General features: G+C 55.9%; 1 long non-coding RNA gene and 1 pseudogene across 1 annotated transcript; both read right to left on the minus strand.

Moving 5' to 3' along the window:
- Nucleotides 1–25077: 25077 nt before the first annotated feature.
- LOC135365286 (histo-blood group ABO system transferase 2-like) lies at nt 25078–54980 on the minus strand (annotated as a pseudogene).
- A 914-nt stretch (nt 54981–55894) lies between these two features.
- LOC135365319 (uncharacterized) lies at nt 55895–60604 on the minus strand. The gene is made up of 2 exons (XR_010412924.1): nt 59167–60604; nt 55895–58723 (listed from the first exon to the last, which is right to left on the minus strand). It is a non-coding gene; the product is annotated as an uncharacterized LOC135365319 (long non-coding RNA).
- Nucleotides 60605–60948: the final 344 nt, after the last annotated feature.

A 60948-nucleotide genomic window follows, 5' to 3' on the forward strand; every position in this document is an offset into this window, starting at 1 on the left:
GTCTTCCCTATAACTAGATATGGAGACACCGAGATGGAAAGGTTTGACAATGACTCCCAAATTTTACCCTGGGTAAAAGAGATTAGTGACAGCTCTGAGTTAAGCCAGAAGTGGCTGGGGAGGGCTAGCTAGTTTAGAGGAGGAAGAGAGCAATGGGAGCGGCTTGAGAGACATGATACTCAGTGGCAGGTGCAGGCACTCAATGGAGCAGGGCCGAGCTGGGCACGCGTCTCCATGGGATAGCTTCTCAGCCCCGTTTTACAAATGAGAGGACAAGGTTCAGCTGCGAGACTCTAAACCAAAGTCCACGATCTTTCTATTATACGTTGTAGATGGAGAAAGTCCAAGGATACTGCAAGGGGCATCTCCAGAAAACAGCAGACTGCAGACTACAGCTCAGGAGTGTGCAGGACCCCGAATCAAAGGAGAGTATTATAGGACATGGGCTGACACGTGCACACACATGCACACTGGCAAACACACAGGATTGGAGGTGGAGAAGCAGAACGGAGTCATAGAACCTTCAGAGATGGTGGGGGTCACAGAAATCCAGGGAGGAAAACCTTTCAAGAAGCACTCACTGGTGCAAAATGCTCCAGGTCAAAGCCTGTGAAAGGCCTCCCTTGGGCAGAAGGACAGTGGCTGCCTTCTAGAGCTGCCCTGTCCCCAGCACTGTCCCGGCCACTCTGAGCAGACCGCTCCACTCCGTTCAGTGCTGTGCCTCGGGGCCTAGAGAGCAAAGCGCAGGCCGCCATAAGTGCTGAACAGGCCTGTGCCGAAACACGGCCTCTGCAGGCCCCATGTCCCCAGCTACAAAACAGGAAACTGAACCAACTAACTTCTCGGCTCCCATTCAGCTCTCGGGCACTGCCAAGCAAAGGTCACATCGTCGGTGACCTCCAAAAGATGAGTTTCCCCAGCAAAGTGGGCCGGAAAATCTAGATTTCAGGAAAAGGGCACTTACGGAACACTTCTCTATCTCAAACCATCCCTGGAGGCAGCTGCAAGTGACACCCCAAAACCCCCAAATGAGGTGTGCCATACTGATGCTCTTGCCAGCCAGAGGGAAAGTCCCAGTAGAGGTCAAAGCCGGCCACACGGTGCAGTCACCAGGCTGGGGCATGAAGACCATGGATGTTCACAACACCTCGTGCCCACCTGTCCACGGTGAGGGGATCGGCACGCTTCTGGCAGGTGTCTCAGCCGCCGTCGGCAAGCAGAACTTCTACCTCACCCTGGGTTCACCCCGTCCGGTGGGCTCGGGGTGCTCGGTCAGAACTCCACAGACCGGGGGGCTTATACACAACAGTGGTTTATAAACCATGACCATGCATCTCCCACAGTGCTGGAGGCTGGAAGTCCAGTATCAGGAGGCTCTTCCTGGTTCACAGACGGCGCCTTCTTTCCATGCCCTCACATGGCAGATGGGCCAAGGGAGCTCTCTGGGGCCTTTTTCATTAGAGCACTGATCCCATTCATGTGGGCTCCATCCTCATGACCTAATCACCTCTCAGCAGCCTCACCTTCTAACACCATCACCCTGGGAATTAAGTTTCAACATAAGAATTGGGGGGGCACAACACTCAGCCTACAGCACACCTTTATCATCCCTGTGCCCCATAAGCAAGCTGGAAGGTGACCAGGGGCAGGAGGCCACAGGTGGAGCGTAAAAGACCAAGAGAAAGGAAGGCCAGGATGAAGGTAGAAGGGGACAAGGTCCGGAAGCATGAAAGGATGCTCACCAAGGGGCAAGGCCTCCTCTGAAGCTTCCAGCTTTCCTCAAGACATTTGCCTGCTAAGCTCTTGGTCTTAAAGGGCCTTCAAGGTGCTGCCCACAGCAAGACAGGTTCCCCATAGGAGCGGCCCAGGGGCTCCGGGGCCCAGGCAAACAGACAGTCTTCAAGGCCAGCAGGAGCTGGGGGCCTCCTGGGCCCAGAAGCAGGCTCGTCAGTTGGGGACATTCCTGACAGCTCACTACCAATGCATCGCATGCCAGGTGGCCTTCTGAGGCTGACCCCTTGCACTGAACAGTGTTTTCGAGGTTGGTCGGGGTCCTAGCACGTGTCACCACTTCACCCCTTTCTGTGGCTGAGTAACGCTCCACCCTTACTCAGAGGAGAGGCCACATGGCGGCTCTAAGTTCAAGAGCTTGAGGAGCCGTCAGACCGTGTTCCACAGGGGCTGCGCCATCTCCCGGTCCCATCAGCAGCGTGGGGAGGCTCCGACTTCTCCACATCCTTGCCAACCTTCGTTAGTGTCTTTTTCTATTACAGCCAGCCTAGTGGGTGTGACCCATATATTGTTTGAATGGGACAGTATTTCCCTAAATCTGGGGTCCAGCTCCATCCCTCCCCGAAAGGGTTCTGTACACCCTATTTCCACTATGAATTTCCCATGCACGCACACACTCGTGCACACAAACACACACTCACCAGGCCCACACCAGCCCTGACACACCAAGCCCACGGCACAACCGGCAGACAAGACACTTAACAGTGTCCCCCGAACACCACCACGGTGGTGGCCCCTGGTTGGCCCTCCCTCCAAGACGGTGAGAGGGGCCCTCCCCTGCTTTCCTCACATCACCCCATGCACACATGTGCGCACCCACCCACCACCGTCGCTGCTTCTACTTTATCCCCCCAGATGTCAGGGGCTCTACCTGCCCTACCAATCACCATGCCTGCCACGCAGCAGGCATGTGGAGGAGGCGCCTGGTGAACGAATGCAGAGGGAAGAAGCTCTATGACCCCACCGATGCAGCAGGTTCCAGGGTTGGCCAACGTGCTCCCGATGTCTCCCAGAGAACAACCACAACCAAGCTAAAGAATCACCATCACTGTCACTTACCCGAGTTCATCCAAACTCACACGGCTGGACGTGTGATTAACAAGAATAACTTTGGGGCACCTGGGTGGCTCAGTTGGTTAAGCGACTGCCTTCGGCTTAGGTCGTGATCCTGGAGTCCCGGGATCGAGTCCCGCATCGGGCTCCCTGCTCGGCGGGCAGTCTACTTCTCCCTCTGACCCTCCCCTGTCTCATGCTCTCTCTAGCTCATTCTCTCTCTCAAATAAATAAATAAAATCTTTAAAAAAAAAAAAGAAGAACTTTAATGAAGACGAAGAGAGCATGTTCTGCAATCCATCTGGCCACCCAGCACAGAGCGAGCACTAACCACCCAGTGAGCCAAGCCACGGTTCCAAGTGGTAGTTACAGAGCGTGGCAGAGTCCGCATCTGTATCCAGCACCCTGTTTTGTCTTTGCAAGTCTTTCACGAGGAAGCTGAAGCCCAGAAGAAGTCACGGGACCAGTCAGAGACGCCTCCGTGGGAAAGAGGCAGAGACAACAAATGGCCCCCAGGTCTGGGTGTCACTGCTGCCCGCTGCCTAAAAGTCCTTCCGGGCTGGGAAGCAGGAAGCAGGCAGGTGAATCTGGATCAGCCTCCCACCAGCACAGGGACCCGACAGAGCTGCCCTCCAACAAAGACGAAAGAGGGCCAACAGCACGTGGCAGCCGTCCCAAGAGGCAAGGGGCTCTAAGGCCACAAGATCAGGGAGGAGATGGGCCCACTCACCCCAACAGGTCAGTTCAGAACTCTAGAGAAACAGAGACTCACAGAACCGGGTCTGGGGGAGGAAGCCAGGGGAGCAGGGGGCCTTGATGTCACAGCCTGCAGGGTGCGTGAGGAGGGGGCAGCAGAGCAATGGCAGGGCCATCCGCGATCCAGAAGCACCTGCCAATGGACAAAGGCCTCTGCTCGGGCAGCCAGAGCCAGACCCCTGGGGAGAACCTGCAGACAGAGCCTGCCTCCCGGAAGAAAGAAACGTTCCACTGTTGGAGTAAGGGTCACACCAATGCCCCCATCTAGAACAACACAAGAACTCTCATGTCGGTCCCCATGACCAGCATATGAGAGAGGCCACCCCTTACCTGGCAGATGAGGTTAAATAACCTGCCCAGCTGGGGCAGCCGAGTGGGCACACTGGGAAGGGTGCCCACAAGATCCTGAACAACAACAAAACGCTGTCGGGGTTCAGGAACCGCGTCAGACAGGAGTGAGGAGGCCCCGGTAAAGGGAGCAAAACACAAACCGCTCACCGCCCCCCCCCCACCGCCCTGCAACCCAAGTGTGTGTGAGACTACTTAGGGAAACACGTCCTGATGCAGTCAAAACTGTAACAATATTTACGGCTATCTGCAACAGGAATAGCATGCAATAAAAAAGCATGAAGACCATGACACATCCGGAAGCCCTTGCTATTGAGGAAGGGGCAGAAAACGCTGGTGCTGGGGAGTGTGGCTGGGGCTGAGGGGCCGACACAGAGGCTGCAAACTGCTGGTCCTCCCCCTGCTGGCCCCGGGCACCCACAGCCCACCGCGCAAGCAGGACAGGGCCTCTGCTGCTCGGGGGTAGCACTTCCGGCACACACCCACCCTGCCTGGCCCTCGCCGACACGGGCCCAGAGTCAACGCAGCCGGCTCTCCACTGCCCGCCGCCTTCCCTGTTCTCCCGGCCTCCGGAAGGCTGCTACCCTGGGGTTTGCACTCAAGGGTTGGGGAGGAGGCGCGCCCTAAGTTCCCCTGGAATACTCTTCTGAGCCCCTTCCCCACACCAGGTTCCTGGGGGGCAGCCGTGAAAGAGCCACAGAGCTGAAGGACAATGAAACGCTTCAAAGCCACTCTTAATCAGCAAAGCCCCTTTCCCAAGAAACTAGATGAAAATCATGCTCCCAGCCAGTCTCCCGTCACATTCATTCTAAGATGGAACCGAGAGACCCAGAAAGAACTCGCACTGTGGGGGGCATGTTCGAGGCCCGCCAGGGGGTTCCCTGGAGAGGCCCCTCAATGCCCCACTGGTTTCTGACTACTTACCTAGGTGCCATCAGACCAGCCTTTTACATATTTTTTAATGTTTTATATATAAATGTCCATTTGGAACTAAAACTTTTTGTTTCAAACCCCATCTCCCCTCCTTGAAATGAGTGGGGCTCCTCTCTGCAAACACAGGGAGCCCCCAAGCCTGGTCACCTCTAGCACAGGATCATCCTATACATCTTACAGTAAAGGACTCAAAAGTCCTACTCAGGCAAGACAAACCTCGGACGCTATCGGCAGACCTGGCAGGCCTGAAGTAAGAGCAACAGAAGAAATCTAGCACACCACATCTCCCCACAGTCACTTCAGCACGGGGGAGGGAGGGGAGATCACGAGGAGAAAAGGCTTATCACGAAAAGACAAAGCAGCAGAATGCCACCACTCGTGAATCCCAGTGTGGGAAAGATACCTAAAACAACAGAACTGGGGAACATGACAAACACTATAAACCAAGCCAATCCTGGTACGTGGGAACCTGTCAGGTGTGACGAATGCAGACAGGCACCCACCGGGGCGCCCCCTACAAGAAGCACTCCTTCAGACCTGCCCAGCACAGCGCACGTCCAGTGACCACCCGCCAGCCCCCAGAGGGAATGTCTTCTACCACGTGCCTCCAATATGGAAATACAAACATCAAAACTAGAGCCATGAAACATCATAAGTGCCTCCAGGTCAGGCCCACCCAAGCCAGGGTCTCCAAAAATAAGGGAGGGATCACTACAGAACTGGTTTTCCAAACTGTGAAGCCTTCCCCCAACCCCAATTAGCGCAAGATCACGTGACTCCTGGCTTCCCAAGGCCGGCTGGCACCCCCACCAACCAGCCTGGGACCTTGGAACCCACATGGGACTCGAGGAGGCCGCACCTGCCCACAAGGCCTCCCCAACACACTATCGTCTTAAAAGAGATTTTTTTTTTTTTTTTTTTGGACCACATACTGAAACGCAGAGAGGTGAAATGCCATGATGTCTGGAACCTGCTTTGAAATACTACAGCAAAGGAAGAGGGGGGAATAAAGGAGCCAGATGAGGCCAGCATGGCAGCGTCTTGGTAACACGGAACGTGGCAGCTGTGTGTCCTGGCTTTGCTGTGCTGTTGTCCCGACCTCCGCGCAGGTTTGAACTTTCTCATAACACGATTGTTTTAAAGCATGAGAGTAGGTAAAGGTGGCGTGCACCTTCTGACAATGACTGATCACACTCGCACTTCGGAGAGCTGCGCCTGTTTCCCGAGGAGCAGAGCCCCCCCCTTCACACACAGGCCCCCACCACAGCCCCACGGGCCGCCCCCTGTGACCCCCACCCCCCATGTCTCGCAGTGCACCCACTCCGAGGTCTGCGGTGCAGATGAGGAGGCCATGTCACCACGCCCGGTGGGGAACACACGTGCGAGGGGGGATGCTCCCCACGACAGCCCTCACTCACTCGTCCTTCCAGCTGGAAGAGCACAGCACCTAGTGCTCACCAGCCTCCTCACTGAAAAACAACCACAAATAGCACATGACGGTACACGTGAGCCACGGAGACAGACGAAGGACAAGCAGCAGGAGTAGCACTGGGCCCCCTGGGCCGTCCAGATGGGTGCGGGTGGAGTCCATGGCCCGTGAGCACCTTGTGAGATACCCACTTCCTGTCCCGGGCAGAAGGAGGGGTAAGAAGCATCTTCTCTCTTAAACACAGCCGTGTTTCTCTAAACTGGCACCCCAACACCCTGGTGCCCTGGCTCCCATGTTGCCCGCTCTCTGGTGGGCCCCTGCCTGCAGGGAAACTGCAGCAAGGTGCATGGTCCTCCCGGAGACGCCTCATTGCCAAGTGGAGACGCCACTTCCCGAGAGCTGGAGACCACCACACACAAGAACAACAGACTCGGAAGTCCCCAGCCGGCAACCGATCCGTGATCATCATTCTATCACTTTCAAATAAAAGAGCCGAATATTTTGAGCATAATGATTTTAAGGAGCTCAACAATCTCTTTGCATGCATTATTCATTTTGTGACACAAAACTGTTATTTCACTGAGATTATTGTAAATCGCTACATGAAGAACTGGCTTGCATGAACAATTAAATGATAGATATGATAAACTAGATTTATAAGCTTTATGTTCCTATAACATAAATTCCTTGAATGATTTAACTCAACAGAGCTAGAAAATTCTTTCCAGATGCCAGGTTCATGGATCTGTAGCTCCCCCATCAGCACTGAACAAAAACTGACTACAGACTGAAAAGAAAAATATTTAATAAAAGGTTTAATGTTACTATGGTAACCACAGCAACTTGTTTCAAAAATGAATAATAGCTCTGTTAGGTGCTTCCTTAAAATTTTTTCAACCAAATACTGCCCTTAATCTTCTCAATGGAACAAAAGGCTTACTCAGAACACATGCAGAACACCGAGAGTGACGTCAGACACGGCCGTGTGCCTAAGCACACACGTCCTTAAGTCTGAAGCAAGGAGGAAGATGGAACCTGATCAGCTACGGCTAGAAAGTTGGGTAGTTCTCCTAAACTAATTCATTAAAACTCTGCATGCCCCACTGCTTTGCTCTTTCCTGCCCTCTCCACAAACTAAAGACCAACATGGCTATCTCCTGACACCAGGACGCTGTCTGAAGGTGATGCAGGAAGCCCAGGCCAGGAACGCAGGGTGCCGGGGCTCCAGAGGGTTCCGGAGCAGCGTGCTCGGGAATCAGGGCGTGACTGTGGGAAGTAACCTTCAAAGCCACCTCTGCAACTCCCACTGTGCCACGTGAGGACACTGCGCCTCCAGGACGGCCCAGGACCTGCTGCCCCCAAGCGGGACTCTTCTCCAGCGCCCCGGGCTGGAGCCATGCTAGGGCCACAAGCCTGTGACATGGCTCAGCCATCAGCTGCTCCCGCGCCGGCCAAGTGGGTGCAGAGGCTTCTTCGTGCCTGTGACCAGGTAAGGTCTCAGCAACAGGGCCCTCAGGGGCCATGCGGAACCATCCAGCCCACCCAACCGTGTCCAGGACCTCTGGGGCCCCGCCTCTGCCCAGCCCATTCCGGCTGTGCTGGACTGGTGTACTGTCCCCCCCACCCAAGCTCCACCAGTTCCCCCGCCCGCCCTGTCCCCATCCAGGCTGCCTGCCTGATGACCCACCGCAGCCTGGGTCCCAAGGCTCCTGCACTAGGCCCGGGACTGGCTACACTGCCTGGCACCACGAGACACTGAATGAATGCCTGGAGGAGGTGTAAACAGAGGGATGCCCAAGGGCCTTACAAGGATGCATTCTGTTGTCACACTGAGTTTATAAGCTCCTGAGAAGAGGGGAGAAAAGAGAAGGAAAGCTCCCACCCCCAGCAACAGCGAACAGAGGACCCACTGGCCACGGCAGGCGTGGAACGGCGGGGCGGGGGAGGCACTCCGCAGCAGCCCTCCCGGTGAGCACGTCGAGAAAAGCACCGAACCCGGCCGGTCCCCAGTGTGTCCCCGCACGCACTCACACGCGCACACCACAGTGAGGCTGGCCAGCCCCACCCGTGCCTGCACTCTCACAAACGACAGCCAGAGACCGTACAACCTGATCAGGACTGGACGGCCCACCACCCCCACCCCCGAACGCTTGCTGGGCCAACACGGCCTGCACACGCCCCTGTGTGCATGAGGGATGGGAAGCCGCCATCCTCGGTGATGCGGGAGCTGCCGTCCTGAGAACCCGGTGTGGCATCAGGTGCTGCTCGCCGCAGCACGTCTGTTCTCACGAGTGAGTCCTCTTGGAACGAGATGCACTTCACCTCCATGAACACAAAGGAGCTTGACCCTCTTCATCCCACAGAACTAGGTTGCCATACATCCCAGTTTGCCCAGTTCACTCCCCATTTGTCCTTCGTTAGCTGTTAATAGTAACCCCTTTACCCTCAAACCAGATATACAGATGATAAATGATACAGTCCCGCTACAGACAACTTTCCAGAAGTCTCTAGAAGTCAACCATGTAATAAATGACCCTCTCCAACTCCGAATCACTTCTGACCGGGTGCAAAGGCTTCACCCAAAACGTGCTACGGCCCCCCTGTGTGTTCTTTTGTGTGCAGATAACAAGGTGTGCCTTTCTGTAGCTCACTAACAGGGCATGGTTAGCAGGCAAGACAGCTTTACGCCAGAGCCGGGAGCCTCTCAATCACATGGCACCCCGGGATGAAGAGCCAACAGCGCCATCTGTGCCGGTCACTTCATACCCATTGTCGCCCCTGCCTCTGCAGGGCGGCAAGCACTATTATTATAAACACGCGTGTAATGATCACAAGAATAACAGCAGCTAACACTTAGGAGCACCGCTCTAAGAGCTTGCATATGCATTGGGTGCACAGGATGCTCAGAACGAGCCTAGGCAGCAGGGATCATCATGACTCCCACTTGACAGATGAGGACACTGAGGCAGGCACACAGAAGTGAAGGATCTTACTCCCCTCACCCTGCGAGAAAGCAGGACTGGCCCAGCCTGAGCCGAGTCCCCACACCCCACGGGCCATCTCACAAGGAAGGACATGAACATTTGAAGATGTCAAGAACTTGCTCAAAGTTGCAGAACAAGGATGGCGGGGGGGGGGGGGGCGTCTCGAAATCCAGGCACCCCACTGGATAGGTGGGACTGAATGCGTTTCCCACTAAGCCACAGGGACACTCAAGGAGGATCAGACCCAGTTCCGCAGCGGTGCCAGCCCTGCTCCCCACTCTGCCCTCCCTCCTGACTTCTCACCAGCATGTGCTGCCCACCTCACTCAGTCCCCTTCTCACCCATGCGACCCAGTCTCTGCTCAGCTCACCTGCAACCTTGTCCAGGCCATCATCCCTGCGGCCCTTCAGCTCCAGATAGCATCCCTGCACACAAACCTTTCAAGGCGCCATGGCCTTCCTTCCCAACTCACCCAAGGGCGCCCGCTGCATACAGCTGTACGGTCAGTGTACTACAAAAGGGCACCCGGAGAACTTTCTGAGGTGAGGATGAAATTCTACAGTCTGATTGCATTGACTTTTGTGCTGAGATTCATGCATTTCACAAGGTAAATTTTACCTCCAAAAATAAACCAATCAGTCTAGCTGGTGGCACACATGCTTAACTGTTTAGGAGCGAACTGGTATCTGCATCTTACTCTGAAGTTCGTTTGTTTAAAAGATGGATTAATGGATGGACAGACGGGAGAGAGAGAGAACATGCTCCAGATGGTGGCTTACATGGTGATCAGTGACAAGTCTTCCAGCCTCTCCCTGCATTTGAATGTTTCACAATGAAGTGTTAAAAATAAATTACTCGTCCTGGATCCCACAGAGGCCCAAACCCAATGACTGGTCAGCCCATTTACATTTTGCCCAAATAATATTCCACAGGTAAGTGGTCCTCTCTCTCACGTGACCCAAAAGAAAGGAGCTTGGGTTGGATTTCAGCTCTGGGTTGCTCACAACTTTGCCAGAGGATGCAAAATTGGTGGCATGTGCTTTGAATCAAGGAAAAGTCTGAAAAGTTGCAGTGAAAATATCTATACCTATAGCTGAGCAAATCTGTCCACGCTTGTGTTGTGTTGCTAGGCCAGCATCACCTAATGGGAGCTGTCAGTAGGGGCCCCAGGAATACCTAAAGCAATTCAGATAACAAACTGCGGAAACGACGATGACGGCGCCTGGCAGAGGCACTGAGTGGGGACCGCACCCCAACTCCCCTGTGCCACGTCTGCCTGGAGGGCGGAGGCCTGTGTCTAGTGAGCACACCGCTGCTGTGTCCCCCAAACCAGACTCCAGAGACACCAGGCCACTCACTGCTCCAGAGCCAAGGTCAGCCCACTGCCTCTTTGGAAGAGCGCTCACTGTCTCCACCTACAGGAGCCCAAACCCCTCTGCTCACTTGTCACCTTCGCCAAGCGGTCCCCTGACCACTGCGGCCACATGGCTCCTCCCTTCTCTGAAAGGCGGAGGCCTTTCCCAGTGGTTCCTGAGTCTTACCACCCCCGGAGCCCTGCAGTCCCCAGGGACAGGGACAGGGAGCTCTCGGGCCGGGCAGCACTGGCCCAGCATAAGCAGCTCCGTGGGACTCGGTGGAGCTGGTGACACCCCCGATTGCTGGCTGCCATCTTGAAAGGCCCTCGGAGCACTCAGGTGGCCTGGCAGTTGCCGTGACTGCTTCCAGGATCCCCCAAGCTGGTCCGACTGTGAGTTCTCCACCAGCAACTCAAGGACACTTGCAATGGGGCCTGATACAAACTTCCAGGAGTAAAATACATCAGTCACAGGGATACAAAATCCAGCACAGGGAACGTAGTCAGTAATGCGATAATAACTTTGTGTGGTGGCAGACGGCAACCAGACTTCCTGGGATCATTCCATAAAGCGCCAAAGCGTCGAACCCGCGTCATCCACCTGAAACGCACACCATACTGTGTGTCGGCTGCGCCTCACCAAACGGACTAACTTCATTCTGTGGGGCCTGAGCTGGGACCTTCACGTCCAAACATCTCAGCCCCCTCACGAGCACAGGCAGCTGAGGGACGAGTCACAGCAGACAGGGACGCTAAACGCCGCTGAGCCAGCGCGGGCACGGACGGAGACGCGCGTGAGACTAACACACGTGTCTCCACACGAACCTGCCAGCTTCACGTCTCAGCCTCGACGGGTATCTCACGCTTCATCTTCAAGTCTGGCCAAGCCCTGGGGACCCCTTCTCACTCAGGCAGGGTCTCACGCTGCCGCTATGCTCCGTTCTCTTCGCACTTCTTTTCACACTCCCACTCGTCCGAAAGGAGAGACCCCCGCCGCCACGCAGCTCGGTGGGGGCAGGTGCCGCGGGCTCTGCTGTCACGCTCTCCCCTTCTCCCTCGCTCCCCGCAGAGTCCAGCAGAAACCAAAAGGGAAGGCGCGGCCTTGGAATGCCCACCTGGGAACGTCTGTCCAGTGAGAAAGGCGCTTTCCCTCCCCTGCTGACGTGCTGGGTCACTTGTCAGCACCGGATATGTAGAAACTCGCCATAAAGTTATAATTCACTTATGTAATTATTTACATAACTATTTCTGTAACAATGCAGAATAAGCATAAAGACAACTTTTTAAAGGAAATATTTTGTTAAAATATTAAAACATCTCATTAAAACAAACTATTTTTAAGGAGAACTTACCCTTTCTCATAGATTTATACCATTCTGATTCTCCATTAAATGGAGCACAGCAAGATTTCCAGAGACAAAGTGACTTCTCCTGGCCCAGAGCCCCAGCTCCTCCTCCATACCTGCTCCCAAGCCCGGGCCACCCAGCCCGCAGCGCGACCTTCCCCGCCACGCTCACCAGCTCAGCCTCTCTCTGGGCCCCCACTGTCCTCGAGGGCACAAGTCTGAGGTTGACTTGAAAAAGAAAAGGCATGGCGGAAATACTGACCTGCCTCTCGAAATCCTGCACCTTCAACTGATGAGCCAGGACTTTCCAACAGTTACCACCAAACAGCAAGTTTCAGTGGTCAGCTAATTTTCGTATTTAAAATATTCTGACGCCATAGCCTGTCCTTCACTTTACTGACTCTGCCACAATGATCTGCTGCCCCTTCTATTCCAAATGGATTGCCAAACAGCGTTTTATTGGGGATTTCCTCTAAAAGGCAATTGGAAGTTCCTGTAACACAATTTATAGGTGCATTGTTTCCATTTATTTTAATTTTATTTATAGCCTTCTGCCCAGAGCCTGTTGGGCCCAGGCAGCTATAAATCAAAGATCACAGCCCAGCGCCGCTCTGTTCCTCTGCTGATGCTCAAATAGCAGGGAATTGTTTGGTAAGCTCTAATATGAATACTAATTACTTTTCCAATCAGACCATGGGTGTGAACTCACTTAAAAAACTGAACAAAACAAAATTTCATTATATACTAGATCTGATCTTGAACCACAGGACACTAGGAATGTCCGACGTGAAAAGGAGCGTGGCCTGCTGCAGGGGATGTGTGCTCTGTACCCCAAGCGTGACCTTGGGGCAAGTTCCTTGACCTCCGTGAGACTCCATTCCCTCAACCATGAAACAAAACGAAGGCCAAGAGAATCTACCCTGCAGAGTTTGCTGGAAACCAAGTGAGAGCCCCTGTGGGACTCCCAAAACAACGTCCCCCACACAGCAAGCCCTCAACGTCGGGGTCTGTCCCCCATCGACACGCAGGCAGCTGTCAGCCCTCTCTGCCTCACCCCCGCCTGTGCCGCTGGGTCACCTCATCCACCACCACCTCGATCCTCACACGGTGACCAGCTACCCGGTGCCGCTCCCCTACGGCCCCTCACCCCATCGGTCCCCACATCCTGATGACACCACCTCCCTCTGAGCCACCTCTCAAGTCTTTCTTCCCCACCCCCACGAGGACAGTGTGACCCTCACCACTCCCCGCCTAGACTCACCCTGAATCTAGCCTCACCCCTGCATACTACCTTCCCCACTGCTTCCTAAAATTTACAAACAGGCTGGCTGGCAGACTGTATTGGAGTTCCCGAGGACTCACTTCCCTAGGAAGGATTATCTATTCCTGGGTGAAGGATATATATTCAAGGGTGAGGCTAGCCTTGGCCACATGCCACCCTCTGGCCCACGGAACGTGAGTGGATAGGACACACTGTATCCTGCCAAAAGCTTTAGGAGGCGCTGGGAGCTTCTGCCAGCCCCTCGCTTCTGCCTTCTGTCGTGACAGCCCAGACAGAGACCGCACTTCCAAACTAGGGCCTGGGCTGAGGACACACAGAGCGGCCGGGAGCACAGCCGCCCTGCAGCCGCACGGAGCATGCAGCCGTGGGACTTCCCAGCCCCGCTCCGGAGGCTCACGGGGCAGGCGGAGGTGGGTGTGGGTGGTGATAGGAGGTCACACCAACCAGTTCCTGGCTCGGTGCACCTGCGCCGTCCCCAGCCACGCCCCTGCCCTGCACCGTCTCCCCGCCAGACCCTTTCCTCTACGGGTGCTGAGGCCCGCCCCCCAGCAACTGCTCAGATGGCAGGTGTCACAGAAGCTCTACCCAGGCCCCAGAGGCGTGGGGCACAGCAGAGGGCAGAGGAATCCGGGGCACCTGCCAACTTGAACAGGCACCCAGGCTGAGGGCACTGCCCGGCCGGGGCGCGCAGGCGGTAATCGGCATAGGATGCGTCAGTCTCGGGGAACCCCGACCCACTCGCAGAAGCCCTAACCAGATTTTCATTTTTAAACTCAAATACTTTGAAGTTCAGCCTATTTTGGAGAAAAATAGTTCAGATTCCAATATGAAAACTGGTCAAAGGAACTAATTCACAGCGTTCTCACCTACGAAGACGTGTGACGTTCCAAACATTAGTCAGCTCCCGGGAAGGGTTTCTGAAAACCAGACAGGGGGATGAACGCCAGCTCCGTGGTCCCAGCAGGGCAAGCTGAGGCTGCCCGATGCCCTCTTCTCTCCTCTGTAAACAAGGGGCAGTCCCCCTGACCCCCAGAGACCCTGGGAGAGGGAGGCCGTGAGTCCGCCGCGGTGCAGGCCGGCCCCTCTGCCACCAGCTCCCCACGCCTCACTGCCTCACCTCACTGATGCTCACGTGTCACCTTCTCAGTAGGGCATCTAGACGCTCTGACTGAAGATTACGCCCCAGGTCCAGGCTGCTGTCGCCACCTCCCACCTCTGTCTCGACCCAGGGCGCTTGTCTCCTCCCCGCACGCTCCAGGCCTCCTTACTGACCCAACGTGTAGGTCAGTGCTTGTCCCCCTCACCAGAACACACACTCCAGGCCAGGGACTTCCTGGGGGCACCCCAAGCCCTAAGAGTCTGACCCATCACAGAGGCTCATCAAACACTGTGTTGTTTTACATCATAGACACCCCCAAAAACAAAAAGCAAAGCTACTGAGAGCCGTCTCCAGAAAGGCTACTGAGCACCAGGCACGGGGTACAAGACATGCGCTGATCGCATCCTTGAGTGTATGACCTGGAGGCAGTCATTCCACACCCCAGACTCTGCCCCCTACAGACTCTGAGCCACGTGCAGGTGTCCCGGCGGGGGAGGGGGTGTCATTGGAAGCTGCCGGAGGAGGTGCAGCCTCTGAATGTGCAGTTGGCCTGGCCCCTGAGCTGGAAATGTCCCCCTGGGACAACTGGGGCACACTTAGAAGGGAGACACAGTCCCCTGGGGCCTGGTGCTCACTGTGGGCCTCTCACAGCCAGGCCACGAAAGCCACACACCACACCCTCCACCCGGAGGAGAGAAGCACTCAGCTGGGGACACAAAGAAAAGTCTAAGGCTTCTCCTGCCTGGGAAGGCCTGTGGGCACGTGGATCACAACCTCAAGGTCTTCCAAGGGCACGAGCTCCTGTGGCAAAGAGGACGGAACGCCCGCTAACCTCCCGCCCCGAGAGGCCTCCAGGCCCTCTCCCTCGCAGCACCGCAGGTCATCTCCTCGCGCCCCCGCCCACCTGCAGGACAGGATGTGTGGCTCTCGCTGACGGACTTCACCAGCCGAGGTCACCGCTCGGGACCCGAAGGAGGCTCTGCCGAAGGCTGTGGCTCCTGCTCGGGGCCCGGCGCCTCCTGCGGCTTGCGGCGCTCCTGCCGCTGGCTGTGGTTGCGCAGGACGCGGTGGGCCGTCTCCATGACCACGTCGGTGTTCAGGCTCTCGGCTGCCACGGCCAGGAGCCCGTCATCATCCTCGCCGGCATCCCAGGCGTCGCTGGTGTTGCTCTCAAACTCCGGGAAGGTGCTGATGCTCTTGGCCTTCACGGGTGTGGCGGGCGCCTTGGGCGCGCCCTTGAGCAAGCTGCAAAGCAAAGGCAGACTTCAGCTGTCCCCTCGGAGGCTGGAGCGGACTCACCCCACGACCGGTCAGAAAGGAGCCCATGGATGAAAGGTGCACATTCAAGCTTCCAGTGTCAACTGAGCTGAGGGTGAAGAGCAAGCACAACCCAAAGAGGCATCCGAGAGAGGACTCCTGGGGCACCCAGGGGGCTCAGTCGGTTAAATGGCTGCCTTCGGCTCAGGCTGTGATCCCGGGGTCCTGGGATCGAGCCCCACATCGGACTCCCTGCTCGGTGGGGAGTCTGCTTCTCCCTCGCCCCCTTCCCTACCCCCCCACTCTTGTGCCCTCGCTCTCTTTCTCAAATAAATAATCCTAAAAAAAAAACAGAAGAGGACTCCTAGGATTCGGGGGCAGGAAGGAGAGGCTCTCGAGGGGCAGTACCGCTGAGCAGTCTCTGTTCAGTGACAGAAGCCACTCAGGAGGAACCCCAGCACCGCAGTCACGGCATTCACAGGGAGTCCCCAAACCTCACACGGGCCAGTGCCCGCAAACCCCCTAAGGCAGCAGTGGGGGCGGCGGGGGCAGGAGCGGCTGTCCTTCGGCGTGCAGACGCGACACAGCACCACTAGAGCAAGAGCCCCCGCGGGGGGCCCAGGGACACCTGCCAGCACGGGCGGGGGGTCACACCAGCCCCCTGCGTGGCTCTGGTGGAGGAGCCAGACACAGGGGCAGAGCATGCAGTGGAGGGCAAGGGAAGTGAGCTGACCACCGAGAACAGGCCCGGGGCCAGGCCCTCCCCGTCAGCTAAGGGGGTGCCAGCTTCGTGCTCTCCTCCACTTTGGGCTGGGCGAACATGCCCTCCTCTCTGACAGAGGGGTTGACCCCACAGGCATCCCCAAAAACAACTGCTGGGGATTGCCGGGCAAGACCTCCAACACCCCCCAGACCACTGTCCCAGGTGGTTGGTCACCGGACAGTGGTCCAGGAGCCGGAGCCCACGGAGACCGAGCCCGAGGGTGAGAAGGCTGGGGCTGGGTGTTTGTGGTGTGTGGGGATGGGTCGGTGCTGGCCCCACAGGGACGAGCCCCCAGAGGCTGGTGTGGGGCCTGGAGCAACGACTGGGCTCAGAGCGCCCAGCGGGTGGACTGCGGTCGGGGAGACGCCCCGGGGAGGGCTCCTTCCTGGCTGCGGCTTCTCTGGGAGGCCCTGGGCTGGGTTCTGTCTCCGCAAAGGCCCACGGAGAGCGGGCTCGGGGTGAGCTTTTCTCTTCTCACAGCTGCCCCACCACCTGAGGAGCTAGAGCCGGTTCCAACTCCATCGGCAGCTCTGGACGGAGGGGTGGTGCCTGCAGCGACTGCAGGAGGAGACCAGGAGCCGGCAGGTGACCCGGCACCCACCCACGGACAGCCTGACGCGGACCAGGAAGAACTGGCACCTGCCCCTGACCCAGCTCCTGCCCTGGATCCTGCACCTGCCACTGCTCCAACCCAGCTCCTGATCCTCCTCCTACCCCTTCCCCTGCCCCTGCCAGAGCCACTGCCCCTTCCCCTGCCTGAGCTCCGGTTCCTGCTCCTTCTCCTGCTCCTCTCCCTGCCCCTGCCAGACTCCGCTGCCCCTTCCCCTGAACCTTCCTGGGCTCCTGTTCTTGTCCCTGACCCTGCTCCTGCTCATAACCCTACCCCTGCCAGACCTGCTGCCCCTTCCCCTTTCCCTGCCTGAGCTCCTATTCCTGCTCCTTTTTCTGCTCCTGCTTTTGCCCCTTTCCCTGCCAGACCCGCTGCGCCTTCCCCTGCCCCTTCCTGGGCTCCTGTTCTTGTCCCTGCCCCTACTCCTGCCCCTTCCCCTGCCAGACCTCCTGCCCCTTCCCCTGCCCCTGCCTGAGCTCCAGTTCCTGCTCCTTCTTCTGCCGCTGCCCCTGCCCCTGCGCCTGCCGGAGCTCCTGTTCCTGCTCCTTACCCAGGTCCTGCCCTGGATCCTGCACCTGCCATGACTGCTGATCCTGTCCCTCCCCTTGCCCCTGCCCCTAGCCCTGCTCTTACAACTGGCCCTAACCCTGGCCCTGCTCTTAAACTTGGCCCTGCCCCAGGCCCTGCCCCTATCCCAACCCCTGCCCCTACTCTTGCTCCCGCAGGGCTCCCAGAGCCACATCCAGAGCTCACAGCCCTGCGGGGAGAGCTCCTTGTACAATTGCCCTTAGTTCCATCATCGGACCCCGATGCCCCACCAGATTGTTTCATCCACTCCCCCTATATTCTTTCTCTCTGGCTCATATTGTTCTGGTTCATATTGTTCATTTTCATGTTCTGTATACTGTTTATTATTTGTTTTAAATAAAATTACTTGTTTTCAACTGAACATGTGATGAGCATAAGTACCTTCCCTACGCTGTGCCACCACACCCCAGAACATTGCTGCGGAATATCTCGTGTCCCAAAGGAGTCCCTGAACCAGAAGCCCCCCTGCCCATTTCGCCCCCAGCCCAGACCCTGGAAACCCCTAAGCTGCTTTCTCTCCCTGTTCCTTTCCCTGTTCTGGATGTTTCTGTATGTGGAATCACGCAATAGGTGCCTTTGTGTCTGCCAACCTATTTTCAAAGGGGACTTGTTTTCGTCTGTGTTTATCTGTCATAAAATTTCCCTTATTCGATATTAAAATGCCTGATGGATTACAGATCAGATGTAATCAGAGAGGCCGCTTTAGGAATTATGGGCACAATCTCGGGGCCGAGACCCCTGTTCCTGCTGGGACACCACAGCCTGACCCCAGACAGGACAGGGCTGCTCCTCCTGTGGCCCACACAGAAACCAGGGAAATGCAGAAGCTGGAAGACACACCACAAAGGGCAAAAGCATTGCTCACAACCCAAGGCCAGAGAAAGGTTTCCGATGCCTCTTGTCCAAACAACACACCAAGTCACTGGGTTCCACAAGGACAGACACCAAACGCACGCAAGTCCAAGGGGGGAGGACAGGCACGTGCAGAGTCAGAGATGAGGGAGCTCCCGGGGAAGGACTCTGGCAAAGGAAACCCTATGGAGGCAGCACTGGTCACCCTCAGACTGGCAGGTGTCTGGTCTGGGGAGAATGTGAGGAAGCGGGGATCCCCTGCAGGTACCCTGGAGAGAAGGGTGAGAGGCACCCCTGTCTGGGAGAACAGTGAGCAGCACCCATCCCAGGCCACAGGAGCACCTGGCATGCTTGGCCTCTGACCAACCCCTGGAAACTCTGGCTCGGTTTTTCACAGATGTGTTTTCAGGAGTGTTTATCACAGCAGTGGTGGAAAGAGCAGGGAATGGAACAACGCTAATGCCCAATGAGATGGATGGGATCCACAGTCCCAGTCCTCATAATAGAATGTCCTGTAGCCACTGTCACATTGTCATTCGGGGCACAGGATCCGGGAAGCCCCTCCTGAGACCCCTCCTGCCACCCTGTTCCTGGGAACATTCAGAATTGGAGGAGGAGGAGGTGGAGAGGATCCAGGATGACAGAGGGCCAAGGAGAAGGAAGGTCAGCACTGGGAGGACCTGAGCCACCATCCAGGGCCCGGGCTGTGGTGCCCTCGGACCTCACCCCAAATAAGGGCTCCTGATGGATGGACCCAACTTCTGTGGTTTCCCTCCCTCCCTCCCTCTCTCTCCCTCCCTTTCTCCCATCCTCCCTCCCTCTCACTCCCTCCCTCCTTCCCCCCTTCCTCCCTCATTCAGCAGAGGACCGGGGGTCCCTGCTGTATACTGAGCACTGGGGCTTCATCAGTGAGCACCCCCCAACCCACATGGTCACGTCCACTGTGGGAGGTGACAGGGGTCAGTCCTCACGGCTAGGAGTGGTGATGAGCACCAAGAATCTGCTCCTGAAAACAGAGGCCAATGCTTAGCACTTCCTCTAGAAAAATCGAGTCCTGAAAAGTGATGAAGAGTGAGTATATCCTAGACTTCCTGCAGTGTGAGTTCTAATGGCAGGTACGCACTGATTCTTAGAACAAACTAAGTAAATTACCCAGTGTCGACTGAGGGGTTGTGACTAACTTTTCTGACCCAATGACAGCATTTCAGCTAACATCTCCAGGGCTTCCAAGTTGTCCCAAGGGTCTCTGCGATCCTCTGATCCTTCCATTGACCTCCTTGGGAAGCTCTGTCTTGTCGTCTTCCTTGTCTCCTGCCCCTTCTGGGACCCTTCTCTGGCCTCCCCGCCAGGGCCACCCCCACCAGGACTTCCTGTGCCCCGTGGCCTGGCGCCCGCATCCCATGGGGGTCCTGTGAGCCCGGTGCATTGTGCAAAGCCTGTGCGCTCCCTCTGGGGTCACTTGGCATCTCCCCTGCAGCTGCCTGCATCTTCCTGCACTGGGTATCCTCCAAGCATTCTGTGAGGCCAACCTGTGTCCGTGTCACGGGCACGGAAGCGAGAGTCCAGAAGGTCCAGATGACGTGCTCCCAGTCCCAACGTGTGGAGCCTGGGCCAAGGATGGTCAGCGAGCAGAGGAGGACTTGAGCCTAGGAAGCCTGAGGGAGGACATGGCACAGTGAGCCTGCAGGAGGAGAGTGAACACCGTGGGGACCTGGCGCTCAGGCCTACTGGGAGACCACATCCCACCCTCACTGGCTCTGTCCCCAGGGCTGGAGGTCGTCCAGGTATCCACCCTCCCAGCCTGTAGGCTGCCAGTGGCTGCCAGGAGAGGAGGCACCTGGTTCAGGAGAGAGCCCTCAGGCAGAGAGGAGGGGACAGGTGCTCCCCCAGCAGCTGGAGGAACTCGGGGTATCCACCCTCCCAAGCTGCAGGCTGGCAGTGGCTGGCAGGAGAGGAGGCACCTGGTGCAGGAGAGAGCCCTCAGGCAGAGAGGAGGGGGCAAGCGCTCCCCCAGCAGCTGGAGGAACTCGGGGTAGCCACCCTCCCAGGCTGCAGGCTGGCAGTGGCTGGCAGGAGAGGAGGCAGCTGGTGCAGGAGAGAGCCCTCAGGCAGAGAGGAGGGGGCAGGTGCTCCCCCAGCAGCAGGTGCACTGGGTCGGGCTGAGGGGGCATCATTGGACAGCAGTGCCTGCAGCTGGGGTCTCCACACAGACCCTCTCCTTAGGCTCAGCACAAGCTTGTCTGGATGGCCTTTGTCCCCCAAATACAAAGTCTGGTCCAGGGCCCCCCCACCAAGTCCTGACTCCCAATCCTTTGTACTCAGCTCAAGTGACAAGAAATGGCCAATAGTTCAGGTGGTGTTGGGTGCACAGGGAAATTTGCTTTTCTGGCCCATGCTGTAACGTTGCTGGCATATTAAAGATCTCAGGGCTCTAAATCAAAAACAGTAGGATGCCGGGGACCCCAGCTGGCTTTCTGGAAACCTACCTCTGTGCCTTGCAGCCTTCCCATCCCACCAGCTCTGCTCAGAATCCCTCCAGGCCACAGACCCACAGTCTTGGGTCCCAGACAATGTGCCTTCAGAAAGTGATCCCAGTTGGGCAGTAGGACACACTGCAGATTCCAGCAAATCCCCCTCCCAGAAACTGAGGGTACCGCTGGATGAGCTAGCTGTCTGAAAACAGCCAGGTCAGGGTTCCAGGAAGACACCAGAGGCACAGGAGTCACTGAGGGCCATCTGAAGGTCAGGTACGGGCAGTCAGAGCTTCCAGGCCCTTCTTCCCTAAAGCTCCTCATTCCTCAGCCTTTCTTCCAGTGATTCTGTTGGGTTTCTATCTGCCCCAACTGTTATCCATTGCCTAGGCAGCAGAGACTCACATATGCCTTTAATGTTTTGGACAATGAATGTCCACTTCAGTACATAGCCACTTCACTACTGGGAGAGTTGGTAGAAAGCAAAAAGTCACAGAGGACTCCAAGGGTCTGGACTTGGTGTTTCCCTCTCCTGAGATGGGGACACCTGTGGGATGAGCAGGTGGCCAGCTGGTGGGGGGTGGGCAGGGACCTGACGTGGACAGATGGGGTAGGTGAGACCCGAGGTCCCCGGGGTATGTGCCTGGCATCTGGACTGAATAGGTCTTCAAAGCTGCAGATTGGCTGGGATCATCTTCAGGCGGAGGAGGAAGGTGAGGGGAGCAGAAGGGACTGAGGAGGCTTGGCTTAGACAGGAGAGGGCTGAGACACTCCTTTGGGGGGAAAGTGGGTCAGGTCCAGGCTCACAGGGACAGACCTTGAGGCCATTGGGCTATGTGAAATAAGCCAGTCCCTAAAGGACCAATACGGGAGGACCCCACTTGTGAGGGACAGAGAGCACTCCGATTCATAGAGGTGGAAGGAGCTGCTGGGTTCCGGGGCTGGGGAGGGGGAATGGGGGGTTAGTGTCTCCTGGGTAGAAGTTCAGTTTGGGAGGATGACAAAGTTGTGGCAGTGGATGGAGGTGGCAGGTGCAAAAGAGTGAATATACTTATTGCCACATGAATTGTACCCTGAAACGTGCTTAATGGTATCAGTTGTATGTCTATTACACAATAGGAGAGTAGTGAGTCAGGAGGACGGGTCCATCGAAAGTCCCAGGAAGGCCCAAGAGCAGGGATCCTGTATCTTAGTTCTCGCTTTCATGCTCTGCGCCTTGTTGGGTGTCTCAGCTCACAGTGGCATCACTAAATGCTTGCTAAGACACAGTGCAGGCAGATGGTCCAGAGAGAGTGCACAAACCATCTGTGGGCACTGAGGAATCCCAGCGGCACATGCATCCAGACTGAGTGAGTGCCCACATTTCACAAACACCAGCATAAATAGCCATTTAAAACGAAGGCAGATGCCACTCTGGAAAACACTAGGGAGGTTCCTCAAAAAGTTGAAAATAGAGCTACTATATGATCCAGCAATTGCACCACTGGGTATTTACCCCAAAGATACAAATGTAGTGATCCGAAGGAGCACGTGCACCCCAATGTTTATAGCAGCAATGTCCACAATAGCCAAACTATGAAAAGAGTCTAAATGTCCATCAACAGATGAATGGATAAAGAAGATGTGGTGTGTGTATATATATATATACAGAGAATATTATGCACCTATCAAAAAAATGAAATCTTGCCATTTGCAACGATGTGGATGGAACTACAGTGTATTATGTTAAACAAAATAAGTCACTCAGAGAAAGACAATTATCTTATGATCTCAGTGATATGAGGAATTTGAGGAACAAGACAGAGGATCATAGGCGAAGGGAGGCAAAAATGAAACAAGACAAAACCAGAGAGAGAGACAAACCATAAGAGACTCTTAATCTCAGGAAACAAACTGAGGGTTGCTGGAGTAGAGGGGGTTGGGAGGCGTGGGGTGACTGGGTGATGGACACTGGGGAGGGTATGTGCTATGGTGAGCACTGTGAATTGTATAAGACCGATGAATCAAAGACCTGTACCCCTGAAACAAATAATACATTATACGTTAACTTAAAATTCACTAAAATAATAAAAATAAAACAAAAGCAGGTGACCTCAAGCTGTATTACAAAGCTGTCATCATCAAGACAGTATGGTACTGGCACAAAACAGACACAGATCAATGGAACAGAATAGAGACCCCAGAAATGGACCCTCAACTCTATGGTCAACTAATCTTCCACAAAGCAGGAAAGAATACCCAATGGAAAAACGACAGTCTCTTCAATAATTGGTGCTGGGAAAATTAGACAGCCACATGCAGAAGAATGAAACTGGACCATTCTCTGACACCATCTACAAAGGTAAACTCAAATTGGATGAAAGACCTCAATGTGACACAGGAATCCATCAAAATCCTAGAAGAGAACACGGGCAGTAACCTCTTCGACCTTAGCCACAGCAACTTCTTGCTAGACACGTCTCCAAAGGCTAGGGTAACAAAAGCAAAAATGAACCTTTGGGACTTCATCAAGATAAAAATCTTCTGCACAGCAAAGGAAACAGTCAACAAAACTAAAAGTCAAGCCATGGAATGGGAGAAGATATTTGCAAATGACATTACAGATAAAGGGCTGGCATCCAAGATCTATAAAGAACTTCTCAAACTCAACACCCAAAAAACAAATAATCCAATCAAGAAATGGGCAGAACACATGAACAGACACTTCTCCAAAGACATACAAATGGCTAACAGACACATGAAAAAATGCTCCACATCACTAGCCATCAGGGAAAAAGAAAATAAAACCACATTGAGATACCACCTTACACCACTCAGAATGGCAAAAATCAACAAGGCAGGAAACAACAAATGCTGGTGAGGATGTGGAGAAAGGGGAACCCTCTTACCCTGTTGGTGGGAATGCAAGCTGGTACAGCCACTCTGAAAAACAGTATGGAGTTTCTTCAAGACGTTACAAATAGAACTACCCTACCACCAGCAATTGCACTACTGGGTATTTACCCCAAAGATACAGATGTAGTGAAAAGAAGGGGCACCTGCCCCTCAATGTTCATAGCAGCAATGTCCACAATAGCCAATCTGTGGAAGGAGCCGAGATGCCCTTCAACAGACGAATGGATAAAGAAGATGTGGTATATATGTACAATGGAATATTCCTCAGCTGTCAGAAAGGATGAATACCTACCATTTACATTGACATAGATGGAACGGGAGGGGATTATGCTAAGTGAAATAAATAAATCAGAGAAAGACAATTATCATATAGTTTCACTCCTATGTGGAATGTCAGGAATAGCACAGAGGACTACAGGGGAAGGGAGGGAAAACTGAACAGGAAGAAATCAGAGAGGGAGACAAACCATGAGAGACTCTGGACTCCGGTAAACAAACTGAGGGTTACAGAAGGGAGGAGGGTGGGGGGATGGGGTAACTGGGTGACGGGTATTAAGGAGGGCACATGTTGTGATGAGAACTGGGTGTTATAGGCAACTAATGAATAACTGAACACTACATCAAAATCTACTGATGTACTATATGTTGGCTAATGAATTTAAATTTAAAAAATTAAATAAAATTAATAAATAAAAAATAAATCCACGGCAGGAAATGGAAATAACCCAGAGGGCGCCATGCTCCTGGAGGCTGAGCTAACGGTCACAGCCAAGGCCTCTGGCGGTGAGGGCACCGGGGTTCTGAGAGGTGGCTCAGTGCACCCCTGACCCTGAAGCCCCATGGCCATGGCAAGGTGCAAGGACTGGGAGGGAAGACCCAGCCAGGACCCGTTCTGGCTCCACGGCTGCTACAGGGCTGCTCCCAGCCCCACCAGGCGGTGTCTGTTTAGAACCAGGGAGAAAACCTTTTCCCTCAATTGTTCTTTTTAAAAATGGTTGCTCAGCATTGACACAGAAAAACATCTGACATAAAACTGGAGCCGTTCACAGCTGCAAATGACCCAGAAGTGAAGAAAATGTAGTGAACGCAAAGAGAGGACGCTGTATTCCCAGGCAGGCCTCCTGTGAGCAGGTGCGGCTGGGGCACTGGACGTGCCCGTGCAGACAGTACTGGACTCCACAGTGTCCCTCGAGGGGACAGAAGTAGGAACCTGCTCTGATGGCTCCGCTGAAGTCAGCACCCTCTGCTGGAGACGGGGACAGCCCCTCATGAGTTCCAGGTGTCCTGGTGATTCTTGGGCACGGCCCAAATCTCAGCTTCTTCATGACCCGGGGCCAGCCCAGCAGCTGCACCCAGGTCCTCCAGGGCCAGCCCAATAGCTGTGGGTCCCGCAGGTCCTCCAGGGACAGCACCTTGGTGGGCTTGTGGTCCAGCAGGTACCTGTTCAGGTGGCTCTTATCGTACTACATGGCCTCGGTCCCATTGGCCCAGTTGACCACCATCACCTGGTGACAGGCTGAGGTCAGTCGGTGAACCTCCGCCACAACCCCCCAAAAAAGGCCCCCATGTAGTAGAAGTCACCCTGGTCCTTGGGGATGTGGGCCTGGGACTGGGACCAGCGCTCATAGCTTAAGTCCTCACGGGCCACCCAGTAGAAACCGGGGTGCAGGGTGCCAAAGAGGGGGGACAGGATCTCCATGCCCACGTGGTCACAGAACTTCATGTCCACATCCCCGCACACCATGTCATCCACCTCATAGAGGAAGTGCTCCTCATAGAAGCGGCTCATGATCACCGCGTGCTGCATGGACACATCCTGCCAGTGTGGGGCACCGCGGACCTCAAGAACCACCACCCTTCAGTGCTCCTGGAGGGGCACACGGGACACAGCAACCAGCTGGTCGGTGAAGACATAGTAGATGACCCTGTGTCCACCATGAAGTGATTCTGCAGGAACAGCTCCAGGAAGACCCCGTATCCACAGGGGCAGGGGACAGGGCAGGAAGAGGGTCACTGCCAGAGGCTGGCAGCAGGACCCCAGAGCTGGGGGTCATGGACGTGTGCACCTTCTTCATGGGGACAGGCCCTGGGCTGCTTTAAGGAACAGCCACCTCCTGACCTGTCCTGAGTGAATCTGCCGGCAGGGCCTCCCTACCTTCTGCTCCCAGAGATGGGGGCCATCAGCGCCCCATCTTACAAAGGGGAGCCTGAGGCTTGGGAGGCTGGAAACCCATGAAGCCGCACAATCAGCATGCTGGAGCCAGGAACACTCCCCCTGGGCTGAGCTCCTGGGCAAACCCTGCAGGTGCCCTCCCCTAGCTGCCCCGCTGCAGGTTCTGTCCTCACCTGCCATGAGTTGAGCACCTTTGGGCACAGCCTGTGTTTCTATGTCCTACAGACTGGGTAGAATCAGCATGGCCGGCCAGCTGCCCCACTTTACTTTGAGTGGGCTGTCGCTGGTCCCCAACAGAGCTGTCTCCACCCCCTATAGGGTCCTCCCTTGAAGGCTACTGGGCCTCTGGCTGACAAGGTCCATCAGTAAACCACTGGTATTCTTAGGAGGGGTCACCCTCGAACTCCCCAGATCAGGAATCAGGTTCAGCCCATGGGCAGGGAAGGGGAAAGATGACCCCTGGAAAAAGGGGGCTTGCTTAGGCCCCAGCCTTGAATCCAAGGGTGTGAGCTTCTGGGTCCAGGTCTACATCTCCCTGGCCCCAAAACATTGGAAGTCTTGTCCAACTGCCTCACAAGGCTGGTCCCCCTTTGAGGGGACTACCTGCCCCTCACTGTGGGGACAGCAGCTCCCCCATTATCAGCAAGTGTGGTGAGCCCCTCTGAGACTGATTTTTTTTAAGATTTTATTTATTTGACAGAGAAAGAGACAGCTAGAGACGGAACACAAGGAGGGGGAGTGGGAGAGGGAGAAGCAGGCTCCCCGCAGAGCAGGGAGCCTGACATGGGACTTAATCCCAGGCCCCTGGGATCACGACCTGAGCCAAAGGCAGACGCTTAAGGACTGAGCCACCCAGGCGCCCTGAGACTGGCTTTTTTACACAGGCACTAAGACTACTTCCCTGTGCCTACCCCATACCTTGCAGGTTAGTAAATCGCTCACACAGGGAAGGTGGATAATACATTTAAATATGGGGCGAGCATATACACCCAGCAGACATGAGTCAGGTCACCAGGGGGCAAGTAGAGGCCCAGCCAATGGGGGAACAAGCCAGACATGATGCAAGGGGAGAGAAGAGTGCTCCTGGCAGAGGGCACAGAGAATGTAAAGGATTGGAGTCAGGCCCAAGGAACATGTGGGACAACCACACAGCTTGGTGGCCCACAGAGGGGGGATGCAGTAGGAGAGGTGAGGCTGGAGAGGACAGACAGGTGGGGAGCGGATCGCAGAGAGGCTCAAAGGTTATGTTCTGAAATGATCAATCTGGTTACCGGAGGACAACGGTCTCTATACAGCAGAGGACAGGGAGACCCTAACCCTAACCCTAACCCTAACACTAACCCTAAACCTAACCCTAACCCCTAACCCCTAACCCCTAACCCTAACCCGTACACTAACCCGTACCCTAACCCTAACCCTAACCCTACCCTAAACCGTACCCTAACCTGTACCCTAACCCTAACCCTAACCCTAACCACTAACCCCTAACCCCTAACCCTAACCCTAACCCTAACCCTAACCCGTACCCTAACCCTAACCCTCGCCCTACCCTAACCCGTACCCTAACCCGTACCCTAAAACGTACCCTAACGCTAACCCTAACCCGTACCCTAACCCGTACCCGTACCCTAACCCTAACCCGTACCCTAACCCGTACCCTAACCTGTACCCTAACCCGTACCCGTACCCTAACCCTATCCCTAACCCATACCCTAACCCGTACCCTTACCCTAACCCTAACCCGTACCCTAATCCTAACACGTACCCTAACCAAGCCGTACCCTAACCCGTATCCTAACCCGTACCCATACCCGTACCCTAACCCTAACCTGTACCCTAATCCTGACCCTAACCCGTACCCTAACCCGTACCCGTACCCTAACCCTAACCCGTACCCTAACCCTAACCCGTTCCCTGACCCGTACCCTAACCCATACCCATACCCGTACCCTAAACCTAACCCGTTCCCTAACCCGTACCCTAACCCTAACCCTAACCCGTACCCTAATCCTAACCCGTACCCTAACCAAGCCGTACCCTAACCCGTACCCTAACCTGTACCCATACCCTAACCCTAACCTGTACCCTAACCCTGACCCTAACCAGTACCCTAACCCTAACCCATACCCTAACCCGTACCCTAACCCTAACCCGTACCCTAACCCTAACCCGTTCCCTGACCCATACCCTAACCCATACCCGTACCCGTACCCTAACCCTAACCCATTCCCTAACCCATACCCTAACCCGTACCCTAACCTGTACCCGTACACTAACCCATACCCTAACCCTGCATGTCCTCCCCAGGGACAGCGAACAAAGTCAACACATATCTGCACACTTTGAAATGTGAACAGAAACCTGCAAACTCAGGTTCTCACAGGAGCTAAATGTTAATGACCAGGTGACAAAAAGGTGACGCAGATAGCAAGTAACCAAAAGAAGATGTCATGTGTCTGTGAGCTGGCCACCTTCTCTACCTGTCGGAAGGAAGCCATGCCTGACAGGAGGGAGCCACACCTGGACCTGGTCTCTCTGGGCTGCCCTTGAGCAGAGCAGAGGATGTGCTGAGCTGGGTGTGGGTGCAGCAGGGGGAGATGGGCAGCTGGCCACCGATGTTACCTGCCAAGTACCTGTAGGACCAGCTCCCGGTCCTCAGCTAAGGTTAAGCAATAATTATGTTTAGTTACATATTTACTGTGACAGGAAATGTGCTCAGTGCTTTGAGTGACTATACTCTCTCCCGTTTTATTTTTTAAAAACAGTTTATGGACGTATGACTGACCTACAAAAAGCTGTACATAATTACTGTATTCAACTTGACCCTGAACCTAACCCTAATATCAAGTTAACATATACTCTGATTTAGAATATAGCTCATAAATTATTTCATGATTATTAGGAGCTAGGGGATCCAAGGACCAACCTTCTTCTATCTTATTCTCCCTTGAATTTGACAGGTTGGAACACATTCGGCCACATGCTATCTGGAGAGTGGCCACACGGGGGCAACAAGGAGTAAACATTAGGGCAAACCTGGCCACAAAGCCAATTCTTCCCTCATCCTGTAAAACCTTGCTCATTCAATGTTTACAGATCATTCTATAGAGTATTAAAAGTGTGACTTTCTGGAATTTTTTAAAAACCAAACTAATTCTTTGAAACTGTTAAAAATATAATGTTTTTAAAAATCTCAGCGTTGGTGAGCAGATGAAGACCCAGGGGCCTGGGGAAAAGCTGTTACTATTGAAAATGTTCAGATCTAATTAGGAAACAAGTAGGATTTATACTCCACTTATTTTCACAAAGAATTTGTGTCAACTAACAGTACTGAACCCACACAAAATAGTGCACTTCAGAGGAAAATGAGATTCAACAGCCTCAAGAGGCAGAGAAAGAGCCACACCCGGGAGCAAAGAAGACATACCACAGATGCTAGGCTCAGGCTGATTTGCAGCCTGTAGGTCCTCTGGAGCTAGAATGCCCCCAGTGACCCTGGGGGTCGTGGGTCAAGCAGAGCTCAAACCCTGCTGCTGCACTGTTGTAACTGGTGACGGGTCTCCTTGGTCACTTCCTCCATGAGACACCCCCCACACCCTGACTACTCCAGCCCGCTTCTGGGAACTCCCATTCCTCTTTCTAACCCCGTTGTTTACTTTTCCCTTCACTTACGTAGTATATAGTATGTTTACCTACATCCTATTCTGTCATTTAAATGTTTTTGTCATGTTCTCACTGCACTGTACTTTGCATCATCCACCCTGATGTAAAATCACTTGTTCCATTGCATGACTTAACTGGGGACTGGGAACACCCTCACAGTGTCATGGGGCTAGTGTCCTGGGCAAGGTCCTCACTAAGCCGGCTCATCCTGCAGCTGTTGCACTGAAGGCCTGATCCAGGCACTGGAGCCCAGTCTGAAGCCAGCTCTGTGTCCTCACAGCGGGGACACCGGCTGCACCCAGGCCTTGGGAAGGCTGTGGGTGGGCTGTGAGGGAGTCACTGTATGGATGGGGCATGGGGGGAGGGGGAGCATTGAGCAGCCGGGGGAGGGGGCCCTCGGGGGTGGGGGTCTTGTGTGAGGAGGAAGTTGGGTAAGGGGACCCCAGGCAGTGGTGACCTCACTTCCCTGACAACAGAGTCCAACAGAATTTGGAAACCAGGTAACAAGGCACCCACATTCCAGAGACAGCCCCCTGCCCAGCTCATTTCCTTGGAGATCATCCAACCATGAACATGTGGGCTTGTTGCCTCCCTAAGTCTGGATGCTGCAGGCTGAAGAAAGCCCGCCCTGCAAACGCTGGCCCCCGCTGGGGATGTCCGGTCAGGGCTCCCCACCGCCTCTGGCCGTTTGGCCGGAAGGCCCGAAAGGTGACACCAGGAGGCCCAGAGCCGGCCACCCACCCCCACAGGGTCTAATCCACCTGTGCAGGCCCAGGTCCCCTCCCCTCCGTGTGTGTGTGTGTGTGTGTGTGTGTGTGTGTGTGTGTGTGTGTGAAGAGGGGTCATGTGGGGTGGGCCAACGCCATTCAAGAGCAGGCTGATGAGGGGTCAGATAACCCGTGGGCAGGTCATGTTCAAGGTCCAGGCTGGCTGGGTGGGACGGGGTGTGGGGGGCTGTGAGCTTCTGCCCAGGGTTTCTCTCGATCGTGCTGCAGGGATGGGTCATTGTCCCGCGTGCAGGCCTGAGCACCCACAGGTGTGTCGGATCTGGGAGCAGCAGGGCGACTGCGCAGGGGACAGGGAGGTTGGCCGGGCAGGACTGGGATGCCTCCGGGCCGGCTACCCGTCCCTGTCTTTGCAGACCTCCGAGGAGATCGGCACGAGGCTGGCAGACACCCACTCCATGTCCGGGATCCGGAGCGTGACCCCACAGGACTCCCCTGGAGCAGGTGCTGGGGATGGCGGGGAGAGGCCTCTCACACCACCCAGACCACTGTCCCTGGTGGTCATTGACTGCATTGTGCTCCCCGAGCCGGAGCCCACGGAGGCCGAGCCTGAGGCTGAGAAGCCCGGGGCTGGGTGCCCGTGGGTGTGTGCGGAAGGGTGGGGGCTGGCCCCACAGGGAGGAGCCCCCAGAGCCTGGTGTGGGACCTGGAGCAACGACTGGGCTCAGAGCGCCCAGCGGGGGGACTGCGGTCGGGGAGACGCCCCGGGGAGGGCTCCTTCCTGGCTGCGGCTTCTCTGGGAGGCCCTGGGCTGGGTTCTATCTCCACGGAGAGCAGGCTCGGGCTGAGCTTTTCTCCTCTCACAGCTGCTCCACCACCTGAGGAGCTAGAGCCGGTTCCAACTCCATCGGCAGCTCTGGACGGAGGGGTGGTGGCTGCGACTTCAGCAGCAGACCAGGAGCCGGCAGGTGACCCAGCACCCGCCCACGGAGAGCCTGACGGGGGCCAGGAAGTGCCTGCTGGACAACCTGCCTCCGGAGAGCCTGCCTCTGTGCCTGCCCCTGTGTCTGCCAGAGCCACCGCCCCTGCGCCTGCCCCGAACTGTGGCCCTGCTCCTGCCCCCGACCCAGCTCCTGCCTTGGATCCTGACCCATCCCTACCTCTGCCAGTGCCCCGGTTCATGCCCCTGAGCCAGATACTGCCCGGGTCCTGTACGTGCCAAGGCGGCAGACCCTGTCCCTCCCCTTGCACCTGCCCCCTCCCCTCCCCCGGGTTGTGCTCCTGTTCCGGCCCCTGCCCCAACTCCTGCCCCTTCCCCTGCCCCTGCCCCTGCTAGAGCCAATGTCCCTTCTCCTGACCCACCTCCTGCCCCTGCACCTGCCCCTTCCCCAACACCTGCCTGTGCACCTGCTCTTGCCCCTGACCCAGCTCCTGACCCTGCACCAGCCCCTTCCCTTACCTGTGCACCTCTTCTTGCCCCTGATCCGGATCCTGACCCTGACCCAGCTCCTGCCCTGGATCCTGCCCCTTCCCTTGCCCCTGCCTGTGCTCCTATTCTTGCCCCTGACCCGGGTTCTGCCCCTGCCCCTGCCTGTGGTCCTGTTCCTGTCCCTGACCCACCTCCTGCCCCTGCACCTGCCCCTTCCCCTACCTGTGTTCCTGTTCTTGCCCCGGACCCAGCTCCTGCCCTGGATCCTGCCCCTTCTCCTGCCCCTGCCTGGATTCCTGTTCTTGCCCTTGACTCGGCTTCTGCCCCTGCAACTGTCCCTTCCTCAGCCTCTCCCTGTGCTCCTATCCTTGCCTCTGACCCAGCTCCTTCCCCTTTCCCTACCCGTTTCCCTGCCCCTGCGTGTGCGCCCATTCCTGCCCCTGACCCAACCCCTGCCCCTGCACCTGTCCCTTCCTCTGCCTGTGTCCCTGTCCCGGACCCTGCCAGAGCCGATGCCCCTTCCCCTGCCTGCGTCCCTGTTCCTGCCCCTGGCCCTGCCAGAGCTGATGCCCATTCCCCTGCCTGCGTCCCTGTTCCGGCCCCTGCCCCTGCCAGAGCCGATGCCCCTTCCCCTGCCAGTGTCCCTGTTCCTGCCCCTGCAAGATCCGATGCCCCATCCCCTGCCTGCGTCTCTGTTCCTGCCCCTGCCAGAGCCGATGCCCCTTCCCCTGCCAGTGTCCCTGTTCCGGCCCCTGCCCCTGCCAGAGCCGATGCACCTTCCCCTGCCTGCGTCCCTGTTCCTGCCCCTGCCCCAGCCAGAGCTGATGCCCCTTCCCCTACCTGTGTTCCTGTTCTTGTCCCTGAGCCAGCTCCTGCCCAGGATCCTGTACCTTCCCTTGACCCTGGCTGTGCTCCTATTCTTGCCCCTGACCCGGGTTCTGCCCCTGCACCTGCCTGTGGTCCTGTTCCTGTCCCTGACCCACCTCCTGCCCCTGCACCTGCCCCTTCCCCTACCTGTGTTCCTGTTCTTTCCCCGGACCCAGCTCCTGCCCTGGATCCTGCCCCTTCTCCTGCCCCTGCCTGCATTCCTGTTCTTGCCCTTGACTCGGCTTCTGCCCCTGCAACTGTCCCTTCCCCAGCCCCTCCCTGTGCTCCTATCCTTCCCTCTGACCCAGCTACTTCCCCTTTCCCTACCTGTTTCCCTGCCGCTGCGTGTGCTCCCATTCCTGCCCCTGACCCACCCCCTGCCCCTGCACCTGTCCCTTCTTCTGCCTGTGTCCCTGTTCCTGCCCCTGCCCCTGCCAGAGCCGATGCCCCTTCCCCTGCCAGGGTCCCTGTTCCTGCCCCTGCCAGAGCCGATGCCCCTTCCCCTGCCTGCGTCCCAGGTCCTGCCCCTGCCCCTGCCAGAGCCGATGCCCCTTCCCCTGCCTGTGTCCCTGTTCTTGCCCCTGCCAGAGCCAATGCCCCTTCCCCTGCCGGTGTCCCTGTTCCTGCCCTTGCCCCTACCAGAGCCGATGGCCCTTCCCCTGCTTTCCAGGGCCGCTGCCACTTCCCGTGGCCCTGCCTGTGCTCCTGTACTTGCCCCTGACCCAGCTCTTACCGTGGATCCTGCCCCTGGCCCTGCTCTTGCGTCTGGCCCTGCTCTTGCATCTGGCCCTGCCCCTCCTCCTGCTCCTGCAGGGCTCCCAGAACCACATCCAGAGCCCACATCCTCACGGGGAGAGCTCTTTGTACCATTCCCATTAGCTCCATCAACCGACCCCGATGCCCCGCCAGATTGTTTCATCCCCTCCCCCTATGTTCTTTCTCTCTGGTTCGTATTAACTGTTCTATTCTCTTTCCATGTCCTATATGCTGTTTATTATTTATTTTAAATAAAATTCATTGTTTTCAGTTGAACAAGTCCTGAGCATCAAGTACATTCCCAACGCTGGGCCACCACACCACACAACATGGCTGTGGAATATCTGCTTTCCCAAAGGAGTCCCCGAACCAGAAGGCCTCCCTGGAAACCCCTAAGCTGCTTCCTCTCTCTGTTCCTTTACCTGTTCTGGAGGTTTCCTGTACGTGGAATCACACAGGATGGGCCTTTGTGTCTGCCCCCCTATTTTCAAAGGTGACTCCTTCTTTTCTGTGTTGACTTGACATAGAATTTCCCTTATTGGGTGTTGAAATCCCCAATGGATTACAGATGAGATGTAACCATAGAGCCCCCTTTGGTAAATATGGACACAATCTCGGGGCGGAGACCCCTGTTCCTGCTGGGACACCTCAGCCTGACCCCAGACAGGAAAGGGCTGGTTCCTCCTGTGACCCACAGAGAAACCAGGGAAATGCAGAAAGCTGGAAGACACACCCCAAAGGGCCAAAGCATTGCTCACAACCCAAGGCCACAGAAAGGTTTCCCATGCCCCTGGTCCAAACCATGCTCCAAGTCACTGGGTTCCACAGGGACAGAGACGAAATGCATGCAAGTCCAAGTGGAGGGGGACAGGCATGGGGGGAGTCAGAGATGCAGGAGCTCCCGGGGAAGGACTCTGGCAAAGGAAACCCTATGGAGGCAGCACTGGTCACCCTCAGACTGGCAGGTGTCTGGTCTGGGGACCAGCAGCCCTGGCGAGAACATGAGGAAATGGAGGTCCCCGGGAGAGAAGGATGACGGGCACCCCTGTCTGGGAGAACAGTGAGCAGCACCCATCCCAGGCCACAGGTGCACCCATCACCTAGCGTGTGCAGCTCACTCCCACCTTGTTGAAGGGAACACCGTGTCCATCAAACTCTCTTTGCAACAGAATCCATAAAGTGGAGTTTCTGGGTCAACACGTATACAGTGTTGAAGGTACAAGCCTCAACTTCCAACATCCCAGGTCTGCTTGTCCACCTTGAGCCTTGTTTGGGAAGCAGGGGTGGGGATCCGTGGGGCTGTGACCTGTGGGAGGGGTGGGGAGGGGGAGCTCTGAGTGGAGTGACCAAGGTACCCGGGGTGACCTGCCCAGCAGGGACCCTCCCGCCCCCAGCCCCTCTCCTGACCTCGTGCACGATGGCGAGGGTGTGACGGTGAAGGTGCTGGCCCTTGGCTGGTGAGTTCCCTAGCTGGTGCTGGAGCTGCTCAAGCTCCAAACCGGGCTCTGATCCCAGAGCTGGCGCGAGAGCCCAAGCTGCAGCTGCCCCAGTCTCGGGAGCTGCGGCACGCATCAGTGGAGGACCTGGCTCGAGCTCTGGGGCAGGTGCTGGAGCTGAATCCCCCTCCAGAGATGACCTAGACCCGGTTCCGCACTTGGATATGGCTCTCGAACCCACGAACGGCTTTCCTCCCCTGCCCACTTCATGGATGACAAAACTCGGGACGGTGACGGGACCAGCTACATGGGGGTAATGGATGCGGGGGGATTCAGACCAAGGATCTTGCATCCCCTTCACCACGCGCCCCACGCGGGTCGGTCCAGAGCTGCCAGATGGGGACAAGGGCCTGACCCGCTGCTCCCGGCAGCTGCCCCCAGCTGAGCAGAGACACTTGCCGGGGACCTGAAGTCCTCGTTTGACCTCTGCTCCGGCCAGCCCCACGCGAGCAGAGACCGTGCTTCCTCACCACTGGGTCCCCAACCCCCAGAACAGTGCCTGGGAGGTGGTAGCACTTCAAAGTTTAGTGAGTCGGTGGGATTCCCCCAGCAGCACCGTGATGCGGCGGATGTTGTTACAGATGAGAGGTCTGGGCCACAGACTCTTGTGTTCACGCTTTCTTCCACGCGGGCATCACCCACACCTGTGTCTGTTCACTGGAATGCAGAGGGGACGCCCAGACATCCTCCCTGCCCTCGGAGCTCCCAGCCTAACCGGTGGGTCAGCATCTCACCCATGGTCAGCAAGTGGGCGATACAGAGCTAGAGCACCTCGAGCACGAGACCTTGCACGAGCGTGGGGCAGCTAAGATCTCGAACCATCTGACGCACCAGAACGTGCCCCGGCGCTGACTCGAGCCAGCCGTGGAAGCAGCTCGAGAGCCTGGGCCAGGGGCTCGCACACTAGAGCCCCTCCAGCTCCGACCCGCGGTCCCCCTCCGGAGACAAAAGCGGCTCCGGGGTGAATTCCAGAGTAGAGCCACCTCCACACCAGTTCTCCCACCCGATCCGGCAGCACTGGGAGAGTGCGAGGCAGCCCGAGAACGAGAGCCAGGTCTCGAGGCAGCTCAGCGCTGCTGGGGGAGGCCGGATTCCTCTGACAAGGCACAGGGACGGGCTGTGGGGATCAGCACAGGGTGATCCCCCTGGCAGGGTGGTGATCTTCTCTCGTCCTGCTGCTTTGGCACCATCTCGAGACGGAGAACTGGCCGCTGCCCCGGGGCCGGTCCCCGCTGCAGAGTCGACGCGGCTGCCGAAGCAGCTACAGACCCAAAGCCCGCTGCAGAGCTCGAGGCATTTCCATGTCCTGCTGCGGGGCCTTCGCCAGGAGCTCGGGAGCTGGAGCCACGTGCGCCCCAGTGGGAGGAAGCCCCTGGACCTACGGCTCCATCGCCGACTGCAGAGCTAGAGCCAAGGCAAGACTCCGAGCTGGACCGGCTGCACAGTCAGCTCCGGAGGCACCTCCGACCTGGAGCCAGCGCTGGCTCCCCCTGCAGAGTTAGGGCCAGTGGGAGCAAGACCCAATCCAGCACAGCTACATCCAGCTCCGGCCCCACCTCCCGGAGCAGCTGATGAGCTCCAACCAGAGCCAGTTCCAGCACCAGAGTCGGCCTGTCCTCACCAGCGAATGCATTCCTTTTCTTCTCTTTTGGCTTTGGTTTCTTTTCCTGTCTCCAGGTATATTTGTAGCTTAAGATAAAATAAACTTTATCTTTTTAAACATTTCAAAGTGTGCAAACCACTGTTATCAACTCCATTTCCCGTGCTGGTACCATCACCCTATCTAGTCCCAGAACATTTAATGCCCTGGAGAGAAACCCCGCATCCTCTGAGCAGGCAGTCACTGGCCATTCCCCATCCCCCTGCTCCCAGGCAACCACTGATCTGGCACCTGTCATTTACCTGGGACGAATTTTTCATACACGTGGGATCATACCGTATGTGGTATTTGGGGTCTAGTTTCTTCCACTGAGAAGGATGTTTTCAAAGTTCACCCACGTGATAGCGTGTATCACTACCTCTTTCCTGGCGTGGCTGAATGAATCCCATTGTATGAACAGACCACGTTGTGTTTGTCCATTCAAGTGTGGGTGCACCTGTGGGTTGTTTTCATCTTTCGGTTATTGTCCAGAGTGCTGCTACGAAGACTTACGTGCAGGCTGTTGTTAGAGGGCCTGTATTCCATTCTTCTGTTTAGAGAATGAGTGGAGTTCGGCCAAATGAGAACAGTATGCTCAACGTGTGGACGACGTGCCACACCCTTTGCCACAGTGGCTCCGCCATATTACATCTCCCCCAGCAATGGAGGAGGGTACTGTTTCCCCACATCCTCTCCGACACTTGTTATTTCTGCTTATTCACTAGAGCCCCTCTTCCTGGGTGGGGGAAGGCATGTGACTGTGGTGTTGGCTTGCATTTCGTACGATCTCATGAAGAAAATCGCCCCATGTGCTCACTGGGTCGTCTGACTATCTTCTTTGGAGAAATGTCTATTATTTTCAGTGGGGTTGTTTAGGTTCTTAAGTTGGAGGAGTTTGGACACATTCTGGATGCAAGACTCGTATGAGATTTGCAAATATTTCCTACCATTCTTTGGGTTTCTTTACATCCTCTTGAGATTACCCTTTCCTTCACAAAAGTTTTTAGCGACGTTGAAGTCCAGTGTCTCTGTTTTCTCTGTTGTTGCTTGGGCTTCGGGTGCCATACAAGAGACACCATATTGCCAAATCCAAGGGAAGGAAGATCTGCCCCTAGGTGCTCTTAGTTTCTTCTGAGTGTTAAGAATTTTCGCTCTTAAAGTTCATTCTTGGATCCATGTGGAGTTCATTTTTTATAGGGTGGAAGGGAATGCTCTGACTTCACTCCTTCGTAGGTGGATATCCGGTTTCTCAACACCGTTTGTTGGAGACATTGTTTTTGCCTCATTGACTGATCTTGGTCTCCGTGTTCGAAAACAACTGACTGTACATGTATTTATTCCTTGATTCTCAGCACTATCCCATTGATCCATACGTGTTGGTCTTCTCTGCTCATACCTTTCGGGAAATATTATAATCTCGTACAGTTTTTCAAATTCTTAGGATTATTTGCATAGAAGATCATGTCATATATAAATAAACTTTTTCTTCTTCCTTTCCATTTGTGAGTTTTTAGTAACTAATCTTGTATAATTTATCTGACCAAATTTTCATGACAATAAGGAAATGAAGTGGCGGACATGGGCATCCTTGACTTTTTAGGGATTTTAAGGAGAAAACACTCAGTCTTTCACCACAGAGAATGATATACATTTTAGTTATTTTTCATAAATATCCTTTATCATAATTTTTAAAGAATTATTTATTTATTTATTTATTTATTTATTTATTTATTTATTTGAGAGCATGCAAACCCAGGAGTGGGGAGGGGCAGAGGGAGAGAATCTCCAAGCAGACTCCCGATTGAGTGCAGAACCCTCCCTGGAGCTCAATCTGAAGTCTCTTGAGATCATGACCTGAGCCCAAACCAAGAGTCGGACACTCAACCCACTGAGCCACCCAGGCACCTCTCCTTTATCACAATTTAACCTTCTATTTCTATTTTATTGAGAACCCTTGTTATGAAAAGGTTTGGATTTTGTCAAAGTTTATCCTACAACATTTGACATGATCATGTTTCTTCTGGAGGTGGTCTAGGACACTGATTAGCTACGTTGAACAGCCTTTGCATTCCCGGTGTAAATCACACTTGGTCATGATGTAGAGTCCTGTCAATGTGCTGCTAGATTCTGTCTGCTAGAATTCTGTTGAGGATATTTGCCTCGCTCTTCATAATGGATTTTGGCCTGCAACTGTCTTTTCTTGTAAGGTCTTTGTCAGTCTTTGGAATCGGGACAATGCTGGCATTCTAGGGTGACGTGGGAAGTGTTCGCTCCTCTTGTACTTTTTTCAGACTTTCAGAAGGATTGGTATTCTGTCTTCTTTAAATGTGTGGGACAAATCACCAGGGAAAGCATCAGGTTCTGGACTTTTCATTCTTGGGAAGTTCTCATGACTGCTTCAGTCTATTTACTTATTAGAGGTCAGCTCATGGTTTCCATTTCTTCTGGAGTCACTTTGGTAGTTTGTGGGCTTCTCAGAATGATCTGCTTCATCTCAGGGAGCCAATTGGTTGGTATAAAGTGGTTCCATTTTTGTCTCTTTGTCCATTTTGGTAAATCTGCAAAAGAAAGAACTGTTGTTTTCACTGATTTTTCTCACGTGCTCTTCTCTTCCATGTATCTCTGCCCTAATCTTCATAGATTCTTTGCTCTACTAACTTTGATCTTCTCCTTCGACTGAACCAGAGGAACATTCTAACCGTTCCAGATGCCAGGCAGCCAGAGGGCCTTTGTCTAGGTCTGGGTTGTTGGGTAGAGAAGCAATACAGACTGGAGTGGATCAGGCTACCTGGGCAATTTCTACCTCACCTGGCATTCCAGGTCACCCCCAGACCGTCATTTCAGGCTGAAGCTCTCCTCCTGCCAGGCATGATGCCTAGCAATAGACTGACCTGACTTGCAATGAACCACTCACAACCTTAGGGGCCTTCTGTGCTCTAGGAACAAGCAGACTAGCTGAATTTTGCCAAGGAGCACTGCCCATGAGCAGAAAACCTGCATAGCTCAGGGCACTGTCTTCTGTGTGCTTCCTTCACACCTTCCCATGTGTGGGTCACAGCCACCTGTGCCCATGGACACCCCAGAGCACCCATTCACCCAGGGTGTCGGATCAATGCAAAGTCAGCCCTTCAATTCTGCCTCCGCAGCCCCAACACAACACCCAAGACCAAAAGGAGCGCTCACTCCAAGTCCTGGGACCAGCTCAGATGCAGCCCCTACCTGCGCAGCAGGGACATCGCCTACCCGCTCTGCATGCTCCTCCAGCCCGATGGAGATGTGCACGACATTAGTGTGGGTTTTGTCCCAGGATCCCTGATGGCCAGGAAAAGGAGGTGACTGTCCCACCCTTTCTCCCTGACAGACATCCCTTCCTGGAGCCTGGGTCCCCACTCCACAGCCACAAGGGGCCAAGAAGACTCAGACTCTAGCAGCTTCTGGGCTAGATGCTGACCACGGTTGCCTTACACAGTCTGGTGTTTCTACTGGCCTTGCCGTTCCTCAAGTTCCGGAGTTGACCTCCCAGTCGAAGCAGGAGACCTCAGGCATCATCTCAGCCTCTGTCAGCACCTCCCCCTCCTCAGCCTCCATCACATCTGTGGCAGCCTCGGACTCACACGAGCGCCGTGTCTCGGGGTCTGCAACCACGGCTCCTCGCTGCCGCTCTCCATGCAGCAGGTGGGCGCTGCTGCCTCAACACCATCAGCCTGGACATGAAGATCGGCACCATGTCCAAGAGCATCCTGCTGAACTGGGCACGTGGGGCGTCCCTTTGGTCTCCTGACTCAGACGTCTCTGAGGACTGACGTCACTGGAACAGCTAGCTACTCTGACAAGAAGCCACCTCTGGATCTTCCAGGCAGCATGCCCAGGCCTGGAAGGACGCAGACGACCACCACGGCCCCCACTCTACACAGGAGGAAACTGCGGCAGCCTCCTCACCTCTGGCTGGTGCTTGCTTGGTGATCCATGCTTGGATGGGGACAATAACATGCCCACCAAGCTCCTTCTAAATCTACGATGCTGTGGCTCTGGTAAGACTGCCTGGATTGTGTCCGTGAACCCCCCAACACGCAGTGTCCCCTGACTCCTTGCCCAATATCCAGAGAGCCCTGCGTGATCTGGTCTAGACATACTCCCCAGTGTGCACCCCTCAGCCCACTCCAGCCTGTGTAGAGCCTTCGTCCCCCAGGGAGCCCGGCTGGATTTTGCCCCTCAGAACCCCTGCCGTCCCTCCCTATGACCCCCATCCAGGATGGCCTCACCTCCAAGCCTGGGCTCAAAGGCTCCTTCCTCCGGCTCCTCTGTAAGCTCAGGCTTTGGGTCAGATTGAGCTGGGTTCAAACCCACAGCAGTGCCATCTCACAGCCCTGTGACTGGCAAGCTCCTGTGGGAACTCCTGGGACCTCAGTTTTCTACTTTAGAGATGGAGTCAGTGACTCCCACCTCAGGAAGATGGGTTGGGGTTGAAAGCAGGGAGATGAAGGTGTTTGAGTGCCGGATTTTGGGGAGATGGGCTGCTGCGAGGAAGACAGGGGGAGGTGATGTAGAGGAGGAAAAGGCGGCCTGACCTCCTCCCTGCCACATGTGTCCCCATCACCCTCCCCTGAACCCCCGCCATGCACTGAGACGAACACTGAAGTGGAAGGTTGGGGCCAGGATGGCAGCGGGGGTATATTTCATTTCTCTCTAGTCCCCAGGTCTCCATGTCCACTCAGTCCAGCGGCCCTGCCTGGCGGGACTGGGTCTGGCCCCCGGCCTAAGAGGACGTGAGGGTCACTGAGCAGGCAGTGGAGATCGGGACACGGAGGACCAAGGCCACAGCCAGCCCCTCGGGTTTGTGCAGGCCTGCTGGCAGGTGGGGACCCGCGCAGGCGCCGTCTGCTGGGCCGTGTGCGCCTGCGCAGGATCCACCTGCCTCCGACCCACCGTTGGTGGGAGGGCCCCGCCCACCAAGAGTGCACCTGCGCCACGTCCACCCAAAAGGTGGGAGTCGACCGGCCACGCCGAGCAACGCTAAGGACGTTCCTCCTCCAAGCCCTCATGGGACAGTCGGCAAACTGAGGGCAGGAGATGCAGGGACTTGCCTGGGACCCACCAGCTGAGCAGAGGCTAGAGGAACAGGGAGGGATCCAGCTTCTGAGGCCAAGCTTCACCTCGCAGGGGGTTTCCTTTGGGAACGAAGGCCCCTAAGATCTGGGGGACCACTGCCCACACTCCCATGTGGGGCCCTTTCCTCTGGTCATCCTCGCGCGGGCACACGTACGCACAAGGCTCTTGCCTGTGCGAGCGCGCGCGCACACAAACACACTCACACACACACACACACACGCACAAACTCCTCAGGCGCGTCCAAGGGGGCGTGGACCCTGGAGGGGACAAGGGGGAAAGAAGGAGGAGGTTGGAGGCAGCTGGGCCGTGGGCTGTGGGCATTGTCTCCTGGGAACATGCCCGGGGCCGTAGCATGGGCCTCGGGGGAGACATGCCAGGCTGATGGCCAGGGCGTCCCCAAGATGCCCAAGGGCTGTCACAGGCACCCACAATCTAGAGCCAGCCCCCTTCCTACTCAGTTCACTTGGCTAGAGATGCTGCAATCCTGCTGTATCCCAATGTCCCCAGGATGTGGTCTCAGCAAAGCTGACAATGAGAGCCGTTGCCTACACTGGAGACCTGGGGTCAGGTCCCACCCCTGACACCTCTGGCCTTTTGCCTGGAGGGGCCCAAAGGGAACACAGGGAAGCCCAGAGCCAGCCAGGCCAGCCAGACACCGCTGTGATCCGACCGTGCAGCCCAGCGCCCCCTGTGTGTGTGTGTGTGTGTGTGTGCAGAGGTCTCGGGCAGGGTAGCCCACCCTGAGCAGGAGCAGGGTGATGAGGGGCCAGATGCCTGGTGGGTGGATCATGTTGACACCCCGGGTCAAGGCTGGCTGGGTGGGACGGGGTGTGCTGGGGCGGCTTCCTTCTCCCCAGGTTTGATCTGGAGCCCTGTCGATACATGTCACTGCACCCCGGGCGCAGGGCTGTGCCCGCACGGGGCTGTGTCTGATCTGGGGGCAGCAGTGGGCCTGGGCAGGAGGACGGTGAGGACGGCCGGGCAGGGCTGTGATGCCTCCGGGCCAGGCGCCACTCACTGTCTTCGCAGAGCCCCATGGAAGAAATTGGGGACAAGCTGGTCAACAGGAGCCTCACTCGACGGCTCCCCGGCGTGGGGCACGTGAACCAAGCAGTCGGTAAGGGCTTGTGCGGGCTCAGGGGGAGTGTGGGGACGAGGGCGCTCCAGGACCAGGCTCTGGGAGGGCCGGGAGGGTCTCCTGCCCCGTCGCCATCCAGGACACTGATGACCCGGGGTGCCACGACGGCTGTGCCCCTTACGTGGCCATGATCTCAACCCAAGGGCTCTGGGCTGCTCCCATCACAGACCCACACACACAAACACACACGCCAAACACAGACACACACCCAGTCCTTCAAACACACACACACACACACACACACACACCTGGTCCTTCACACACAGACACACACACCCGGTCCAGCCCCAGCCTTGGCCACGTACAAAATCACCCTTCACATACGTGGAAGATGATCCGAACCAATTTGGATATTCTGTTCCACTTCAGGACACGGACAGAAATAGTTTTGCAGTTTCTGTGTTGTGAATTGTCCCTCCTTTATCCACCGATCAGCCCCACCGTGAACCTGAGTGGGCCCTGCCGCTGGGGGCGAGCCAGAGGCTGTGGGCGGTCTGTGCAGACAGCCTGAGGAAGCTGGTGGAGCCGGGCCAGGCCCTCTCCTGTGGCCGCTCTCCCGGAGCACCTCCCAGAGGAACGCCTCCCCAGCCCTTCCCACACCTGCTGCTCACCAAGGTGAGCAGGGCCCCCCGTCCCGCCCGGAGGCTCCCCCTCACCTGCGGGCTGTGTGTCTCGGGCCTGGCACGTCCCCTCTCCGAACCTCAGCTGTCTCCTGGGGACCCTGCGTGCCACGAGGCCAGGCCCCACACACGGGGTTGCCGTCGGGCCTGTTGGGACCGCTCCCCGACCCTGTGGCCGGCCCATGGGGAGGGTGGCCTGGGGCTGAGGCCGTTCTCTCCACTGTGAAGGAGCTCCCTGCCCCATGCCTCGCTGTCCTGTGTCCTGGGCAAAGCCACATTCCTGGCTGTGAGGAGGTTTCAGATTCCATCTGGGGCTCCCTTCCTGGGTAGAGCCAGAGCAGGGATCCCTGGGGGCTGGCAGAGGGGCCCCAGAGCCACTCAGACATCTGAAAGGTGCTGGGTGGGCTTCATCGACTCCACACATGGACAGGAAGCCCCTTCTAGACATTTTCCATAATTCAGGGAACAGGGCAGACAAATGTCCCTGCCCCGCGGGCCTCTTTCTAGGTGGGGGTCCGCCGCTAAGCCTAGTCGACAAAGCAGAGATGGGCACACGACGTTCCGTGGGACGCCCTGCCGGCCTCCTCTACATACGGATCCCTCTGCTCTCATTGTCCGAAGGATGACGGGCCCTAGGACGAAGAAGAGCCCTTGTCTCCGAGGTGCTGAGGGAACGCGGGGGACCGGTCAGGTGCGGAGCCATGGGTCTCATGCACATCTGCCGCAGGGCTGTGTCATGGTACAGGAGCTGTGGGCAGGTCGTCTGTGCACACCTGGCCATGACACACCTGGCTGGCCCTCTCGTTGGGGAGGCCTGCGTGCCTGGTGCACCTGTCCCCCACCTACCCCTGGAGGAGCAGCCACGTTCAAGCCTTTCCATGTCCGACCCTCAGGGACAGTTGGGAACCTGGGTCAAGAGAGGCAGGGACTGGCCCAGGACAACTGAGGGGTGCAGAGTCCAAGGAGCTGCTCTTCAGTCCTAGGCCAGTCCCAACCCTCCCATGAGGTTTGCTTTGGGGGTGAGAGCCCCTCAGATCCTCGGGAAGAGCTACCCACCCCGTCCCATGTGGGGACATGACTTTGGCATCCCCAGGTACTTAGAGGCACGTGCACCTGCACACCCACACCCACACCCACACCCACACCCACACACACACCACTCGGACTGCCCAGCTGGGGGTCAGAAGGGGAGGACACCCTGGGAGCGAGGTGGGTGACAGGGGGGAAAGAAGAAACAGGTTGCAGAGAGCTGGGCCGTGGGGCAGGGCATCAGGACTCCTGGCAATGACCCAGATCCATAGCATGGGGAGGGGAGACAGGACAGGCTGAGGGTCAGGGGTCCCCAAGGGGCCCAGGGGGGATGCCAGGGCACTGGGAGAGGACAGGGTCTGGGTTCCGGTGTCCATCACCAGCCTGGGCACTTGGAAGCAGGAAGAGATACCCACCCCCATGTCCAGAGGGGCTACAGCACAAAGGCCTCAGCTTACTCTTCTGTCACTTGGGCTGTAGAGATGCAGTGTCCCTAGGTTCCCACAGGCTTGTGGGAGAGCCTGTTGGCCTTGGATCTCCATCCCCGACCCCCTGTGCTCCCAGTCCTGGGAAAATGCTTTGTACCCCCTCGAGGTCCTTCGGAGCAGGGGACAGACTGGGGGCTTGGGGGGCTGAGGACCTGGGTACGCAGAACATGGCAGAGCACTGACCACTAGTCTGGGGACCAAGGCCAAGACCCTCCTTGTTGCAGTCTCTGGGTCTCCATTTGGAAGCGGTTCCAGATTCACTGCTCTGGTCCCGGTGACAAGGCCTTAGGAAGGAACGGAGCCCCGGGACAGAAGAGGGAAACACGGACAAGAGAGACTTCTGAGGTTTCTCACATCACCCCTGGAGTCCACAGATCCTGCTCCTGTGAGAGACACAGAGACAGAGACAGAAACAGAGAAGGAGACAGAGAATGAACACACGACAGAGGGAACCAGAAGAAGTCACAGACTTTCCTCCATCAGCTTGAAAATGACATCCCAGCATTTGTCGCCATTCTCTTCCTGAGAGGCCATCCTCCCTGGAGGGGAGGGGATTCCATAGGGATCTGTGACCAGGATTCAGGGATGCTGGGAGCCACTGTGGGGACTGCTCAGCACATGGGCACAGATGAGTCCCTGGGACCTGAGCCTAACCCTAATCGAAGCCCCTGGAAGTCTGTGTTGTGAGAGGACAAGGTCAGAATCCGTTCATTGCAACCTTCCCACAGGGGCTGGGAACAGGCAAGAAGGGGGTGGCTTTGCCCAGACCCCAGAGCAGACCCAGGCCCCTCTGAGCTGTGCTCCATGTCCCGCCCAGCCCCGGGCTCATCCTTGCATTGCCAAGTGTGCCCCAGCCTCCTGTGATAGCAGGTCCGGAATGTATGTAGAGGTCCTACCCCTGATAGCGTCCCTAGGAGTAGAAGCCAGAACACCCCGCTGTGCAGATGGGGAGCCTGGGGAGGCCCTGAGAGGCACAGGGTCTGTCCAGGGTCACAGCCCTGGGCACGCACAGGAGCCCAGTCTGAAGCCAGCTCTGTGTCCTCACAGCGGGGACACCGGCTGCACCCAGGCCTTGGGAAGGCTGTGGGGGGGCTGTGAGGGAGTCACTGTATGGATGGGGCATGGGGGGAGGGGGAGCATTGAACAGCCGGGGGAGGGGGCCCTCGGGGGCGGGGGTCTTGTGTGAGGAGGAAGTTGGGTAAGGGGACCCCAGGCAGTGGTGACCTCACTTCCCTGACAACAGAGTCCAACAGAATTTGGAACCCAGGTAACCAGGCACCCACATTCCAGAGACAGCCCCCTGCCCAGCTCATTTCGTTGGAGATCATCCAACCATGAACATGTGGGATTGCTGCCTCCCTAAGTCTGGATGCTGCAGGCTGAAGAAAGCCCGCCCTGCAAACGCTGGCCCCCGCTGGGGATGTCCGATCAGGGCTCCCCACCGCTTCTGGCCATTTGGCCGGAAGGCCCGAAAGGTGACACCAGGAGGCCCAGAGCCGGCCACCCAGTCCCACACGCTCTGATCTGACCTGTGCAGCCCCAGGTCCCCTCCCCTCCGTGTGTGTGTGTGTGTGTGCTTTTCTGTGTGTGAGTGTGCGTGTGTGTGCGTGTCTGTGTGTGTAAAGAGGGGTCATGCAGGGTGGGGCCACCCTGAGCAGGAGCAGGCTGATGAGGGGTCAGTTTCCCAGTGGGCAGGTCATGTTCAAGTTCAAGGCTGGCCGTGTGGGATGGGGTGTGCGGGCGCTGCCCCTTCTACCCAGGGTTTATCCCGATAGCCCTGCAGGGATGGGTCACTGCATCCCGGGTGCAGGGCTGTGCACTCGCAGGTCTGTGTCTGATCTGGGAGCAGCAGGGGGACTGGGCAGGAGGACAGTGAGGATGGCCGGGCAGGGCTGTGATGCCTCCAGCCGGCTACCCGTCCCTTTCTTTGCAGAAGGCCACGGATGACCTCCCGAGGCAGCTGGCGGACATGCCCTCCTCCCTGACAGAGGGGTTGACCCCACAGGCATCCCCAAAAACAAGTGCTGGGGATTGCCGGGCAAGACCTCCAACACCCCCCAGACCACTGTCCCAGGTGGTTGGTCACCGGACAGTGGTCCAGGAGCCGGAGCCCACGGAGACCGAGCCCGAGGGTGAGAAGGCTGGGGCTGGGTGTTTGTGGTGTGTGGGGATGGGTCGGTGCTGGCCCCACAGGGACGAGCCCCCAGAGCCTGGTGTGGGGCCTGGAGCAACGACTGGGCTCAGAGCGCCCAGCGGGTGGACTGCGGTCGGGGAGACGCCCCGGGGAGGGCTCCTTCCTGGCTGCGGCTTCTCTGGGAGGCCATGGGCTGGGTTCTTTCTCCACGGAGAGCAGGCTCGGGGTGAGCTTTTCTCCTCTCAGAGCTGCTCCACCACCTGAGGAGCTAGAGCCGGCTCCAACTCCATCGGCAGCTCTGGACGGAGGGGTGGTGCCTGCAGCGACTGCAGGAGGAGACCAGGAGCCGGCAGGTGACCCGGCACCCACCCACGGACAGCCTGACGCAGACCAGGAAGAACTTGCACCTGCCCCAGACCCAGCTCCTGCTACTGTTCCTGCCCCTGACCCAGCTCCTGCCGTGGATCCTGCCCCTGACCCAGCTCCTGCCCTGGATCCTGCACCTGCCACTGCTCCAACCCAGCTCCTGCCCCTCCTCCTACTCCTTCCCCTGCCCCTGCCAGAGCCACTGCCCCTTCCCCTGCCCCTGCCCCTGCCTGAGCTCCTGTTCCTGCTCCTTTTCCTGCTCCTGCTTCTGCCCCTTCCCCTGCCAGACCTGCTGCCCCTGCCCTTGCCCCTGCCTGAGCTCCTGTTCCTGCTCCTTCTCCTGCTCCTGTCCCTGCCCCTGCCAGACTCGCTGCCCCTTCCCCTGCCCCTTCCTGGGCTCCTGTTCTTGTCCCGGACCCTGCTCCTGCCCATAACCCTACACCTGCCAGACATGCTGCCCCTTCCCCTGCCCCTGCCTGAGTTCCTGTTCCTGCTCCTTTTCCTGCTCCTGTGTCTGCCCCTGCCCCTGCCTGAGTTCCTGTTCCTGCTCCTTTTCCTGCTCCTGCTTCTGCCCCTTCCCCTGCAAGACCTGCTGCCCCTGCCCCTGCAAGACCTGCTGCCCCTGCCCCTGCCTGAGCTCCTGTTCCTGCTCCTTTTCCTGTTCCCATTTCTGCCCCTTCCCCTGCCAGACCCACTGCCCGTTCCCCTGCCCCTGCCTGAGCTCCTGATCCTGCTCCTGCTTCTGCGCCTTCCCCTGCCCCTGCCTGAGCTCCTGTTCCTGATCCTTTTCCTGCTCCTGCTTCTGCCCCTTCCCCGGCAAGACCTGCTGCCCCTGCCCCTACCCCTGCCCCTGCCTGAGCTCCTGTTCCTGCTCCTTTTCCTGCTCCTGCTCCTGCCCCTTCCCCTGCCAGACCTGCTGCCCCTGCCCCTGCCCCTGCCTGAGCTCCTGTTCCTGCTCCTTCTGCCGCTGCCCCTGCCCCTGCGCCTGCCGGAGCTCCTGTTCCTGCTCCTTACCCAGGTCCTGCCCTAGATCCTGCACCTGCCACGACTGCTGATCCTATCCCTCCCCTTGCCCCTGCCCCTGGCCCTGCTCTTACAACTGGCCCTGCCCCTGGCCCTGCTCTTACACCTGGCCCTGCCCCTGGCCCTGCCCCTATCCTAATCCCTGCCCCTACTCCTGTTCCTGCAGGGCTCCCAGAGCCACATCCAGAGCCCACAGCCCTGCGGGGAGAGCTCCTTGTACAATTACCCTTAGGTCCATCGCCGGACCCCGACGCCCCGCCAGATTGTTTCATCCCCTCCCCCTACATTCTTTCTCTCTGGTTCATATTGTTATTTTATCTTTTCATGGTCTGTATACTGTTTATTATTTGTTTTAAATAAAATTACTTGTTTTCAACTGAACATGTGATGAGCATAAGTTCATTCCCAACGCTGTCCCACCACACCACAGAAGATTGCTGCGGAATATCTCATGTCTCAAAGGAGTCCCCGAACCAGAAGCCTCCCTGCCCATTTCTCCCCCAGCCCAGACCCTGGAAACCCCTAAGCTGCTTTCTCTCCCTATTCTTTTACTTGTTCTGGATGTTTCTGTACGTGGAATCATGCAATAGGAGCCTTTGTGTCTGCCCACCTATTTTCAAAGGGGACTCGTTTTCTTCTGTTTATTTGTCATAAAATTTCCCTTATTCGATATTGAAATCCCCGATTGATTACAGATCAGATGTAATCAGAGAGGCCACTTTAGGAATTATGGGCACAGGGGCGCCTGGGTGGCTTAGTCGTTAAGCGTCTGCCTTCGACTCAGGTCATGCTCCCAGGGTCCTGGGATCGAGCCCCGCTCGGGCTCCCTGCTCCGTGGGAAGCCTGCTTCTCCGTCTCCCACTCCCCTTGCTTGTGTTCCCTCTCTCGCTGTGTCTCTCTCTGTCAAATAAATAAATATTTTTTTTTTAAAAAAAAGGAATTATGAGCACAATCTCGGGGCAGAGACCCCTGTACCTGCTGGGACACCACAGCCTGACCCCAGACAGGAAACGGCTGGTTACTCCTGTGGCCCACACAGAAACCAGGGAAATGCAGAAAGCTGGAAGACACACCACAAAACAAGGCCAGAGAAAGGTTTCACCTGACTCTGGTCCAAACTACGCTCCAAGTCACTGGGTTCCACAGGGATGGAGACCAAACACATGGCAGTCCAAGGGGGAGGATAGGCACGCAGGGAATATGTGTCAGAGATGTGGAGCTCCCGGGGAAGGATTCCGGCAAAGGAAACCCTATGGAGGCAGCGGTGGTCACCCTCAGACTGGCAGGTGTCTGGTCTGGGGAGAACGTGAGGAAGCAGAGGTCCAATGCAGGTCCCCTGGAGGAAAGGGTGATGGGCACCCCTGTCTGGGAGAACAGTGAGCATCACCCATCCCAGGCTGCAGGTGCACCCATCACCTGGCATGCTCGGCCTCGGACTCACCCCCGGAAAATCTGGCTCGGTTTTTCACAGATCTGCTTTCAGGAGTGTTCATCACAGCGGTGGTGGAGAGAGCAGGGAATGGAACAACGTTAATACCCAAGGAGATGGATGGGATCCATGGTCCCAGTCCTCATGATAGAATGTCCTGTAGCCACTGTCACATTGTCCTTCGGGGCACAGGATCCGGGAAGCCCCTCCTGAGACTCCATCCTGCCACCCTGTTCCTGGGAACATTGAGAATTGTTTGAGGAGGAGGTGGAGAGGATCCAGGATGACACCGGGTCCAAGGAGAAGGAAGGTCAGCACTGGGAGGACAGATGGACGTGCCCTGAGCCACCATCCAGGACCCAGGCTGTGGTGCCCTCGGACCTCACCCCAAATAATGGCTCCTGAGGTACAGATCCAGCTTCTGTGGTTTCACTCCGACCCTCCCTACGTCATTTATTCACTCGTTCATTCGCCCCTCTCTCTCCTTCCCCTCCACTCCTCCCTTCCCTCCCCCACTCCCTCCCTCCCTGCCTCTCTGCCTCCCTCCCATCCTCCCTGCCTCCCTCCCTCCCCTCTACCCCTCCCATCCTCCCTTTCCTCCTGCCTCTCTCCCCTCCCTCTCCCCATCCTGCCTCCCTCCCATCCTCCCTTCCCTTCTCCCTCTCTCCCCTCCTTCTCTCCCATCGTCCTTCCCTCTCTCTTTCCCTCACTCCCATCCGCCCTCATTCAGCACAGGATCTGGGGTCCCTGCTGGGTACTGAGCACTGGGGCTTCATCAGTGAGCACCCCCCAACCCACATGGTCAGGTCCACTGTGGGAGGTGATGGGGGGCAGTCCTCACGTCTAGCTCTGGCGATGAGCACTAGGAATCTGCTCCTGGAAACAGGCCAGTCGCACAAAGAAAAGAATGGAGAGACCCGTGTTTAGCACCTCCTCTAGAAAAATCTCGTCCTGAAAAGTGATGAAAAGTAAGTATGTCCTAGACTTCATGCCATGTGAGTTCTAATGGCAGGTACGCACTGATTCCTAGAACCAACAAAGAGCAAATCATCCAGTGTCAACTGGGGAGTTGTGACACAATTTTTCTGACCAAATGACAGCATTTCAGCCAACATCTCCAGGGCCTCCGAGTTTCCCCAAGGGTCTCTGTGATCCTTTGATCCTTCCATCGACCTCCTTGGGAAGCTCTGTCCTGTCCTCTTCCTTGTCTCCTGCCTCTTCTGAGACCCTTCTGTGGCTTCCCCCTCCCCCACTTGCCAGGGCCGCCCTCACCAGGATTCCCCATGCCCCTTGGCTGGGCGCCCGCATCCCACACTGAGCCCCATGAGCCCAGTGCCTTCTGCAAGGCCTGTGCGCTCCCTCTGGGGTCACTTGGCATCTCCCCTTACAGCGACCGGCATCGTCCTGTGCTGAGTCTCCTCTGAGCAGTCTGTGAGGCCGGCCTGTGCCCGTGTCACGGGAACAGAAGCGAGAGTCCAGAACGTCCAGATGACCCGCTCCCAGTCCGAGGGTGTGGAGCCTGGGCCAAGGATGGTCCACGAGCAGAGGAGGACTCGGACCCAGGGAGCCTGAGGGAGGATGTGGCACATTGAGCCCATAGGACGAGAGTGAGCAATGTGGGGGCCTGGTGCTCAGACCTGCTGGGAGACCACATTGCACTGACTCTGTCCACAGGGCTGGAGGTTTTCAGGGTATCCACCCTCCCATGCTGCAGGCTGGCAGTGACTGGCAGGGGAGGAGGCACCTGGTGCAGGAGACAGCCCTCAGGCAGAGAGGAGGGGGCAGGCGCTCCCCCAGCAGCTGCAGGAACTCGGGGTAGCCACCCTCCCAGACTGCAGGCTGGCAGTGGCTGGCAGAAGAGGAGGCGCACCTGGTGCAGGACAGAGGCCTCAGGCAGAGAAGAGGGGGCAGGCTCTCCCCCAGCAGCAGGTGCACTTGGGCAGGCTGAGGGGGCATCAGGGGACAGCAGTGCCTGCAGCTGGTGTCTCCACACAGACCCCCTCCTCAGCCTCAGCACAAGCTTGTCCGGATGACCTTTGTCCCCCAAACACAAAGTCTGATCCAGGACCCCCCTCAAGCCCTGACTCCCAATCCTTTCTACTCAACTCAAGTGAAAGAAATGGCCAATAGTTTAGGTGGTGTTGTCTGCACAGGGACATTTGCTTTTCTAGCCCATGCTGTAACGTTGCTGGCATTTTAAAGATCTCAGGGCTTTGATTCAAAAACGGCAGGATGCCGGGGACCCCAGACAGCTTTCTGGAGACCTGCCTCTGGGCCTTGCAGCCCTCCCATCCCACCAGCGCTCAGAATCCCACCCGCTGCTCAGAAACCCTCCAAGCCACAGACCCACAGTCTTGAGTCCTCAGATGACCCAGGCGACGTGCCTTCAAAAGGTGATCCCGGTGGGGCTGCAGGACACACTCCGGATTCCAGCAAATCCCCCTATCAGAAAGTGAGGGTCCCACTGGACAAACTGTCCAAAAACAGCCAGGTCAGGGTTCCAGGAAGACACCAGAGGCACAGGAGTAACTGAGGAGCATCTGTAGGCCAGGTAGGGACAGTGAGAATCTCTGGTGTTTTTGCCTAGGGGCAGCTCCGGTCCCCCTAAACCCTCAGTGGAATGGCTTTACTGGGGCATTGGGGGGGAACCATGCCTGGAGGACCCGTGGCTCCACTGTCCGAGGTCGCCGACTTGATCAGTGCACAGGTGGGGAAAACCGGCCACACCCCGAAGAATTTCTAGAAACAGTAGCCATCTCAGTGGTAGCTGACCTGGGAGGTCAACCTTTCAGCTGCCTGAGGTGAGATCGAGCCACAGACCAGCACACTAGCCAGAAATGGAAGAAGGAGAACCAGTTCTTCATTTCATAGTTTCTCAGTCACCGGTTTGTTCCTACGGTTAGTATATTTTGCATCCTGGGAAATCTCTGCCTGTCTAAGGTCTTGAAACTGTTCTCCTGATGTTCTCTGCTGGAGAGGTTCTTCCAAAATCTCTGGTTTATAGGTAAAAATCATCTGGAATTGACTTTGGTTGGCACACCCATGCTGGGAAAAGGATGAAGCTTCCCCAAAATACTAAAAATAGAACTCCCGTATGATCCCACTATCAGGTAGACCTTTTCAGGAAATAAAGTCAGTTTCTCGAAGTAAGATCTGCATTCTCCCACCCAATCTCCCTGAGGAGGGGCGGCCACCCTTAGCGACCCTCCCCTTGAGGCAGGTGCCTCCCTGGACAAGGGGCTACCCCAGGGCTGGAAGGTCTCCACAGCAGCACATCCAATGTCCTGGATACTAGGAGACAGAGTACAGCACCAGGCCAGTGAGGGTCAGGACACACGACCCCAAATACGGAACCTTGGCAAAATAAATACAGAAGCTAAAAGAACTTTTGCATAGAGCAAAGCAAGAAGGTCTCTCTGACCCCCAGCCATCAGCCCTTTTTCCCTTAAGCAGGTCAGAAGACTGCCATGTGGAACTTTCTCGCCCCGGACCACAGAGATGACGTGCTTATCACCAGAGTCAAGGAATTTAGGACCACGGGGTCTATACACACACACCTGGTTAAACTAACCCTTATCTTCCTAGTTACTTCTTTACCGTTTACGAGCCCTAGTCCAAACCCCTGCGTCTGTCAATTCTTCACACACTTACTGCTTCTTTGTCTAAAAGGTAGAAGAGCTGTCTGCTCCAGTCACCTCTGCTGGTCTTCATGGTCTTGTGAGGCTCCCACCAAAGCAATCAAGACATTCTGCTTGCTTTTCTCCTGTTCATCTGTCTGTGTCAATTTCCAGACTCAGCCGGGGACCTTAACAGGGTTGAGGAAAACTTTTTCCTCTCTTGCAGCCCTGTGGGGCAGGGGGTGGGGAGTCAGGAAAACCCATCCCATCTTCCTGGCTTTGGTTAAAACCGACCTCTGCTGGGAAGCAGCATAGGACTGTGCACGGGTGGGGGAGCCAGAGAGAGGCACATGGAACATGTAGGAGCTACCTGACCCCCAGCCGGGGGACTTGGCCCCAGTGACAAGTCCAGGGTGTGATTATGAATATTATAATGGAAGCATCCTGAACATCAGACCTTCCCCACTCCAGGCTTCATGATTGCTGCTCGTTGTAGTTGCTACTGTTGGCTTAGTGACTTTTCTGAACTCACTTTGTCAAGTCTGTATTCTTTGCTGTGTGTGGCCACTGAATCCCTGTGCTGTTAACTCAGTGGTCAGCCAGTGGCTGGGCAGAGAGGTCACCCCTGTTTCCGAGCTATGGGCTACAGACTGGAAGTCCCCACAACCTCCTCTTCAGGTTTGAATAATCTGCTCCAGTGGCTCATGGAACTCAGAGAAACATGTTACTTACTAGATGACCAGTTCATTAAAAGGACAGAACTCAGAGCCAGGCAGCTGGAATCGATGAGCAGGGCAAGGTGTGTAGAAGAAGCTTGGGGCTCCCCCGCTCTCTGAGTTAAAGAGGCCTTTGCCCAACTCCACTCTGACCTTCGTCTGTACTTCCTAACTGATGACGTCCTTCCTTCGGGCTCATCTGTTAACTCAAGTGAAAGACCCGGTGGGCACCAAAATGACTCCTCAAGTAATAACCACTGCTGATGTCCTGGTGATTCTTGGGCACAGCCATGAATCTCAGGTTCTTCATGATGGGGCGCAGCCCAGCAGCTGTGGATCCCACAGGTCCTCCAGGGGCAGCCCAGCAGCTGTGGGTCCCACAGGTCCTCTCGGGGACAGCCCAGCAGCTGAGGGTCCCACGGGTCCTCTGGGGACAGCACCTTAATGGGCTTATGGTCCAGCAAGTACCTGTTCAGGTGGCTCTCATTGTGCCACACAGCCTCAATCCCAGTGGCCAGGTTGACCCCCATTGCCTGGTGACAGGCCAAGGTCAGTTGGTGAACCTCTACCACCGACCCCCCAAAAAAGGTCCTCATGTAGGAAAAGTCGCCCTTGTCCCTGGGGATGTGTGCCTGGGACTGTGGCCAATGCTCGTAGCTGAAGTCCTTGTGGGCTGCCTGGTAGAAAGCGGGGTGCAGGGTGCCGAAGAGGGGGGACAGGATCTCCATACTCACGTGGTCGCAGAACTTCATATCCACCTCTGTGCATACCAGGTAGTCCACCTCACGGAGGAAGTGTGGAATTATTCTTAGAAAATATATTGTAAGCCCTCAGGAGTGATTGTGGAAGCAGCTGAAAGGTCAACAGCGTTCCTGTTCTCAGACTATTGAACGCAAGGGCCCAGTAGGAGCAGGATCCCATGATCCCCAGGGGCAGGGCACAGGTTAGGAGCTAGGAAAGAATGTAACCCTCAGTTCCCCTTTCTGCACCTGGTGCTTGCGAGCACAAACATCTTGCTTTTCCCTTATCCCATGACTGCCTCCCTGCGTGCCTGCCCCTAGGGGAGGGTACAGGACTGCTTTACTGCTTCAGGATACTTGCCATCCCTTTGTCCTCCTTTCCCACGCTTTGAGGCAACTGCCCTTGCTTTTCTGATAAAAAAATGAAATAAAAGCTGAGGCAGCCCTGCATGGTCACTCAGCTGCTGGGCTGCCCCCCATCATGAAGAAGCTGAGATTCATGGCTGTGCCCAAGAATCACACATGTTTCTCTGAGTTCCATGAGCCACTGGAGCAGATTATTCAAACCTGAAGAGGAGGTTGTGGGGACTTCCAACTCATGGCAGGTGGGGACAGAACCTTCAGGGGGTCAGCCAGGGGAGGGGACCCGCAGGGTTTGCCCCCGAGCTCAGCACAGGGGGAGTGTTCCTGGCTCCAACATGCTGACTGTGGGGCTGCATGGGTCACAGGGTCAACTACCCGAACCCTTAACCCTAACCCTATCCCCTAACCCAACCCTAACTCTAATCAAACATCATGCTCAATTTAGAGGACTGACAGCTCTACTCTGAAATCACAAACAAGTCCATCATGCTGGCTTTCACTCATTGCTCAGTATCGTACTGGAAGTTCTACGCAGAATGATAAGGCAAGAAATCCACATGTGAAAGAAAACAGTAGAACTACGTCTATTCAGAGACCAGAGATGACATCATCTTATATAGAGAGCTTCCTAAACAATCAACAAAAAATGATTACAGCCAGTTAATATCAACACACAAAAATCTCTCTTATTTGTATACATTAGCCATGAATCATCCAAAAAATAATTTAAGAAAACAATTCCATTTTAGGGAACATTAACATTGACAAAATACTCAGGAATAGATGTAATCAAGGTGCAAGGCTTGTACACTGAAAATTACAAAACATTGCTGAAAGAAAGGGAAACCTAAATAAATCTGAGGACCCCATGGTGATGAAAAGACATACTATTGATAAGATGGCAATAGTACACAATGCAATGTGGAAATTCAATGTGTTCCCGAGGAAATTCACAAAGGCCTTTGGAAAGAAATGCACAAGCTAATCCTAACAGTCATATGGAATTTCAAGGGACCACAAAATAGACAAAACAATCTTGAAAAACAAAATCAAAGGTGAAAGGTCATACTTCCAAAGTTCAAATATTAATAAAAAGCAACAGTAAATAAAACATTGTGATACTGTCATAAAGGTAGCATTCACCCTGAAACAAATAATACATTATACGTTAATTAGTTGAATTTAAATTTAAAACGTTTTTTAAAATAAATAAATAAAATAGTTTTTTTAAAAAGATATGCATACAGATCAGTGGGATTTCACTGACAGCCCAGAAATAAACCCCTTCATCTATGCTCCACTGAATTTTGACAAGGGTGGCAACATTACACTGGGGGAGAGAATGGTCTTTTCAACAAAGGGTGCTAGACAATTGACTATCCATGTACAGAGAGATGAAACTGGACCCTTACCTCACACCACATATAAACATTAACTCAAAATAAATTAAAGGCTTAAATGTAAGAGGTAAAACTATAAACTCTAGAAGAAATAAATGGGGATAAATCTTCATAAGCTTGGATCTAGCAATGCTTTTAGATCTGACACCAAAGCATAAGAAAGGAAAGGAAAAAATAGATAAAATAATATCCTCAAAATTAAAAATCTGTTCTGGGTGCCTGGGTGGCTCAGTTGGTTAAGCGTCCGACTCTTAATTTTGGCTCAGATCATGATCTCAGGGTCATGAGATCAAGACCATGTCAGGCTCCACACTGAGTATGGGCCCTGCTTAAGATTCTCTCTCCTTCTCCCTCTGCCCCTGACCACTTGCACACTCTCTCTCACTCACTCTTAAAAAAGAAATGTAAAAAAAAATAAAAATCTGTACATCATAAGATACTATCTGGAAAGTGAAAAGAAAGCCCCCAGAATGGAAGAAAATATTTGTACATTATTTATCTAATAAGAGTCTGTTGCCCAGAGTATGTAAAGAGCTTTTACAACTCCTCAGCAAAAAGACGACCCATTTTTTAAAATAGACAAAAGACTTGGATAGACCTTCCTCCAAAGAAATCATACAAATGGTGAACAGCACATGAATAGATGTTAAGCATCCTTAGTCTTTATGCAAATGAAGATTTAAACCAGTTAGATGTCCTTTTACACACGATAGAATCGCTATAATCAAGAAAACTAAAATAACAGATTTTGGAAAGGATGTTGAGAAACTGAAACCCTTACACCTTGCTTGTGAAAAATGGTGAGTCTACGTATAAAATATTTTGGCATTTACTCAAATAGGTCAAAGTAGAATTACCATATGGTTCAAAAATTACACTCCTAGGTGTATACCCCCAAAATTGAAAACACTGATACAAACAAAAATGTACAGAAATATTCGTAGCAGCAGTGTTCACAATAGGCAAAACCCAGAAACTATGCAAATGTCCATCAATGGGGAAAGGATAAACAAAATGAGGTAGATCCATAACTGGCAATCTTGTTCTGCCCTATGAAGGAATGAAGAAAAATGGTTCATTTGTAGAAAAAAATAGGGTGGCTCCTCAAAATATTGAACGCAGAATTCCACTGCAGCCTATATGCCCCCCAAAACTGAAAGTACAAGTACCCTTATTCAGAGCAGCAATTTTCACAACAGCCAAAAGGTGGAAGCAACCCAAGTGCCCGCTGACGGATGAATGGATAGACAAAATGTGGCATATACAGTGTGGAACTCGATTCCGCCTTAAAAACGAAGGGAGTTCTGACACAGGCTGCAATGCGGATTGACCCTGGAAGTCGCTTCGCTGAGTGAAATCAGCCAGTCACAGGAGGACAGACACTGTGTGATCCCACTTACAGGAAGTATCCTGAGACACGAAGTAGAATGTGGCTGCAGGGGCTGAGGGGAAGGGCAATGGGGAGCTGGCGTCTCAGGCACAGAGTCCCCCTCGCGGAGAAGGAAAGAGTGCTGGAGAATGAGGGACAACCGCGCAACTCGGCTGAGGCCAGAGAACTGTGCACCTGCAATGTTGTAAGTGGTCGATATTATTATGTTTAGTCACAGTGAAAAGATGAATGAGGGACTGAGGCAGGTCACAGCGTGGGTGGACACTGAAAACAGCCGCAGGGACAGAAGCCAGACAGGAAAGGCCAGATTGCAACCAGCTTGCTCTTTACATCCGCCAAGGTTACCCGCATAAGGCAACGTGTCGGGAGCAGTTCCAGAGGAAGAAAACCGGACGCGAGGGGAAAAGGACGCTTCAGACAGTGGGGCAGGTGGTGACCGTGGAAGCGGGCCTGCGGGCTGGGTTACAGTGTGGACACCGGGATGATCTCCGCACTTAGGGTCTTGTGCCGGTTCCGCGGGACGGCGTCCCTGTTCGGGGTCCAAGGCACCCAAGCGCCCCGTGTGAGGTGGTGAATGTGCTGAGCCAACGACAGCTGGGGGCCTGAGTGCGGAGACCGAGCGTTTGTGCCGCTGGGACAGGCTCGCCGCAGTCGGTGACTCTTCCGAACACCCACGTCAGCACCTCCCAGAGAAGCAGAACCGCCAACCTCCCTGCCGGAGCCGGAGCCCCACCCAGATCCTGACCGCGTGGACGCGGGAAGGAGCCCGAGCCCCGCGGCGGGTGTCCCCTCCCTGCCTGCAGACTGTCTGAGCAGCCCCAGGAACCGAATCCGAGTGGCCCAGAAACACAGACCCCGGGACCTCGGAGCAGATCCGAGCTCAGGAAGGGGAGACCCGCCAGCCCCGCGCCCAGCCCCGCGCGGGACCCCACGGCAGCGCACACAAAGCCCCGCATCTACACAGCGCGCCCTTCCCCAGCGGGGTTCCGGGAGCTCGCACCCCGCCCCCCCCCCCGCAGTCCCCGCTCAGGCGGCTTCTCCTCACCTTCTACTCCCGGGGGGTCCTGACGCGGCCGGACTCCTGTCAGCGTGGACGCGGCCCCACGTCCTCCCGGAGTCTCCACAGCGGGTCCTGAGGAGGCCCGGCTCCCGTCAGCGTGGACGCGGCCCCACGTCCTCCCGAAGTCCCCACAGCAGGTCCTGATGAGGCCGGACTCCTGTCAGCGTGGACGCGGCCCCACGTCCTCCCGGAGTCTCCACAGCGGGTCCTGACGAGGCCGGACTCCTGTCAGCGTGGACGCGGACCCACGTCCTCCCGATGTCTCCACAGCGGCTCCGGAGGAGGCCCGGCTTCCGTCAGCGTGGACGCGGCCCCACGTCCTCCCGGGGTCTCCACAGCGGGTCCTGACGCGGCCCGGACTCCCGTCAGCGTGGACGCGGCCCCACGTCCTCCCGGGGTCTCCACAGCGGGTCCTGAGGAGGCCCGGCTGCCGTCAGCGTGGACGCGGCCCCACGTCCTCCCGGAGTCTCCACAGCGGGTCCTGACGAGGCCGGACTCCTGTCAGCGTGGACGCGGCCCCACGTCCTCCCGGAGTCTCCACAGCGGGTCCTGACGCAGCCCGGACTCCCGTCAGCGTGGATGCGGCCCCACGTCCTCCCGGAGTCTCCACAGCGGGTCTTGACGAGGCGGGACTCCCGTCAGCGTGGACGCGGCCCCACGTCCTCCCGGAGTCTCCACAGCGGGTCTTGACGAGGCCGGACTCCTGTCAGCGTGGACGCGGCCCCACGTCCTCCCGGGGTCTCCACAGCGGGTCCTGAGGAGGCCCGGCTGCCGTCAGCGTGGACGCGGCCCCACGTCCTCCCGAAGCCTGGGCGTCAGCACAGTGGGTTCTGCGGCTTTGGAACGCCGGTCCGCGCCCCGAGGAGAAGGGCTGAGCGCGCATGCCCCGCAGGGGTCTCGGAGCGGGACTCGGGCGCCCCCTGCGGGAGGCGGGGGCAGTGCAGGATGCGGTGCCCTCAGTTCAGCGGAGGCACCTGTCCTGGGGTCCAGCTGAATCCATTACATTTCGGAAATTCGAACTGAAATGGAGTCCAATTATCCCCGACTTCTCCAGAAATAGAAACAATTAATTAGAAACCATACGGAATTAAGTGAAATGCAGACACAGGCTTTACAACTTACACCAAAATTCATTCAAAATTGTAGATAAATTTAAAATGTAAAACTATCAAAATAAAGGGGACGCCTGGGTGGCTCCGTCGGTTAAGCGTCTGCCTTCGGCTCAGGTCGTGATCCCAGGGTCCTGGGATCCAGCCCCGCTTCGGGGTCCTTGCTCAGCAGGGAGCCTGCTTCTCCCCTGCCTGCTGTTCCCCCTGCTTGTGCTTGCTCTCTCTCTTTCTCTCTCCCTCTGTCAAATAAATAAATAAAATCTTTTAAAAAACAGAAAGAAAACAAAAGAAAATCCACATGGGCTTGGGTTCGGTGATGAGGTTTAACACACAACACCAAAAGCCAATCCACAAAAGAAAAAAATTGGTAACATGAACTTCCTAAAATTAAAACTTTTGCAGGCGCCTGGGTGGCTCAGTCCTTAAGCGTCTGACTTCGGCTCAGGTCATGATCCCACAGTCCTGGGATCGAGCCCCGCATCGGGCGCCCTGCTCAGCGGGGTGCCTGCTTCTCCCTCTCCCACTCCCCCTCCTTGTGTTCCCCCTCTCTCTCTGTCAAATAAATAAAGAAAATTAAAAAAAAAAAAAAAAAAAAAACTTTTGCTCTGTGAAAGACCTTGCTCGGAAAACTAAAAGACAAGCTACAAACTGGGAAGAA

The sequence above is a fragment of the Mirounga angustirostris genome, unplaced genomic scaffold, assembly GCF_029215605.1.
Source record: "Mirounga angustirostris isolate CCGP_5_RB_7025 unplaced genomic scaffold, mMirAng1.0.hap1 SCAF_7, whole genome shotgun sequence".
NCBI lineage: Eukaryota > Metazoa > Chordata > Mammalia > Carnivora > Phocidae > Mirounga > Mirounga angustirostris.